We start from the raw sequence: 72,089 nt of genomic DNA, 5'->3' as shown, positions 1-72,089 counted from the left end.
TCAATCCAGTAAGTTGTTAGAAGCATAAAAATCTGATATCTCATCTTACAGATGCAACTTAACTAGGGGAAGACTCAATTGACTACTGTCACTAGGGAGAGGGATGGTCTGTCCCAAAAATTGCAAGAACTTTAAGCTATGATTGATGCCCAAGTAGAAGAGTTACAATCCACCCACTCCGTAATGGTTAATCAGACTGCTAAGCTTAAGGAGCTGCAAGAATAGTTGGTGCAATCCCCTTCTATTCCACTGAGTTTTGCAGTTCCTCCAAGTGTCTTCTTTCACAGCTATAAACTTGACTACTCTCCAATGTACTACAATGTTGTGCCCTCTATTTCAAGATAAGGTGGAGAGGTTATAGTCTAGGATGGAACTATTGTGGATATCCTTTGAACCATATGTTGAGTATGTTTCACCAAATCATTATTTCTTTGTCCATTATTAGTAGCAAAAGCTGGCATTTTATATGAAGTTTTCCACGATGGATTTTTCTCCTCCAAAGGATGAATGTCTAGAGCTTGGTCCTTTGATCTTCATATAGAGGTTGTCAGAATGGTTTTTGAAGATTCAATGACACCTCCCACAATGTTGATGTCTACATGTATATTAAAGGTGATCTTTTGATTCATGATGAGGAAATTTTTTCTTAGTATGTGGGGGATGTGGTTTTACAAGCTACTTTGTATGTCATACATTTGGAGTTAAAGATAGATGAGGTTTTTCATGCATATTTCTCCAAGGTGGCTAGTTGTCCTCTTGGCACATGCAGTCGTAGATTTTGTTGCTTTTAATCAATGCTAGTTTTACAAGCATCTACCCATCTCCAAAATACTAAGCAACTGAAGATGGGTCTCCTATCCTATATTTTCCAATATCCTCCCTTTAATCTATTATTCTTTGAAGCCTACAACTATTGATATCTTTTGGGAGCTGCAATTCCCTTTTTGATGTATTATCAATATTTGATCCATAGATTTAGTGCTTACCTCTCTATACTTAAATCCAAACCTCAAATCATTACCCATCTCCTTTTCCAACCTCAAGTAGATGCCCAAATTCCTATATTTACACATTATAATTTTATTGTGGATTGTGCTTTCTCACCTAGTCCTCTTTCCATACCATCTACTCCTATTCTCTTTACTTTCCCAACCTATTCATTAACTTCTTTCTTATCTGATTTAGTTTGATTGCCTGAGTCTCCATCCTTAACCCTTCCTCCTTTCTATGATTTTGCCTATCCTACAATCTTTATCACTTGTTTCCCTTCCTCCTATCACATATTTCCTTCCTGATCCACCTCACTTGGATAATATCAACTTTGGTTTTGATGTGCAAAATTCCTAGGTATAGAGGCTAGAGTTAGAAGGATTCATTAATGGGTCCTCAAATAAATTGGCTTGTTATTCTAGGAGTATGGGATATGCCTCTTCAATATTTTCACAATTATTTACAATTTGCACGAATATATCATCAGTCTATTGATCCTTTAGTATGATTGACTACACTTTTTGGGTGGTACTTGGTGTTCATGCACACCTACTCACATAGTGATCAAAAGTTAGTACCTAAGTTGTGTCTTAATGCCAATGTGGATATTGATTATCAACAATTGGATATCTTGTACATCCATGCTCATTATTTTTCTAGTAGATATATTGTACTTGTGGAGAGAATGTGATGTTTTAGTTCTTCCAGAATCCTCCTAAGACATTTGTTGATGAATCCCTCTACTTAGAAAGATTTAGGAACCATCAAGCTTTTAAGTGAGATAATCTCTGATGATTCTTGATCATTTGTATTCTTAATGTGATATAGTGATACATTCTCTTCTCGAGGTGCTATTCAGATGTTTGTTTTGTGTTTTTGATCATGTATATATTGTGTATGAGTATTGTGTTTTGGTTGGATTATATGAAGGGGTCATGATTCGAAGTTAAAGATGATCAAGATTACTAGATCCTTGATTATGGATGCTTTTGAAGTTTTAAATATATGCACTCAACATAAGAAACCTCTTATATCCTTTAAGAGTTTGTTTTTCAAAGTTTTTATATTTTTTAGGATTGGTTAATGGTTAAGGTATTTTCTTTTAGTCAAGCTTGTTTGATAGATGTAGGTTTTTAGATGGGATCCTGGGTTGTGTTCTTGAAGTATTGTTTAAGAATTTGATTGAATATTAGTTCCGAGAATGATTATTAGAGATAGCTTCCCAACAACCTTGAGAATCTCAATTCTTGCAACTGTGGGCTGACTTGCTTGTGGTCCAAATCCGACGTTCTAACCAGTAATCCTGATGTTGTGCTGTATGAGACCGCCACCCCTCCTTACAAGAGATGCAAAAGAGAGCCTCTGAGAGTGTATATGGAATTTGAGCCTATGGAGATTGAACACTTACACCAAGACGAGGAGAAAATGCTAACTGATTAGGTGCTGGAGTTGTCAACGTCCAGCTTTACAAGTACAACGAGTATCTGTATGGCAATGATGCTAAATGCTGCAATGTGCGGGGATCTCTTGAGGTGCTGGAGTTGTCAACATCCAGCTTTACAAGTGCAATGAGTATCTGCATATCAATGATGCCGAACGTTGCGATGTGCGGGGATCTCTTGAGGTGCTGAAGTTGTCAACGTCCAGCTTTACAAGTGCAACGAGTATCTGCATGTGTCAATGATGTCAAACACTGCAATGTGTGGGGATCTCTTGTTGTGCATGTTCTTGAAAGAACTAGTTGTTTAGCTATCATTGAGCTAGCCATGCTAATGAAGAAGACTGAATACAAGACTGAGATTGAAAGCATTTGCCAAGCACTTCACGAGGTTGACTTATGCAACACAGAAAAACAAACTTGTCTCCCATTACAGAGTTTAACACAATCAAGGCAAGTCGTTCTTGCAAAGATCTCTGAAGTTTTGATGGCTGTATGCGGAACCCACAAGCTTCCCCTTCTTTCCACAAGCTTCCCCTTCTTCCTCAAGCTTGTTTACACTGTTCATGCCTCATCCAACTAACTTGTGCAGGCTAAGCATAATGAGAAGGCAATTCATGCATGGGCAGATCATGGCAAAAGCAATCTACCAAAGAAGAAGATGAGGATAGAAGTGACAAGACCAGATCTGAAAGATCAAGAGCCAAGACAAAGTGAAAATAACCAAATGACTGCTTAGAATGAATCTCAAGGTCCCTGAGAAGCTCTTATAGAAGCCATCTGATCAACGAAGGTGGGAGAGAAAAGATCTAGGGTGGTTTTCCTCCATGGAAGCTTGGCTCAAGCTTGAGAATGAAGAGAGAGAATATTGTTCCTGAAAAGTAACCATGACTTTCTCCTCTTCTACTCCATTTACCATTGTCTTTTAAGAAAATACCTTCAAAATTGGCCAAAAATGACCCACGAGCTGCTAAATCTGGTCTTCCAACCTCCAAACTTGGTCCAAGACTCCATTAATGCTCCAGACTGCTGTCCTCCTGGTCCTTGATCTCTGGGTCCTTGAGTGCTCCTCCATTTTAGTGCATGTCCCTGTGTACCTGAAGCTTCTTGGATTTTTAAACTGAAAAGGATGGTAACTGAGCATGTAAGGTAACTAAATGGATCTAAACTAGAGCTCTGATACCACTTGTCATGAAGAGGATAGGAGAGAGGGAGAAGAGAGAGAGAGAGAGAGAGAGAGAGAGAGAGAGAGTGTGTGTGTGTGTGTGTGTGTGTAGAAGAGAGGGGAAGACTGTAAGAAGAGAGAGAAAGAGAGTGACGAGGAGAGAGAAAGACTAGTAAAGAAGAGAGAAAGACAGAAAGAGAGAGAAAGAAGCCATGAAAGCTGGGAGAGAGAGAGATGAAGATGAAATGAGACTTGTATTATAATCTAATTGTCAAAAATCAAGTCCCTAACACCTTATATGCCAGCCAGTGTAGCTAGTATTTTCCCATTATTAAATCCCCCTCTCTTACAATACCTCTTTCACTACTTTGTACCAATGATATTGCACATGTATTAAGGAAAGAAAAGCACAACATGCCTACTATAGATGAACCTCACAAACCATCATAATATCAAAGTAACATGTCACCTAAGCAAGTAAGCTTTGCAATGCCTTTGACTTAGTGCATAAAAGGTTTGAAGCATCCCAACTTGAACTTAAATCACAAGAGGATACAAAGCTAAAATCAACAATAGTCACCTATCATGAGCCACCCAAAGAAAAAGTATTGAAGCACTTACTCATTCAATATCATTATAGGCATGTATATCTTCACACTTATCTTACATGAAAAAAAAAAAGGTATGCAACAAGATCTTCTCTCAAAGCATCAAGCACCATAACAAAACAACTGAACCTTGGAACTTTTCCATGTAGCACCCTTAGAATGTAATTTTTCATTACATGAAGCACACATAAAGTAATAAGTGCCACTACTTCCTTTGACCTCTTTTCCTTAAAAGAATAGGGTTGATTACATACTTCTTGCAGCATCTCTTTCTCATCACACATCAAGCTCCTTTGGTCCACCATGCACCCTCCCTTGATACCTTGAATACCACACATCCTCGCTTTTAATTGCTTTAGAAGAGTGCTTTGCAAGACGTTAGGAAATAACCATATCTTTTGCATACTTTGACTTTTCTTAGAGATATCCTTTGGTGCCTCTTTTAGCATGATCATGTTGCCAACATTCTCTTTCTCATTCTCTACTACATGCTCCACAAAATTCCAATCCCCATAAATTCGGTCTTGCTCTTGTTGTTGAGACATACACGTCTTCAAGCTCCTTCCCATGCTTCTCGTGACCTTGAACTTTATTGAGAACAATATCCTTTTCAACTTCCTCTAATGCATACTCCAATAGATCAATATTTTCGAAAGAGATATCCAAGTCAAGCTCCAAAATCACATTGCCATGAATAGTTACATCTGGTTGTGGTGCTTTCATACATAACTCAATAGTAGAGCAACCATCAAAAGGAGAGAAAACAATTATGTGTGCTTCCTTTTTCTTATTACTTTGTTCATGTTAACAACAAATGTGGAAGGCAAAATCAAAGAAGGTCAAAGCAAGAGTGCTTGATTTATTTTTAGAATGATATTATATTGCAGAGCTTTGGTATATTATGTTTGGACACTTATGGTACTTTGTGGACATGTCATCATCATGGATGTATTATTTTGTGATGAGTGATGTGTTAACAGATTTTTCAGCTCATGTGTGAGTCTATGCATATAGGGACTGGGCACATTATTTAGGATATTTTAGGCATTTTTTATGGTCTTCGTATTGGTCATATTTAGCATTTATTGCTCATCAACCTGATCATTTTGAGGACATATTTTTGTCCTATTTATTCAGGCTCTTCCTCAATCAGTTAGTCACTCATCATCACTTGTGGATCTTCTACTGGGGAGAGAAGCCAGTGCTAGTGCCCACGGAGCCAGTAACTCACTGTTGTATGTGATTGTCTCATGTTGGATATATGGATTCCATTTCCCAAGCATACATCTGAGTTCTCATCTGTATTGTGTTCTTCAGTGTTCTTTCTGTCCTTTTCTCTTTCGTCTTGTGTTTTAGCAATTTATTACAGCATATGTTTATGCTTCCATTACTGCTCCACTTCTGACATTGTATCAGATTTCAGGTTCTATGCTATTGTTGTATTTTCTTTGCTGATTTCAGGACTGTTTTGACCATTGCTGATCAGGTGACTGCTTCTCCAACCAGGCAACCTATTTTACTTGCGTTTTTTGTTGGCGACAACATTTGTACCACTTGTGTCAGCTTCTCTCCTACCTTTGCGTGGCAGATCCAACCTGTGTTATGGTGTTTTTGCATCTCCTCCTAGCTAAGCAACTACATTCTTAGGCTATTTTTGTTGTTTTAGGTAGTTTTGGCTAATTTTCTGACTTTTTGTTGGTAGAAATTTTCTTATTTTGGTCAAATTTTGGTCAATACCGCATGTGAACTCTCATTTTCTGCAATTTGTGCTTTATAGTTTGGCTATGTTCCCTCTCCAAATACCTTCTCTTCTAAATCCTCTACAAATGGCTCCTCGGTGCACATCCATTGATGATAAGTTACATGGATCTTATTATCTCACATGGAGTGTTGTGATGAAGGCTTGGTTTATACAGAAGCGATTTTGGTATGTGGTTTGTGGAGCTATTGAACATCCTTAGCGGCCTACTCTAGTTCTAGTTTATTTTGATGAAGACAACCATAAGGAAATGGTGTTTACATGGGATTCAGATGATGCCCTTGCTTTCGTGTATTTCCAAAGAAGTCCTACCGATGGTTACCTCCTGCAGGACATCTTCTGAAGTTTGGATGAAGTTGCAACTGTTGTACGATGCGACACCTTCCACCACAAGGGCAGTTACTCTTTATGGATAGCTCTAGTAAATTTCATTTGAGGCCAAAGATACTATCTAGTCTTTTCTACTTCTTGTGACCCAAATCCAAGACTAGCTTCGACAAATGCAATCTGCCCTTCAAGAGGCTCATCTTATTAGAATCATACTCTCCAAACTCCTGCTAGTGTTCGATGGAGTGGCAAATGATTTGAGGGTGCAGACATCATCGACTCCTATCAACTTTACACACATGGCCTCCATGTTGCTTGAGCATAAGGCATCATTGTGGTTATTACAGGGGAAGCTTTCATCAGATTCTAGTAAGGCTCTTGCATCTTCAAAGAGGGGTTCAAAGAAGAAGAAGTCCAAGACTCAGTGTTACCACTGTGGGAAGAAAGGTCATTTACAGAAGGACTGCAAAGAGTTAGCGGCTTCCCAAAAGAAGGATGAGAAGAAGACAAAGCTAGATGTGGACTCCTCCAATGAGTCATCATCTGCCTCAGACTCAGACTCCGATCTTTTGGCTAAGGAAAAGTCTAAGGCATGGAAAGGATCAGCTTCTTCCGATCACGATAAGGGATTAATGGCCCCTTCTTAAGTTGCTTTCTAGTGTTGGTGATGATGGCATCCCTCACAACTCTCCAGTGCCAGAGAGGGAGTGTGAGAGGGTGGTGAGATGGGACAACTGTGCCTCATCTATACAATTATACAAATGCATAGGATCCAGAGAGGGATTTCCCTGATACATCGATTGAAGTCTGGCAGTGTGCTCACATGAGGGGACGCTTTGGCGGTCCAAAGGCGGGGAATCCATAGTCATGTATGTTCCAAAGGCATTTTTAACAAGATGGTCATGTGTGCTACTAAGAGACATCGCAACAAACAGAGATATGCTATGATCTTCTCTATTTTAGGAACTGTACGATCGACATCGACATCAGGTTCTCTCCGAGGCACCTTTATGGTGGCTTGATCACCCACTGCTTGGGTATCCATGGTTCTACTTAGTGGTTATATGTTGTATGGTTTGTGATTCATTATCATTGTACCATTGTATTGTATCAGATCACCCATGATCTGAGAGAGGGTGTTCGTAGATTTGTCTGCTTATGTGTGAGTCTGTGTATGCAGGGGCTAGGCAGATTATTTAGGATATTTTAGGTATTTTTTAATGGTCTTCATATTGGTCATATTTAGCATTTATTGTTGGCCAACCAACATTAAATGCTGGCTAACCTAATCATTTTGAGGACATATTTTTTTCCTATTTATTCAGGCTCTTCCTCCTCAATCAGTCAGTCACTCATAATCACTTGTGGATCTTCTACTGGGGAGAGGAGCCAGTGTTGCCGGTGCCCATGCAGCCAGTGACTCACTATTGTATGCGGCTGTCTCGTGTTGGATATATGGATTCCATTTCCCAAGCATACATCTAAGTTCTCATCTGTATTGTGTTCTTCAATTTTCTTTCTTTCCCTTTCTCTTTTGTCTTATGTTTCAACAGTTATTACAGCATATGTTTACACTTCCATTGTTGCTCCACTTCTAACATGATGGGCTTATAACACCCATGCACATTGTATTTATCACCCACAATTGTATTTACCACACACTCAATTGTTGTGTGGATTGTGCACATAGAAATGTAATTGTAACAACACATACTAAGTCTAATTAGATTGAGGTGGAAGCATGCTTCAGCCTAGCTTCTACAAAATGGTGAAAACTCCCAAAAGAGTGAAAATTCTAATTCACAAGGGTGCAAACCTTAAAATGCAAACATGGTGCCACCCTAGAGAAGGGTCCTAACCTTAACCCTAGTCTCGATCTATATAAGAATGGAAAGTCTCCATTGTATTCACCATTTTGGTGGATCCATACTATGGAAAGTCTATCAATATAACTATTGAGCAACCATTCACTTTTTATGTTCTATCGCCTTGTATCCATTATTAAGAGTGAGGGAGAAAGAGAGTAAGAGGTGTGTTTGAGTCAAGGATTGAGGGAAAGTGAAGATCTACATCTTCTTCTTGCTTTTCTTTTTCTTTTTCTCATCCATGGTAAATTTATATGTGAGATTGAGATAGTGTGAGGAATCTAGTAAGGTGAAGCTCTTCTCCATCTTCTTTCTCTCATTCTTCTTCTCATCATTGGTGTACTTGATGGTGGGTGTGAAAGGACCAATGGCATCAAATTGTGTTGCTTGGGCCAAGGAACCATCTTGAACCTTCAAGATTTTGAACTACAATGTGGGAAGGTAAGTTGTTGAGTTCACTGCATCTCAAAGCTAGTCTCGTGTCCTTGCTTTCTTAGGTTGGAGAGAAGGATGTATGATTATTTAGGATAGAGTGTTGAGAAGGCATGTAAAGAAGAGGACATGAGAGAAGAGATAAAAGACAATAGAGAGGAGAGAAAGAGAGAGAAATTCTAGAGAAGGGGAGAGAAAGAAGAGAAGAAGGCCATGGAGGCTTTGTAAAGGTCAAGAGATTGTTCTTTAGTAATTTGTGGATGCTCTAAACTGGGTCTCTTATATATTTCATAACCTAATTAGTGTGGTTGGGTATTTACTCCTGATTCACATGCAATCTTATTCTTTACACTCCATCCCAACCCGAAAGAAGCAACCCTAAAGGTTTTTGCCCTAAAAAACAAAAGCAAACCAGGGAGAGTGGAGGGGATAGGAGGATCACAACACTGGCTAGGGAGTGGAGCTGCAAAAAGTAAAACTCTGATCATCATTATAGTGAGACGATTTGATGGATGGAAAGTTGATATCCAAGAGAAATTGGGACATATGAATATATATAGAGGATATACTTGAAATGGGCATTGGCACATGGGAATTGGGCCACCAATTCATCATGAATGAGGTCTTGAGGACTATGAACAGCATGCTATCCACTACATGCCTATTGGAGTAAAACTGTCATAACTTTTCATAGGTTGCTCCAAATGGGGCTTGCAACATGTCAAAACAAAGCTTGTGACAAGTACTTTTTATCCATGTATAAAAACTTATGGCTATACTTAATATATGTACAAAATGGTTCCAAAACATAGTATTATTTGCATGTACTCTTAGGTCAAAATAGGGCATGTCCAGTTAGTATTTGCCCTATTGAGCCGCTCTTAAGTGGTCCTCTTCTCCTCATTTTCAGCATGTACTAAGTTATTTGTAGCACTTAAAGCATTTGAATCCTCATCTTCATTTTGACAATCCTCTATAACATACATACTGTGAACTTTGACCTTTGTTGTTTTGAGTTGCCTTGTCGAGCACAGAGGCTTAGTACAGGGGTGCAACAATGGCTGCATGTGAGGTAGCTTGGTTGCATAAGCTACTTTATGATATGCATCAGCCTACAGATGGGCCAGTTGTCATTTATTGTGACAACATGAGCAGTATACACTTGGCAAATAACCCACTCTATCATGCTAGAACAAAGCACATTGAGGTGCATTATCACTATGTGTGGGAGAGGGTTTTACTAGGTCTTATTGATCTAGTTTATGTCATCACAGAGGATCAAGTAGCTGACATATTTACGAAGGCATTGGGCGCAGAGAAGCTGCGCAAGTTCAGAGACCTGCTTGGTGTGCAGGAATTGGGATTGAGCTCGAGGGGGAGTGTTGAGATATCGAGCTCCACTCGTGATATGCCAGGGTGACCATTGTGCATTTATGTCACCGACTTGTCAATTGCAGATGCGGTTGGTACACCGCCCATGAATAATAGCTAGCTGACAGCTATCATTATCTACTCTAGTTCGTGGCTCAGTTAGTATGTCACCTTAGTTAGTTGAGTTTGGTTTGAGATCCATATATAGGGTTCTTCTATTTCTTTTGTACTAGAGTTCTTTTTGCTTACACAACTAAGAAGAGGAAAACTGTTTTCAGCCTCCATCCTTATGTGTATTCGGCCATTGTGCAAGCAAGAAAGCTACAAGTGAGACTCCTTCCTTCTCTCCCACAATCTTGACAGTCAAGCCCAAACTTATTGATGCAGATGATTGGGCTGAATTAGATAAGCTATGTAAGTCTAGCATCATATTATCTCTCTTTAAGTAGGTATTTTATAATGTTCTCTTTGATGGGCAGTCCGCATGGGAGTTATGGAAAAATATTCTTAATTTCTATAATAAGAAAATCCCCGCTTCTCAAATGTATTGGTTGAAGCCACCCATGGGCCTTCGCATGAAGGAGGGCACTTCTATGTCTACCCACTTAAATGAGTTTCATTTTATTATCAATCATTTGTCTTCGTAGGGGATTGGATTTAAGGGCACTCTTCTTTCCTTATTTATCTTAGTTACATTGTCTAAATCAGGGATACCTTTCACACTACTATGTGTGCCAACATGCCTACTACTGATGGGTTACAATTTTGGGATGTAAAGGGTACACTGTTAACTGAAGAGGTTAACAAGAAGAATGTCGATGCTTCTTACACCTCTCATGCTTTGACAGGTAAAGGCAATAATGGTGGGGGTGGTAATGATCGCCGTGGTAGAGACTCTTAAGAGTCTCGCTCTCAATCAAAATGGACACTCTCGCAGTAAGTCCCATGGCCGTAAGTCCTCATTGGCTTGTCATTATTGTGGGAAAGCTAGGCATATTCAACTACATTGCCGTAAAATGCGCAAACATAAGTGCAAAGAAAAGGGTAAGGGTAAAGCATAGGACAAAAATGATAATTGCAGCATTGTCCCTTGCAAGTCAAGTGTTAAGATTGAAAATATTAATGTTATGCAAACTGATTCTGATGATGATTTCATACTTGTAGCTTCTTCTCTTGATACTTCACACTTGAGTGATGCTTTGTTAGGGTATACTCAGTGTTGGTTGATAGATTCAGGGGCTTCTTTTCATGTGACCCCTCATAGAGAGTGGCTTCACTCCTATCGCAATTTGATTGGATCTATCCATTTAGATAATGACTTGGCATTAGAGATAGTTCATGTTGGTGATGTGCAGTTAAGAGGACCGCCAGTAGAAGGCAATAGGGTCCTTGGACTCGCACAATGTGAGAAGGGGTCCTCAACACTATTGGGGGTTTTCCCCTTGTGTTGTGCTAGCTTGGGGCCAATGCACAATTGGGAATGAGGGGGCGAAAGGGGAGGGAAGGGGCTATCCCCCAAACCTGCACAATGTGAGGGAGAGTCCCTCAAGTTATTCAAGTCATCTCTCCTCACATGGTGCGGGTCAAGGACCCGCATATAACATGAGCTTGGATCCATACAATGCCGGGGGGAGAGGGGAGGGGAAGAGGGCTTTTGAGATTTTTGGGTACCTCCCCCCCTTGTGTTATGTGGGTCTAGGATCCATAGAACACAAGGGAGGCCCTAGGGTTATTTAGGTATCTCCCTCCTATGATATATAGGTCTTGGACTTGCACAACATGAGAGGGGGCCACCCAAAAATCTCTAGGGCCCCCCTTATGTTGTGTGGGTCCAAGGCAATAGAATGAAAAGGAGAACCTAACATTGTGCTTGGAAAGGCCATCGCATTGTGCCATGGTACTTCTTCATAAATTGGTCTTGTAGTGTTTTTTTGAGTATTTTTTTATATTCTATGGAGATTTTGGGCCATATGCCAACAATTTCTTGAAGCAAAATAATGCATCATCTTTCTTAGCCATAGGCAAAACCCATACTTTCCTGAGTCACATAATCCATAAACGTGATAAAATGGGATTCTCTCTCGAAAGACTATATGCATAGACCCACATACATCACTAAGTCAAGTGGCTCACTCTTTTGTCTAGTTAAGTTCCTTTTATGGTTGAAGGAGCATAGTTACCATTTATACAATGCTCACATATACAAAATTAAAAAAAATAAAAAATTGACAAGTAACTCGAATGAGAAAGCATTTCCATTCCTTTCTTAGACATATGATAGAACTGGTGATGCAATAGAGAAACATAGTTGCTCGGTCATTGGAATTACATGATCTTTAAGAGTACATACATGAAGATGATACAAGGTTCCACATTTGGTTCCTCTAGCTACTACAACGAGTAAACCCTTGTGGACTTTCCATGATACCTTGAATCATCGAGTTGGCTAATAGAAATTGGGCTCTTTCTGAGCTTGAGCACATGTCGCATTTTCTTAAGGTGAAGTTAGAGCCCTTTTGAAATGAAAACTACACATCTCTTGCACCAACTATGTCACGCATGGAGTCATTCCCAAGTGGATAGATCCATGCTTCCTGTTGTTAGATGAACAAAACCACTCCCCATGGGGAGTTACATGGAAACACGTGCCAAAATCAAGTATCCAATCTTGGTTTAAGTTATCTTCATTAGGGCTTGGGTTTTCGCATGTAGAAAGGTTGTATAAAGTATCCTTTAAAATTTTCTCATGCAAATCTATCCACCCTTATTTTAGTACTCGATGCGTCATCACCTTTTGTAGAATGCATATACATGCGTGTTGTGCCACAATCCTAGCACCTCATGTCATTATATTCCTTTCTTAACTCCCTCTCATTGCATTCCATGTTGATATCCATTTTATATTTTTTTGAGATTTGGGCTTGCAAAAAACAAAGACTATGCCTCTTGTGAAGGTAGTCATTTCCATGTGAGGTATTTGCATGTTGGGTTTCTAGGTTTTAGTTGTGGGGTTTACCCTAAAGCCACTCTTAATGCAAGAACCACCTTTATATAGAAGAACTATGTGATGTCCTTAGGTCTTTTTGCTTGTGTGTTTGGGTGTCGAAATGTGAATAAGGATAGTCTTTTGATGCAAAATTAATGCTAGCATGATAATTGGCTAAATACTAGGACAATAAATTTGAATATACAAAAAAGCCCTAGCATTGTGTTTTTTGACATGCTCTTACATGTAAATGGGGGCTTTATTCATCCCTCATAGTTTCCACTAGTGTCAAACTTCAAAAAATACAATTAAGTTAATGAATAAATGGAAGTGTCCTTGAGCTGAAATCCAAAAGTTGAGGAAGAGTTTTAGCCTCTATGCTAACAAAGGAATGTCGAAGAGGTAAAGAAGTTGAAGATGTTTAACTAGAAAGAAATAAACTAAGTGGTTAAGTTTTTCGGTGAAATTAGAGAGTAGTTGAGTTCAAAATTCACTTGGGGGTTCAAAAGTGTAGTATATCAACTTTTAATGCTCCCCCCTTTATGCTATCCAGTTGGTACCTTGGTAGCCTTTAGTGTGAAGCTAAAGCCAACAATTATACCTTGTTGCCTTGTTGTACATCATGGCAATAGTTAGACTAGTGAATATACAAATGGACCTCAAGTTGCTTATACAAAAGGCCCTTCTTTTCTTCCTCTATGTTTATGGCTCCCTTGCACCCTATTTTTTACTTCTTTGTCTGGGTTGTGTGTTGGATGAGTACAATATCTGTTGGGGTAAATGCCAATGTGATCTATAGTCAAGTGGGCACTTCTTGTATACATACACAATGTATATTCATATATAATTGAATATAGCAAAGAATAAGGATTCATTCATTTTGTACCCACATAACTCTCTTGTGTTCTTCTCTCTCTCTCACCCCTTGCAATCCATAGCTTCTCTCACATCCCACCATTGTTTCCCTCTCAATTGATATCAAAGCAGTGCCCAATGTTTGTGGGAGCTTGTGCTTAGAGCGAGGAGCACGAGAAGTGAAGCTTTGTCATGAAGATGAAGGATTCAAGCTTCTTCTTCGGCATTGGGCTTATTGTTATTCAAATCTTAATAAGATACAATTCTTATGACCAAGCTCTACATCTAAGGCAAAAAAATGATTTTGCTTGAGGAGCCATTGAGGTTTGATTTGGTGGCTTCCATAGCTCAATTTTCTTGCATTTGCGTTGGTTTTGGATGCTTGGAAAGAGGTTTTGGATGCTCAAGGAGATTGGGCAACATTGAAGATTTTCAAGAGAAGAGAAATCAACATTCTTTTTCATTTTCTTCCTCTCAAATATATATATAGTAGAGGAGAAAGTGAAAATACCTTTTAAGCATTCATTTTTGGAGCTATTCTATCCATTTTGAGTGGGTATAGGGCATGTTGCGCAAAAGTCATGGATAGCTATGGTAGCTTGACAACACTTTAGTACTTTAGCCATAACTTTTGCATATGATATTGGATTAAGGTATTCTATAGCTCAAAACAAAGATCATGACAAGTGTTATAGATTTGAAGTATCACAAAGTTGATTCTGTGTAGTTTTACGTTTTTTGTATTACACTAAACAAAACATCTTGACAACACTTTTGGATAGCAACTCATACTTGAAGGCTGCTAGATTGCTCCTCGCTTGGGATTGCACACATATTTCCATCAATTTGTTGCCTTGAAAGATTTTCCATGCTAGTTTATTCTCACTTTGTAGAGATTATAGGGTTGAAAGGCACTTTGCATGTCTTTAGTGTCTGTTTATGCTCAGAAGATAGCAAGAATACTTTGGGACATCTTACATAAAATTCATATACATGTGGAAGTATTGAAATATCATTTTTTTCATTAGTTTTATGCTAGTTTGATGTTTGGATAGCCATTGGTTGGCTTTGTGAGGCACTTCATTCGTAGTCTATTAGTTTGAGCTTGTAGTTGGGTATTCCTTATTTTTTTGGTGTGCATACATACTTTTATCATGAATTATTTATTGACTTTAGAGAATGCATTGTTAAATATTGAAAAGCTTAATGGTACAAATTTTTCATATTGGAAAGAGTCTATAATGTACTAGTCTAGAAGAAGACGACGAAGTTGATCAAATGCAGTGGGATTAAGCCTGAAGATACAAATGCAGATGTATGGGAGGAATTCAATGAGTTGGCACACTCCACTATTATGTTGACACTCTCAAAGTGTATATATTTTAATGTGAAAGACATGGAAGGTGCATATGATGTATGGAAAAGCTTAGTGATTTTTATGAAAATGAAAGTGTAGCCTCATAAGTTATTGGTTGGAAAAACTCATTAATTTCCGCATAGAGGAGGAGGCTTTGATATCTAGTCACCTCAATGAGTTCAACACTATCTTTAGCCAGTTGACATCTCAGAAGATTTTCTTTTATCATTCAATGAAGGCTATGTTTTTGTTAGTCACCTTGCCTAAAAGTTGGGATACTTTCATGATTTCCATTAGCATTTATAGTTAGAGAAAGGTCAAATGCCAAGGGAAACTCTCATGAGAGAGGTAAGTCAAGAAGCAAGTCACGTAATAAAAAGATATAGAAAGCTACTTCTGTAACAAGAAATGACACATTAATTTTTTTTCTTCAAATGAAAGAACAAGCAAAAAGACAAGAATATAAATGAGGATAATGATAAAGAGAAATGCAAGGCAAAGATTGAGGAGATTAATGCATGTATCAGTGATGATGGTGGTATTGTTTGAATCCTCTTTTAGTGATACATTCTTGGTTACCATGGATATAATGGCATATCTCAAAATTGGCTTATGGATTATGGCGCATCATTTCATGTTACTCCACATAGGGAGGGGTTCTCTACTTATGATACTAGAAAGAATGATGCATCTATCTGGGAAACAACTATATATACATCATTGTTGGCATTGGGGATATAAATTTGTCATTGCCACATGGTACTTTTTTTGCTTTGCGAAATATAACAAGGAAACTTGATGATTGTGGTTATGGAGTGATCTTTGGTGATCATGTGTGGAAGATTTGCAAGAAATCTCTATATTGTGGGCAAATGACCAAATCTAATACTTGCATCATTTGCATGTTTCGGTGTTAAAGATCATGTTGTAGCTATTGCTGAACATCCATCTATTTCTTGACGGCGTTGCCTTTTATTGTTGAAGTTGTAAATATAGGAGTGTCTTTGATCAACAAGTCTTGTAACAAGCCATTGGATGGCAAGATTCTAAAGGAGTTATGATTTGGCAAGGAACCTAGTTATGCTCACTTGCGTGTTTTTGGCTTTGATACATTTATGAATATATCTAGGGACAATATGAGAAAGATTGATCCTAAGTCTAAGAAAATCATTTTTCTTGGCTATGGAGAATTAGCTGAAATGGGCTATTGCTTGTGGGATCCTAAATTGAAAAGCCGTGATGTTATCTTGAATGAGGATAAAATGCATGAGCAACCTCTCAAAATAGTTGAGATCCACAAAGTGGTATTTCAAGAAGATAGGCAGCCAACATACAAGTAGATTGTATGACGTTCCACATGACACAAGGCTTGGATAGCTAGCAAATACTAAGGTGGGAGTACCAGAGGGGATGGAAGACAACCTCATGTCTTTACAGGATAGGTAGGTGAGATAGCAAGATGCTCCTATTGAGCCAATTTTACATAGGTATACAAGCGTTTCTAGATCACCAGATAGATCCACTCCATCTCTAGACTATGTCATGGTCATGAATTGTGGCAAGCCTTCTTGTTATGATGATGCTGTGACGACAATCATAAGTGGAAGAGGGCTATGCAGTCGAAGATGGATTCTTTGAAAAAGAATGCTACTTGGGAGTTAATTCCTTTCCCTAAGGGCAAACATGGACTGCCAACGTATGACTTGGGGCCATCCCTTTGGCTAAGTTGCAAGTGGAAGAGGGCTATGAGGTTGGAGTAGGAGATCGATTTTGATGAGATCTTCTCATGAGTACTTAAGATGACAATCCTTTCTTTGGTTGCTAGAGAGAATATGGAGTTGGTTCATATGGATTTAAAGATTGCTTTCTTGCACGGGGACTTGCATGATGATATTTACATACAACAACATGAGGGGTTCATTGTGGAAGGCAAGGAGTACTTGGTGTGTAAGCTACATAAGAGATTACATGGTTCAAAACAAGCTCCCACAGAATGGTATCATAAGTTCAATGCGTTTATGCAGTCTCAAGGGTACACTTAAGAGTGTCCTGATTACTACCTATATTTAAATACAACAACATGAGGATTTATTGTGGAAGGCAAGGAGTACTTGGTGTGTAAGCTACATAGGAGCTTACATGGTTTGAAACAAGCTCCCATGGAATGGCATCATAAGTTCAATGCCTTTATGCAGTCTCAAGGGTACACTAAGAGTGTGACTGATTACTCCATGGCTGCTATATGTCTACACATTGTCTATATAGTGGGAGTGGTTAGCAAGTACATGGAAAACCCTATCAGAAGCATTGGGAGGTAGTAAAGAGTCTCGTGAAATACTTGAAAGGCACTAGACCTATGTATATATGCTTTGGAAAGAATGATGCATTTATTCTTGGATATGTAGATGCTGATTTTATAGGAAGTGTAGACTTTCAAAAGTCTACTACAGGTTTTGTCTTCACTTTCACAAGTAGTTCAGTCTCTTGGATCCCTCAATTGTAGCCATATACAACTTTATCTACCATTGAGGCAAAGTATGATGCAACCACTGAGGCTTACAAGGAAGCTATATGACTTACTTGTTTAGTAGGAGACTTGGGCATTGCAAGATAGATTGACATTCAATTGGCATGGAACCCTATATTTCATGCAAAGACAAAGCACATTGAGGTGAAGTATCAATTCATTAGGGAGGTTCTTGAGGACAAACACATTGAACTTGTCAAGATTCATAAGGATGAAAATATTGCAGATCTTTTACCTTTTGAGCACTTTCCACACTGCAGAGTGCTAATGGGCATGGGATACTATCTTCACTCTCTTCTTATACTCCTATAAAGGCACATTGGGCTTTAGCTAGGAGGTTTTTGAGGTAAAGGTCAATGGCCTATAGCTGAGCAAGCACCCTTATATATGTACATGATATAAAAGTGAAAATAACAAAGAATAAGTGGTACCATTCATTTTGTACCTGTATGACTCTCTTGTGTTCGTCTCTCTCTCAACCCTCTTGCACTCCATAGCTTCTACCTTGCATCCCATCTATCATGTCTACATCTATTTTAGCATCACTTGAAAATATCGTTTGAACCCATCATGGTGATGCCCTCAATGATACCTAGATATCATTTTACAAGAGAGATAGGAAGTGCTTAGTGTGACCACCTATATTGGTCATTGCAAGACATGGACCCATATATCCCCTTTCAAGAGTTCATAACACAACTCGTTTCCATAGTCCATACCTCAATTACCATGTAGTTTCCTCACACCCTACCTCCTCTTCCCCGCAATAAGAATGTCCCATAGAATATTTGGTATAATGAAGAATGCTAGGAAACTCATGCTCACCTCTAGTAGGAGGAAGCACAATTGAACTATACACATGGTCAAGAATAGGAAGCAGAGGGCCTACTTGGCCAAGTTAGAGCATGAGTTTTATTAGCTATCCTTGGGGCATGAGGATAAGGTGGCATGGAAGGCACTCCAGGATCCTAGAGTCCATAGCCCTATTACCTCTCCATAGAGATGGTACATATATGAGACTTCACTCTATGAAATGCTTGGATAGCCTTCTCTTCATTAACCACTAAACAGAAAACCCGTGTTCTCCAGCTTCTTCAACACAACTATCCAAGATACCATCAATAGAATCCAAATGGTTCAGTATAAGACCATGATGGACTGGTAGTAGAGCACCCCTCATATGTGAGAGACATGCCATTCTTTCTCCATTCAATAAATCCATGTTGTAAAGGCATCCTTGCAAGTTGGTCAATTACTACTATAGTACCAATCTTGAAAGGTGGAATGATCCTATTGTTTCCATTACTATCAGACTATCATGGTTGGCCCATATAGCCAAGCTTTATGGATACAAGAGCATGAGTTAAGGAAATAGGTATAAATGCACCAATATTGGACATTTGGACAAGTGGATTTAGGAGAGGATACTCCATTCGCTCCCACTCCAAGCTATCATGGAGGGTAGAGAACATGGGAGACATGTGTATGTTTTCTGTATGGATTTCCACAAACAACATTTGTTATAGAGCCATGAGCCATGTTCATAGAGTTTAGAGGAGTTAGGGTCCATGCTAAGGTGTGTAGCTTGTCTTGGAATATTTGTGATTCAATCATTGGATAGGTCCAACCTCGATAAGGCATCTTAGAGGTGATCGTTAGTGGAGTGAAGCAGTGCTGTCTAGTCTTACCTACTCTCTTTGCACTATACATTGATGAGATATTAGACTATATTGATAGATTGGAAAGGAGACGTGGACTTGGCCGTGATGAGTACCAATACCTTTCCTATTGTATGTGAATGATATTGTGCTTACATTAGACACCTCATATGGGGTATAGAACCACCTAGATGCATTACACGTCTTTTTCCAAGGTAGAGACCTCGCCAAGAACGTTGGAAAGACCAAATTTACAATTTCTAACATCTCTATTGAGTGAATTAGATGATTAATGCCTTTGTTTACATATGGTAAAGAGGTAATGGAGCAAGTCCATGAATATGTCTACCTCTAGATTACCTTTACATGGACAAGATTCACTAAGAGGAGAGAGGCTAGGGATAGATTGACCCAAGGTCATTTGGCATTAGGAGCCATGGAGAACCAATGTACATACATATAGTTCCATAATCCTAAAAAAAATTTAGACTCTTTGACATGTTGGTTACACTAGCAATCTTATATGGAGCTCCTATTTGTGGATCATGTTTCTACTATAGGAGGAGGAGATCCACAATGAAATAGTCATCACCAAAGGGAGGTTTATGATGGATGGAATCAGATCTCTCAAAGATGATTACAAGTAAGTCTTCAATGGCACATGAGATAGTTAGAGTACTAGAAGGATGGGAGCACCACCTACTGTGGTTTAGGTCCTTTTCTAAACATTTGCTTGAGGCACTACCAACGAATCCAAATGATACACGCACGCACGCACACACACACGCGCGCACGCACGCACGCGCGTGCGCGTCCGTGGAGTGGAGGCACCACCAAAGGATACCAACAATATTGGCATGCCATCAAGAAACTCTACCTAGACGCTTCGGTTTTATCCATGTTGGATAGACCCATGAGTCACGTGTTGGGATGATATTGATCCTCATATGAGTTAGACATTGTATCAAATGCCTAGGTGTCATGGTCTTTTTAGTTATTTGTTGTTTCCTAGCCAGATGTTTTCTATTAGATTATGGTTTCTTTATTCTACTTGGGAGACATGACAATCCCTTAAAATTCCAACATACTAGTTTTCGTCTCATAGGAAAATTTGGCCTTTTATAGGCATTGATACAACTTTCTTTCTTTCACACGCACACACACACACACACACACACTCTCTCTCTCTCTCTCTCTCTCTCTCTCTCTCTCTCTCTCTCTCTCTCTCTCTCTCTCTCTCTCTCTCTCTCTCTCTCTCATATGCACGCGTGCACACACACAAAGGGTCAATCTAGCACCATCAAAGATATTATCTAGGTCAAGAAACCAGAGAAAAATATTAGATTTGTGTGATATTTTGTTTACCAATCATTTGAATATTTTGGATACTATGTATCTCCTCATGCTACACAACATGAGAGTTCCAAATATTGTGATTTGATTATAGGATTGAAATTTTATTTGAATGTTACTAGTTTTGTAAATAAAAAATTATTCAAACATATAAGTAGAGGAAAGCCCTCACAAAAAAATTTGGTATGCCTCAGTGTTTCATAAGAAAACATAATTCTCCAATACTTGTGTAGTGTAAATATTACTCTAAAATCAAGATTTTTTAATAATGCATGTTTAATATTAAGATAATAAGGTGAGTCCATCAAAAGTAATGCATCATGTTGGAGCCACAAACTAAGTCTTGCGCATCTTCCTGTGCAACACTTCATGAACTAGAGCCTTAGTTCTCAACTTACATATCATAGCAATGACATCATCTCTAATATCTGGAATGTTGTCCATGGGTAATGTAAAATTGGACTTATCTATGGATTCAAGGCTAGGGCCTTGATCAAATTCACAACCTTGAAAGACTCTTTGCTTGAATACCCTTGGTCCCCAAATAATGTTGTCTTGAGTGATGTATCAATCATTTCAAAGCTGACATCTCCCAACCACTTCTTCATGGAATTCCAAATTGGTTTAACTATCATAAAGTCCCAAAACAAATGAGCAAATATTTTCATCCTCCATGTTGCACAATGGGTACATAGGAGAAATAAGGAGCTTGCCAAATAACATGTCCCTAGTGGGGAGCTTCATTACCAACAACCTCCATAGCATGAAATTGAGTCTAGGAGCATGGTTGGATCTCCACAATCTCTTCGTTCTTGTTTTTTAGTCTAGAAAAGGGGATGACAAGCGGTCCAACTAAGTAAGAAGAATCTATTTGTGCCTCCCCCCTTGATTGCCTAATCTCACAACTTCTCCCAAGGTGTTGACCACCTATGTCACCATGTACGTCATAGGATGCTTTCCAGACATCAAGACACTTGTTGACCGGCCATTCTTCATTTTTTGAAATATCCTAACTATCCAATCCTTTTCTTTTTCTTTCCATTTGTAATGTTGCACAATCACCTCCAATACCCAAAATGCGTGGGTGGACAAATCCCATATGTTAGGCCACTAGCCTCACTTTGAAGCATGTGACTAAGTGTTTCTCTGCTCTATTTAGGGCCGTGAAACCTCTATTTGAGAACCGTATACTCTGTAGCAATTATGGGCCGCCCCTTCTACTTTCATATCCTACCCACTTGATCCCTACTAGAGTTAGCCACCATGTTTCGAGCAATGCATACCCCACGCCCAATTGGGGGATTCGAAGGGCAAGTTAGCTTTTGCATAAGATATGATCCCATTGTAGGTTAGACCAAAAACCACCTTTGTTGCACCCATTGAAGATCTAGCACAACGACTAATCATGTAGGGTTGATCCTCATCTAACCTTTTGCAAGAGAGAAAAGCTTAAGCTCCTCACCTTACCAACATGATTTTCAAGCCCAAGCCCACCATCTTTCCTGTTTGTAGTCAGCAATTCCCATGGAATGAGGCATTCTTACTAAAATGACCTGAGCCAACATAAGTAATGAAGGTAGGTAGGATGTTTTTAACCACCACTAGCCTACCAGCCAGAGGTTGTGAGGCATGATCCCATTTCTCTAAACTTATTTCGGATCGTATCTCAAAACCAGTGAAATCTTTGACTCGTTCTGACCCCTATGCCCAAACCCAAGAAAATCATTTCAGTCTAGGTCTACCTGATAATAGAAGCTAAGAACTCTCCGAACTTCTCACAGGAATCTAAAGATTATTTCTTTGCCAAAATAAATTGGGAATATCATCAGACAAAAGCTGGGTAGCAAATGAGTTATCACCAAGGATAGCAAACCCTTAATGAATCCATTTAAGCCTTCTTAGCAATTTCCCTTCGCAATAGATCAGGGATCACAACAAAGAGGCATAGTGCAAATGGGCAATCTTCTAATAGACCTTCTCAAGACAAAGGACGGAAGAGACCAAGCTTGTAATGCACACACTAGTAGTGCTAAGAGTGAAGGGCAAGCTTGCCATTTTCATAAAGAGAGGACCAAATCCCAGAGCTTTCAAAGTAGTCATGATGAACAACTACCTGATCCTATCATAGGCCTTATCAAAGTCCATTGATTAGCACAAACTCAACTTGTGAACTCAAAGCCAAATCCATAGAAAAGATTAAGTTCAAAATGGCATCTCCAAATCCATAGAAAAGATTAAGTTCAAAATGGCATCTTGCATCTTCCTTCCATAATGAACTCATATTGCTAGGAGTGGATAGCATTAGCAAAAAGGAACTTAACCCTCAAGGCCAATAGTTTTGCCATTATCTTATGACTAAAATTGGACACAGTAAGGGGCCTCCAATGGCTCATGGCTCTTCTTTCCAAAGTTTTGAAAATAAGCTTGATTAGTCCCTTATTCATCCATCCAATATTTTGACAATATTTCAATACATCCATCATATGCCTTTGAGCAATTTGAGCAATTTGAAAACTAAAGCAAGATCATTCCTTCTTGCCAAAGTTCATGCCATTTCAAGGGTTTAGACAAACCTATCATCAAAGAAGATGGAAACATTGGACCAAAATGGCAACAGCCCATTCATTGCTTGCCCTACCAAGACAAGACGCATTGTGCACATCAATGGTATCTAATCAAAAGATGTGATATCATGCAGGCCTCTCATCCTACATTCCCCACTTATTTACCAAGCACCATGATTGGCATAAATCTAATCCATACATCTTGCACACCAAGTATTGCGGAGACTCCTATTCTACCAAGTAAAAAAAAGCATCGGAATCATTATTCTTAATGAGAGCTGAATCAAGAAGTACAACCACACAAAGCAAATCATCCCATGAGGATCATTCTTCCATAACCATGCAACCGTTCCCATGATACCTATCACCATCAACACATCATGTCCCAATTAATGACCATCAAGGTCAAGGTTCAATCAATCCTTTCATTGAGTTGATCCCAATGTGGAAAAATGTTGACCCAAAGAACACACATAGCATTCATATGACGTTGTACCATGCTAGAAAAAATTGACGTTGTACACGTCTTAGCTATATTTGGTGCCCCTTGGTGGTTTGAGCCCATACATCCATATGACAGTGTGTAGAAAAGTGTCTCCTGTATTGAAGCATACTTCGTATGTCAGCTTACAGCCAAAATTGATGTCTTTGACCACTATATTCTAAAAACTTCATCATCTTTCATAGATTGAAACAATTTCAACTAAAAACTCAATATGTAAATTTCATACCTTTTGCCCTCTCAGTTTGTCCTAAAGATGCCATCAACATGAAGGACTCAATTAGAGAACTTGGGTACAGAAGAGAACACAAAGAAAATAAGATCACATAAAAAATGTTAAAGACAGTAGCCTGCCCATTACCCAAATTTCTGACAAAGTCTAAGCTTTACTAATGTAAGGATACTCCATCATCAAGCAGATGGCATAGGCCTCCAATCAAACTGTAGCAACGTAAGTGATACTGAACATGAGTTTAATCTGAGGTATAACAGACAGTTAACAAAACTCTCACAAAGGTCAGATTATGATGGTCTCATGGTTTCTATATGATAACAGTTAATTATGCTTGTGTTACTAGAACATCCTGGTTAAGTTTGACTATGATTCCATTAATATAGCAGACTGGTTAAGAGGAAAAGATAGTTTAACCTGAAATAGAACTATATTACAATTTCCACATGAGAACAATCACTAAAGCTTTGATTATAGGGAAACAAACTTCAAAAAGTTGAGCAAACCATGACATTAATCATATGTACAAACTCCATCCATATACAAAGGCAAAAGTGAGCTTTGTGTTTTTCACTTCTGAAGCTGCCAACTTTCATGAAATGCATGTCCTGAATTGCCACAGAAAAAATTGTCCCATACAAGCCCTCCTATTTTGATTAGCCAACAATATATGAAAAATGGCCCCTTCAAATGACTCCCCAAATCGAAAGTCTTCTTGGAAAGAGTAAACATATTTGTGCAAGTATCAGTAGCTGTAACTATGCATGATCATAAACATGCATGCAGACTGGATCCATCTTGCTCAATTCTCAAATCTGGATGAAAATTTTTTGATGGTTAATAAAATTTACACAAAAATTAGAAAGTTTTTTGAGCTCAGGCAGATGGCTATGACACACAACCCTAGCTTAAGCTTAATCCTTGACATCAACTGCTAAATGCAATTGTTCGGAAGCCAACATGGATTAAGTTCAGACAGTCTTCTTGAAATAAATTTAACTGATTACTGTAGGGCTCAGATGCAATGGCCTTATGAATTAACTGATTGCAAACCATCAAAGAAGAAAAGGATATGCCTTCTCAGCTTCCCTTCGTTACCAGTATGGTCATGGACAACTGTAGGTTATTTAGATAAAATGGTTTTGCCAACTGTCCTTCATCAAGAAAGACTAAAATATATTGGTGTCAATTTTGGGCAGTTCTGTATTGTTCAGACGCTCTAGAGCTAAGATTAATGCTTGGGTTCCAAGATTACCTTCACCATGTGCTTTTAGAGACACAAACAACTGTTGAGCAAGAGCAAGCCCTGGAAGTGCAAGACCCATCTGCCTGCATTCCTCAATTGCAATTCCCAGATCCTTGACAAAATGATTTACGTAAAAACCTGGGTTGAGATCCCTTTTCAGCAATCGTGCTGCATACAATTGCAAAGACTTAGATCCTGCAATGCCTTTTGCTATGGCCTGCAAGTATTGAACTACATCCAGACCTGCTTTATGAGCAAAAACCAAGCCTTCCACCAACCCAAGCATTGTAGAAGCGATAATGATCTGATTTCCCATCTTTGTACTTTGCCCTGATCCTGCACCACCCATGTAAGTGACAGAGCCCATGCAAGAAAATAGCGGCACTAAGCCCTTAACAACTTCTTCTTGACCCCCTGCAAATATAGCCAGGGTGCCAGCTTTGGCTCCCACATCACCACCTGACACTGGTGCATCAACAGCATGACATGAAGTTCCCTTTGCCACTGAAAAAATTTCTTGAGCAAGGGAGGGGTTACTAGTGGTCATATCAACAACAATGCCTCCTTGACTAAGACTTTTCAAAATACCTTCTTCCCCTAAAATAACTTCTTGGACATCAGAGGGATATCCAACAATGGTGAACACAACATCACTCTGTTGAGCAACTGCCTTAGGAGAATCTAAAAACACTGCTCCATTTTTGCAAAGATTATCAGTTTTACTTCGAGTCCTGTTGTAAACTGAAACATGATAGCCAGCATCAAGAATATGACCACACATTGCCTGTCCCATAACACCAGTTCCTATCCATCCCACACGAGTATGACCTGGAGCTATCTTCTTCAATTCAGCTTGTGAGGAAGCCATTGATGAAAATATGCGTATCTGTTTTACAAAGTTCTGCTTTGGATTGCTTCCAGATATTTGCCACAGGGTAAATTTGAATGGAGAAGACAATAGTGGTCCTTCACTTGCTCCACTGAGAAAATAACTGTTAAGGCAGTGCTTGCTTAAGTTTCACATTGAGTACTGGCTATACTCAAAAAAGAAGTGATCAAATATACTTGGACACATCTAATTTGGTTTACTTTATAGCATATACAGCAGATTTGGATGCCCTTCACTTGCTCCACAGAGAAAATAACTGTAAAGGCAGTGCTTGCTTATGTTTCACATCGAGTACTGGCTATACTCAAAAGAGAAATGATCAAATATACTTGGACATATCTAATTTGGTTTACTTTATAGCATACACAGCAGAATTCGGATGCCCTTTAGAGTGTGTAGCATTATGAGTGAGCAACTGTGCACACACTTGACAATGGATTCAAGAATGATTGCTGAAGTCTGTATAGGTGTGGTTACCAACAAGACGCCTATGTATGACTTGCATCTGTGTCAGCACTTGGACTTTCATTGTACACTCTAATATGTAGGTGTTTTCTGCCTGTGAATCTTCAGGAGTTCAGAACGAATGTCGATTATGTGATTCTTAAATCTGGAGATAGTCTACTCTGTTGAACGAGTGAAAGAGTGTGGAACAATTAGAAAAATGTTACACCCAGCTAGCAGATACCAGATCAGCCATCAGTGAACGTGCTCGCAGCCAGGCATGGCCCATTAGGAATAAAATAACTGCTTAACTGACCTTGAACTTAGGTCTCTTCTAGGGTTTTCCTTCCCAAGAAAGAAGAGGAGACACTGCTAGGATTTCCATCTGCAATGAATTAGCCGCCTATCTGTCCGTCCAAATGCCATTGGGCCTTCAAAAGTACCATTTTCCATGAGCACACCAAATGATTAAGAAAAACTGAGGTAGACATACAAAAGGGAATGCCAGCATTAAGCACATGCCACCACGAACCCTGTATCTTCGTATTATCATGCCAAAGGCCTCAGCCCTCAAGAAAAGTGCGGGCAATAAGAGTCCAAGGTTGTTGGCCAGTACAACCTCTCTCTCTCTCCCCCCCGCCCCCCCAATGAAAAAAAAAACCCACCCCAAATACACTACCCATGGATGATAGGTATGGTAGACATGGATGATGGACCATACCTATTGCCCAGACACTCATTCTCATTCTCTCTCTCTCTCTCTCTCTCTCTCTCTCTCTCTCTCTCTCTCTCTCTCCAACTCTAAACCCTAAAACACTCCCTCTCCCCCATCTCATTCATCCTTTCTAGCATCTATTCACTTGACTCTTGAGCTTCCCACACTCTCTACTTTGTCAAGCACACTTTGCCATCACTTTAAAACATTTAAAAATTCATAAAAATTCAATTCAAAAACAAAAAAAATACTAAAAACTTCCTTACTACATTGGGTACTTTTCTGGTTGATCTTATTGATTATAATATAAAGAATTAATTGCAAAAAAATGATAATATTTAAAATCCTTTTAAAATTCATTAAAAATTAAGAAAAAATCATTAAATATCCTTAAAAATAAAAATTAAATTTAGAAAAATCACAAAAAAATCTGTTAATACATTTGACTGCTTTTAGAATATTTTAAAATAAAAAATATACCAAAAAAGAGAAAAAAATTAAGAGAAAAAATAAAATAAAATACAAAATCAAAACACACCTAAATTACAATTAAATAATAATAATAAAATAACAATCTCACCCAAACACTAATGAACATTGCCTCTCTCCCTACTCTCTCAATCTCTCTATCCCTCAAGCAATCTCTACGCCCTCAACCTCTCTACCCTTTCTACTCCCTCAATCACTCCACCCTCCACCTTCTCAAGTCTCCAAATCTACCCTCTCTAGTCTCTACCCTCTACTCTCAAGCCCTCCCTCCCTCAATCCCTCCCTCCCTCTCTCAAGTCACCCTCCACCTTCTCATGTCTCCAAATCTACCCTCCACCCTCAATCACTCCACCCTCAATCCCTCCACCCTCCACCTTCTCAAGTCTCCAAATCTACCCTCTCTAGTCTCTACCCTCTACTCTCAAGCCCTCCCTCCCTCTGTCCCTCCCTGCCTCCCTCCCTCCCTCTCTCTCTCTCCATATACCCAATCATCAATGGCACCCCCTCTTCATGAGGCCTTTTGCTTGCATTGCGCCTACCTCAAACGAGTGAAGGAGAAATCCAACACTTGCAAGTGGCAATGCAAGTGTTGCCCCAAGATCCAAAACTCCTCCGTCACCCACCTCCTTGCTCACATATGCAAATTCGGAAGGGAGGCCACACCATGCCCTGGCATTCTTGATGATGTCTACCAAAGATGGTGTCAGAAATACTTGCCATTGAAGCGGCGCGAAGATGTAACAACGGCAAGCAATGAGGTAGTGTCTTCCGATCATGAGGCTTCGGATGCACAAGATCCCTCTCCAACCATCTCAGTTTCCTCTATCGGAGGGGCCTCCTCTATCCCATCAAAAAAAGCCCTTCCAATGGTGCGCCTATGCCAAAGTGGCAAACCACACTTGCCCAAGCAATGGGCTAAGTATCCGGTCCTCTCTCTTTTCTCAAAGAGAGGCAACAACAAGCTGAAATAGAAATTGCACACACCATAATGGAACGCAATCTCTCTTTCCACACCCTTAAAGTGGATCTATGAAAGCAGATGGTAAAAGCCATTGCTGCCATCGGTTCGTGTGAGGGATTGTATGGTGTCACATCCATGACATGTGTACAAAGAAACTTGAGGAGGAGAGAGAGAGGATTGATAGGTCACTTGAGCCCATGTGTACCGGTTGGGTGAAGTACAAGTACAAGTATAGAGCGACCATAAAAAGAGGCATTATCAATATCCTCGTCTCTTGTCCACTTGGCACTTCCTATGAGCAAAGGATGCCAGCACAAGGAAAGAAGAACAATGGGCTCCTTTATGTATTGGCACATATGGAAAGAAACGCTTGCTTTACAAGGAGAGAAGAAAAGAAAACAACACCAAAATTGCAAAAAGAAAAGAAAAGTTGCATTTAGGAAATCAAGGCAATAAAAACTAAAATATGAGCCGCTATAAGTATAACCATTCTAATGCATCAAGCGTCATTTGAGAACATAAAACCAACCCGGTAGTTTAAGAAGAAACTAAGAGACCCCGTGAGGAAGATGTAGAGAAGCAAGGAGAAGAAGAGGGCTTCCACTTCTTGATCTATTTAAGGGAGAACAAGGCTTTGAATGTCTATCTTCGCATCGCTCTTCATGACAGTTAGTCGATTGATGGGATCATCTATTCGGGGAAGTCTAAATGGTCTTTGCATTTGAGTCATCAAACCTATCAACCCGATAGTTCATAACTCTTCAAAAGAACCTGCAAGCATGCTAGAAAATTTGCGTTTTGGTGTCAGGATGCCCGAACGAAGGGTAAATCAGCTACGTCTTGCAAGGAGTTGTCGATGTCTCACACACTTCGAAGAACACCCAAACAATGCGAAAAGTCTGTGCTTTTCACAACAAATTTGCTCCAAACAGTAAGTTGAGTGTGGTCTTCTCTTCATACAACCTCCACGTCATTAGGTTGGCTCTGATACCATGAGAGAGTGCACAACAAAAGAGGAAACATGAGCACGGAGAGAAAAGGGAAGAGAAAGAATACAATGAATTGCACTAAACTGAATGAAAGCTGAGTACAAAAGAGGACTGATTAGTCCTTGCACGCACCCAAGGCGCCAATAAAGGCACTAGATCAGGCTGATTATGGAAGGTAGCACTGAAAGATGGAGAAGAGTCCTTGTGCATCAGAGTGTGCTGAAACCTGCAAAGGATGAGCTTGTGAATGACCAGCCAAGTGCAGAGGACAGCTATAAATAGCTAAAATATGCCAAATCTGGCTGACATGCTCCAGTAGGGCAAAAAAAGTTGGCAGACTGATCAACATGAATAAAATTATCAGGAAAATGTTGATCATCATAATAATTGCTGATTACCCCATCCTAGCCAAAAAGAAATGCACCAAGCTGCAAGACAATCAGCCAATGTGAAGACTCCTAAATCCGATTGAGAATGAAATGCATGCTCCATATGCCTCCTCCATCAAAACACATGATAGACTGTGTGTTAGAGATCCTAATTTTCTCATTTGACTCAGACTTAGGCTCACATGCATGAGATGACTATGCATGACACACATGACTACTAGCAGAAAAATGTAGGCTGCAGAGGCTGAAAACTAGATGATCAACAGCATGCAGCACCAAGATCCCAAACATGGATGACTAATACCATGTTAGGAGTGGGTGCAACCATGGAAGCACAAAAGACTATTGTAATAGATTGCACAACACAAGAGAAGAAAGAAAGACAGGGAGAAACGAGAGAAACCGAAGAACACGAGAACATCACAAAGAGACAACTTAGCAATATGCTTGGGAAATGGAATCCATATACCGAGACATGAGACAGTCGTACACAATAGTGGATCACCAACGACTGTGTGGGCACTAGCACTAGCTCCCTCTCTCCAGCATGACCTACTCGGGAAATTTGCAACAAGTGATGAATGAATGAGGAGGGAGCCACTAAATAAATAGGCAAGAAATATGCCAATATCTGGATCAGGTTGGCCAGCAAATAAAATAATAATAAAAGCTAGTTGGCCATAAACTAATGACTAAATCCTCAAAAATAGGCACCATAAAAATGCACAAAACAAACTGCTATGCCCAGCCCACTCAAACACACCCAGACTCGCTCTCTCATTGGCGACCAAGGGATAGGGCGACTCAGCCCGTCGAACCCACGAATTGATCTGCACAAAAATGAACCATAAAGAGTATCAAGTTGTTACAAATAAAAATACATAATAGAGCACAAAACGCAACCCTCACCTTATCCCTTCATAAAGACAAAGTCCAGGAGGGATAGGTCAAGTATGGTTTGACAGAGATCCGGAGCTAGTCACTAACCAACTGCTCCAACACAGACTAGCTAAAAGAGCTATTAAAGAAGTCATTCTATCTTGACATGTTTTTCCATTTGCATGCTTCTTTAAACCATAATTAGTCATAAGCTTTAAAAAAACTAGTTCATCTCTCTCATGTCCACACTTTATGAAGTGGTTTCAAGTCAACGGAGGGGCAAATTGTTGGGAATAAAGGGTCACCGTGCCTTTTACGGTGTTCAGGTGTACATGTACTATGTATATATTATCAAAAACCTAAAGTGGTACTTTGAGATTATATCCACATCGAGTCTTGTGCTCTCTCTCTCTCTCTCTCTCTCTCTCTCTCTCTCTCTCTCTCTCTCTCTCTGTGAGAATGATAGCATTACGTGTCTCGATCCTCGTGCACTCTGCTAATAAACTAGTATCAGAACATAGGTTGTTGGAGTTGCGTTAGGACATCCGTCAAAGCTGCGTCAAGATAGTCATCAGTATTGCGTCAAATAGTCTGCCAGGCTACATTAGACAGTCCGTCAAACTACGTCAATCCATCAAATAGCTCAAATTGCAGGCGACAGTTCAATCAAGGTAATGAGACAAATGTTTCATTATTTTTCAGAATTTCAAAGGTTTTTTTGAATTAAACCTTGGTTCATTGACAAGCGTTTGAATGCGTAAGCACTGTGAAATTGAGCCAAAAAATTGGGAATTTTCCTGAATTTGGAAATTTTGATGCAGAATAGCACAATTTGATTTAGAAACTGCAAATTTGGTGCACATTTTCTCAAAAATTTGGGGCTTTTCACATTTTAGTGAAATCTGTCAATTTCACTAAAATTTGTACACACCGGACTCAAGAAAATTGAGGCTTTGCAGAATTTCATCAAATTGAGCAAGAATTGCCTTGTATATGCACTTGGGTACATGTATTGATGCAATTTGGGCAGATTTGCATTTGAATATTTGGGGCCTTTGACCACAATCGTCAAATTTGTGCCCGAGAATGCATTTGGAACAAAAATTGCAGCAGAATTTTGGGGATTTCACATGCAATTGGTGCATTGGCCTATAAATCTGGCTGTAATTGATTGTGAAGTGCAGTAGTAAACATTCTCTAATTCTGGAAATCAATTTGCAAATTTGAAATTTCTGCAATTTCTTGATTTTCACTGCTGGTTGGTACTTTCAGCGTACGGTGGTCATTTGTGTGACATCTGGGCTTGCATTTGCTAATATTTGAGTCAATTTAGTGCTGCAAATCATGGCTGGAAACAGCAACAAGAACAACCTTTCGCATATCAAGAAGCTTGAGGGTGCACACAATTTTGCAATATGGCAAAAATAGTGCTACAATGTCTTGGTGCAGAAGAAACAAGTGAATCCCATCAAAGCGAAGGAAATAAGACCAGTAGGTATGAAACAAGAAGAGTGGGATGATTTGGATGAGCTTGCACGCTCTACCATAGAGCTTAGTGTCAAACAACTTGCTCTCTAACATTGAGATTCTGCATATAAAATGTGGTGAAGACTTGAGCAATTGTATGCTTAGAAAAGTGTAGCCAACAAGGTTTATTGGCTGAAAAAGTTGATGGACCTTCGCACGAAGGAAGGTACAACCATGTCTATATGTTTGAATGAGTTCAACTCAATTTTCAGTCAGCTGATTGCTTTGGATTTCTACATTGCTTTGTAAAAACGAGGCCTTGGATAAATTTAAAAAGTTCCTGGCACTTATTGAAAATCAAACCAGCAAGACATTAAAGTGTCTTCACTCTAACAATGGTGGTAAATATGTGTCCAAAGCATTTCATGACTTTTGTGACAGCAAAGGGATTAAAAGGGAGCTCACCACCCCTCACAACCAACCCCGAAATGGTATTGCAGTGTATGAACAGGACCATTCAAGACAAGGTCCATACAATGCTGTCACATGTTGCTTTACCTCGTGGATTTTGGGCATAGGCTGTTATGACAACCGTATGCTTGTATAATAGATCACCAAACAAGTCTTTTTTTCTTTTTTTTTTTGGGAGAGAGGGGGGGGTAGGGGGAGTGGGGGGTCCCGCAATAAGCATAGTCGGCCAAGCCACCTTCGTATGCTCACTTGAGAGTGTTTGGCTGCGAGGTATTTGTGCACATTCACAAGGAAGAATGCAACAAACTTGAGCCAAAGTCTTGCAAATGTATTTTCCTAGGATATGGTGATGAGGGTAAAATAGGGTATAGGTTATGGGATCCCAAAAAAAAGAAAATCGTACACATCCATGATGTTATCTTCCAAGAAGATCGCACGCACAAATAGCTTGAAAAGACTAAGGAAGTCAGAAGGGTTGTATTCTAGGAAGATGTACTGATAGGACAGCAAAGAATGCCCCTTGGACAGCAGCAAATACCTGCTGTAAATGGCTTTGAAAATGCATGGAATGATGCTGAAAATGATTAGTAAGAATAGATGCCTTTGAAACAACCAGAACCAGCTGTACAACATGCTGAACCTGTAGAACAGCAAGCTGTTAATACAGATTTGCAGGTTGAACAGCCAACAAATCTTGATCATTGGTTCTATAGGTCAATCAGAATGCAAAGACAGCCAGATAGGTTTGTTCCTCGTATCAATTATGTGGTTGATTATGTCATGTTGACAGATTGTGGTGAGCCATCATGCTTCAAGAAAGCAATGGACAGAAAAGATAACAAGAAATGGCATAAGGCTATGCTGTCAAAGATGAAATCTCTCACAAAAAATGGCACTTGGGATTTGGTGCATTTGCCTAAAGGGCAGAAATTGCTACCATGCAAATGGGTTTACAAAATGAAAGTCACTTCTGGTTCTTTGTCGAGCTACAAAGCACCACTGGTTGCTGAAGGGTACAAGCAAGAACATGAAATTGATTTTGATGAATTTTTTTCTCATGTAGTCAAAATGACTACTTTGTGAGTCATTTTGGGCCTAATTGCATTTGAAGATATGGAACTCATTCACATGGATGTAAAAACAACTTTCTTACATGGTGATATGCATAAGGAGATCTATATGCAACAACCTGAGGGTTTTGTTACAAAGGGGAAAGAGCGCCTAGTATGTAAACTCAACAAGAGTTTGTATGGGCTGAAACAAGCACTACGAGAATTGTATCATAAATTTGATACATTTATGCAATCTCAAGGATTCCATAGATCTCAAGTTAATCACTGCTTATACACCGAGAAGGTAATAGATGGCAGCCTTATTCTCTTAGTTTTGTATGTGGATGACATGTTGATTGCAAGTAGGGTTGTTCATAAATCATAGTTTGGACTCCTTGAAACAAAGCCTACACAATAGCTTTGATATGAAGGATCTTGGTGAGGCCAATTGAAACGAGCCTTCCTTCTGTGGATGGGTGGTAAATCCTTGATTACAACTTAATTACAGCAGCAAACAATAAATGCAAATCTGAAAATACAAATTTACCTACTAATCTTGGACAATGCACACCCAATTGGCCCCAAAATTGGCGCCCCTTCTTTCGGTATTTCTTTAGCTTTATTGAAGAATAAGTTGATTTACAATGGAATTCTCCTGATCCCCTTCGCAATCCAAACTCTCCTTGCTGTCCAAAGTGACCAGCAAGTCTTCAATTTGTTTTGCCCCTTGATTCGTGCACTTAATTGGCCTTCACCCACTTCATAGACATCATGTGATTAAAAATTAATCCACATGTTAAGTGAGATTTCAAAAATACATGTCCTCATGACACCAATCATATTCTTGGCATGTGTATACTCAGGGATAGATCACAGGGTCTTCTCTATTTGTCACTGCAAGAGTACGTTACTAAGATTTTGCAATGTTTCAATATGGAGGGAGGAAAGCCATTAGTATACTATTGCCTCCATATGTGAAACTTAGTGCAGATGACAACCCTGCATCTAATGATGAAAAGATTGAGATGGCCAAGATTCCTTATGCTTTAGTTGTTGATTAGCAGGTACATGGCATATCCTGGCAAAAAGCATTAGGAAGCAATAAAGGGTATCATGAGATACCTTAAGGACACAAAGAACTTGTGCATCTGCTTTGGGAAGCAAAAGTCATATGTTGTTGGCTTCATGGATGCAGACTATGATGGTCATCCCGACTATAGGAAGTCTACTTCAAGATATGTGTTTACGTTCACCGAGGGAGCAATCCCTTGAATATCCAGGCTGCATAAGTGTGTCGCATTGTCTACTATAGAGGTAGAGTATGTGGCTGCCACTGAGGTATGCAAGGAGGCTTTATGGCTTCCATGTTTGGTGAGAGAGCTTGGCATTACAGAGGTTCATATTCTCCACTATAATAGTCAGAGTGCTACCATGCTAGCACGAGATTCTGTCTTTCATGCAAAGATAAAGCACATACAGGTAAAGTATCATTTTATCAGAGCTATACTTGACAGCAAGAGCATTGAGCTTGTCAAGGTACATACCGATGATAACCCTGTAGACCTTACGAAGGGTCTTCTAGCAAAGTAGTTTGCTCATTGCCGCCACATGATGGGGGTTGGATAGTATATGTGTATTTCAGCTTTGTACATGCATAGACTTAGCTTATTCTTTCCTCTACCTTCAAGCATGCTGCCTTTAGGTGGAAGATTGTTGGAAATAAAGGGTCACTGTGCCTTTTACGGTGTTCGGATGTGCCCGCACTCTTACACATGTACTATGTGTGTGTGTGTGTGTGTGTGTGTGTAAAAACCTAAAGTGATACTTTGAGATTGTACCCACAGAGTCTTGTGCTCTCTCTCTCTCTCTCTACTTTGCATTCACTCTCTCTCTCTCTCTCTCTCTCTCTCTCTCTCTCTCTCTCTCTCTCTCTACTTTGCATTCACTCTCTCTCACTCTGCAAACCACAACATCACATGTCTCGATCCTTGCACTCCGTTTACACGAACTACCTCGGATTTGCGATCCAAGTAGACAAGCGACTTTCTAGCATAGAAATCTATCACCCTGGCCTCTGTTACTTGCTTTCCGAATTTTGGATCAAGTAGCTGCTTCATAACGCTAAACCTTGAGGCCATTAAATGGGGGGTCAAACAGACTCCGATCGACTAATCTACTTACAAAATCCACCACACTAGTGGTTAATCACCATTGATGAATAGGAATACCAGGGGGTAGATAAAATGTGCAACCTCCCTAGGAAAGAACCTCTCTCAACCTCCATGAAGTGACACTACCACCACCAAAAGGGATTGAGGTTGACTTTGAGACAGGCAATGGATTTCTTTAGAGTTCGGTAGAATACCCCTAGTTGTGGATGTATAATTTTAGGTGTGGGTCTAACACCCTTGATCTTTGAGCTAGATGGCCAGATTTCTAATAGTATGCATAGTGCTTGTTTTTTAAGGCAAGTAATGCCAGAATGTTCTTTATGATGTTTTGACTTAACTACTCCCTTTTTCCTTCAATGAACGAGATTGATCATCAGCACAAGATTGTAGTCCATGTTAAGAATAAATCGGGAAGGGTGGAGGTGGATCTAAATGTAGAGATGATTCCTTTCCACTCTTCTTGTTTTTTACAAGGAAAGAAGATGACTCGTTAGCACAAGAGGAAGGACTATATCTTTGAGCAATGGAGAGGGTGATGCAATGTGTTGTAGGGAGATTCCCTATACAATCGGACTAGAGGACGAAGTGTGACTCACTTGCGATTTCATGGGAGGTCCATAGTACACGAGCAACATTCTCAATAACAAAGCAACAAGGTGCAAAGTAGTACACCTTTGAGTATCTAATGATGGTCTAAATCCTAAATGTGGATCAAAGACAATATATACTAAGAATGGATAACCTATGGTAGGTCTAAAGTAGATCCCTAAGGTTAAGGTAAACAAATTTGAATGTGCATTAAAAGTGGAAGGAAAGGGTCGGAATTGTAAATGTGAAGCACCAACCTCATATTCTAATGAAAAAGAAGATAAAAGTGTATACGGTGTCTGTCCAATCATAGCATGAAAAATGGTACCACCACCAAAGTATCCTTGCTGTCCCATGCTTGCATGTGCATAATCGCCTTGCTGCCCATGTTCCCATGGATTGGCACTACCAAGTTGGCCGTGCATTTGCACTTGTTGCCCCACGGATACCAACTGTTTGTGCTCATCACGCATTTTGGGCTCTTCTAAAGAAGGCTTAGATATTTCCTTCGGTTCTTGTGGCTGTCCCAAAGCTATAGAAGGTGTCTTCTTCTCTTTGCCTTTGTTGTCCTTTGGGACGTTCAAGAATCGAGTAAACTAGCGCCCCTTTCGGTATTTCTTTAGCTTTAGTGAAAAAAAAGTTAATTTACAATGGGATTCTCCCAATCCCTTTCGGTATTCCGACTCCCCTTGCTGCGATGAATCACCAGCAAGTCCTTAATCCGATTTGCCCCTTGATTCGGGCAATCAATTAGCCTTCACTCACTTCATGGACGATGGAAATGCCCTAAATTCAATGGTTGGCTAGTCCTCCACCTGAATTCAGCTGAAATTCACCTTCAAACTTGTTGAATCCAAGTCTTGGAGCTTCCAAGTTCTTGCACGCTTTCCAAGGTTGCTGCTAAACCCTAATTTTTGCTATAAATTAGGGTTTACAACAGAGAAATTTGCAATTTCTCAACCCCCAAGGGTCCAAATACTGAGATCCTCGAAGCAAGGCTGTGAAATGGCTAGGAGATGAGAGAGAAGGCTGTAGAGAGAGGAAATTCAGAGTTTTGTCGCGAAGAATGACTGAAAATCAATCAAATGCAGCTGCTGCCCTAGCACAACAGCTTGTAGATGCAAAGAACTGAAGAAAATCAGTCATTTACTGCTGCTGCCTTACCTCAACAGCCTGTAGATGCTGTCTCCTGCTGTTGATTGGTCTTCTTTTGCCTCTCGCTGCCTCAGAAGATCCTCCAATGGCTGCAAATCAAACCAACAGCCTCTCCTTCCTCTCTCTTGCAGACTGAATTTATAGAAATGCCTCTCTCCAACCTCTAAAGACGTTTTTCAATCTTACATGGGCATTTTTCACAAGTGGCAATCTTTCCAAATGGTTTTTCTAGCATTTTTTATAATTAAATATTAATTTTCAGCCTTAAAATATTGAAAATTAATCTAATAATTATTCCGGTACCCTGAAAAATAATCTGACTGGTCAATAATTAAATTGCCTAGGCAACTTCCATTCCCGAGTGTCTCTACGCCATCTTTGACCATCAAATTGGGGTTAAGTACCATTAAATGCCACTTCTCTAGTGTCACCAACTGACACTTATGGCCAAATGGATGACCTAGGCCAATAACTGGCACCAGATACCACCAAGTACCTGTGCGACATAACTTATAGCAACTTTTGCCTTTGATATCCCGTGATTTCTTCGAGTCCCGAGCTCGTAAATTTACTTTAACCCCAGTTGCACCTCACATGTGCATCATTTACTTCATCATGTGATTAAAAATTAATCCACATGTTAAGTGAGGTTTCAAAAATACATGTCCTCATGACACACACTCTCAATTTTGATGGTGATAATTGATCAAGTTCATTAAGTTTAAAGTATTGTCATTCTCACATTTTTTCCAGAGCTTACAAAAGTAGCCTAAAGAGGATCCCAAGATTGGTGTGGTTTATGCCATCGTTAGTACATGATATATAGTGTAGTCAAGAACAAACCAAGCACTCCACAATAGCCTGAAGGTACTCCTTTGAAGAGCACCAACTCTAATACCATGTGGATATATGGTAGGATTTGCACTAAGAAAACATAGAATATATGAAGACGACTAAACAACAACTCAAATAAAAACACAAAAACACAAAAACAGTGAAGAGCGAAATCTGATGAAACTGAATGAACGTTGAATGTAAATAGAATGAATATACACAATGCTTGAGGACAAAGCAGTCCAACAACTAATGACTCTTGAAAAGGCAAAAACAACCTGTTGTAGATGAAAATGTACATCAAGCTAATGTCAAAAAATGTTGGAAAACTGAAAACACAGCAACTAGTTGCTTGAAGGATGATGTGGCTGTCAGGGTAGTTTGATCAACAGTCACTGGAAGCAGATCAGCAGCTGGGTGAAGCTGAGAAGTAGCTAGAGATTGTAAACACAACCTAGCTTGATGATGGCGATTGGCTGCACAAGTGACCAGCAGGCGAGCAGCTCTAGGATGAAGCAAGCGTACCAATAAGGGACCTCCAAGGGCTGGTGATAGCAAGTTGGCCTGCTCTAAATAGCAAATGTAGTAGTCGATAGCAAATGTAGTAGTAGAAAGGATAACAACAACAGCTGGAGTGTGTTGAACAAGTGTTGAAGCAGTCATGGAGGCTGATGGAGATGATGGTGAAGGATGGCAAAAGGGATTTAGCATCCAGACACTTTGGGTGCATTAAATGTGGGCATCCAGACTCCAAACACTTTGGAGATGTTTAATGAACTGAAAAAAGGGGGGTTAAAATTAATTAACCCTTTGATGCTTAACAAGTCTTACGGTGCAGAACCAATGCAAGTTTGAGTAGAATGTAACGAGTTATATCCTCCTAGTACATGATTTCCTTGATTGTGACAATCAATACACCTTGCCCCAAACGTTCTTTTCAAATAGCTTACATGGTACAAGGGATGAACTTGAATATGCCAACATAAATCCAACTCTAAAGATAGCTAACTAAACTGCTTGGTAATTTGGATCTGCAATATAAAGTCCTGCATATCATGCAAAGCAAAAAGTTGATTACGCCTTGCATTTTTACTCCTTTGATTCCCACGAAAATTAATGGCTTCACCTCATGCTCATATATCGGCAATTGCACACTAGCCACTAAGTCACCCAGTGTGAATGTAGACTAAGGTTAGGGCAGGTCAAATTCAAGACAAGGTAACTTTCATGCTAGTCTTCTATGCGTCAGAGTGCAGCGATGCGGAAGCGTAGGACAAAGACTGAGAGAGAGTGAACACAGAGAGAAGAGAGAGAGAGAGAGAAAAGGAGACAGTGTAAACGCAAAAAACCTGCGGTGTAGTATACTGTATAAGAGTGCAGAAATACACAAGGGGGCAAAGGAAATATCTGCGTATGTCTCCGACTTGATGACCTCGATCTCCGTCAACCCGAGCACAGTCTGTCTCAGCCGATAAATCTCAAGATTAGAATCTGAATAATGAATACTGAAGTGTGCCACAAAACCGGCTATAAATAGCCGAAAAATAGGAAATAATTGCAGCAGGTCGGCTACATTAAATGCAGCCAACTATAGTAAATACTCTCCGACTGCAGCAACCTGTCTGACTACAGGGGCTGACGTGGCATTGATGTCTGCACTGTCCAAGAAATGACTAGCTAACACCCCCTCTCAAATCTTGGACAGGTGAAAAGACTGAGGGATTCGGAATGCTGCCGAAGAAGAGCCTGGGGAAGCGCCTTCGTGAACAAATCTGCAAGATTATCCTCAGTCTTGCAATACTCCACATCAATGGTCCCATCCAGAAGCTTCTCCCGAATGAAGTGATATTGGATCTCAATGTGCTTCGTCCGCGCATGGAATACTAGATTCCGTACCAAGGCAATGCAACTCTCATCGTTGCACCGCAGAAGAGTAGGACGAGTCTAGGGGCAGCCAAGCTCCTCCAACAATCTCTGAAGCCACACAACCTCACATGTGGTGAAAGACGCAGCCCGATACTCCACCTCAGTAGAAGAAAGGGCTACCATGGGCTGCTTCTTGCTACTCCAAGAGATAACACCTGTACCCAAGGGCCAAGATAAAACAGTAGACCATCGGTGGTCCACATCTCCAGCCCAATCTGAGTCACTCCAACTTGCAAGAATCAGATCGGAAGCATCTATACCTGCGGGATAAGAAATCCCTAAGTCAGAGGTTCCCCTCAAATACCGAAGAATCCTCAAGGCAGCCTGCCAATGCACCTATTTGTGTTCCATCATGAACCCTGCCAGAAGACCCACAGCAAAACAAAGATCAACACGTGTTGAGAAGCCAAATCAATGATCCAATCAACTAACGGTAGCGTGAAGCATCCATCACAGGAGAATCTGAGTGTGAAGTGGCCTTTCAATTCGAATCCATAGGAGTAGTAATGGGCTGTCAAGTCTCCATCTCAAAAGTCACCAAGAGCTCCTGAATGTACCTCTGCTGAGAGATGAAAATCCCCCTCTGAGACTGATAAATCTTGTGACCCAAGAAGAAATGAAGAAGCCCCAAATCCGTCATCTCGAATGCCTGATGTAAAGCTGTCTTGGTCTCTCGAACCTTCTGTGCATGATCCCCTATCAAAATCAAATCATCAACATATAACACGAACAGCACACGACCAACCTCGGAAGTGTGCACATAAAGCTGTGGATCGGCCTTGGAGCGCCGATATCCCAACTTCGACTGAAGAAACGAGTCGATCTTCTTGTTCCATGCACACAGAGCCTGCTTAAGGCTATACAAGGCCTTCTTCAACATCTAAACTTTCCCATCCGAGGATCCAAAGCCAAGAGGCTACTCAACATAGATCTCCTCCTGCAAGTCACCATTCAAAAAGGCCGACTTTACATCCAATTGATAAACAGGCCATCTCCTATGGCCAGCCAAGGCAAGAACAGCTCGAACAGTTGCCATACGAGCAGTGGAGGCAAAAGTATCATGGAAATCAATGCCTGGGCACTGAGCAAAACCTTCAGCAATTAAGGATATGAACTACAGTAGTCACTGCCTCGGCCCACAGAAACTGAGGTGTCTTGCGATGCTCCATCATGGTACGTGCCATCTCAATCACACTTCGGTTCTTCCGCTCCAAAATGCCATTCTCTTGGGGAGTGTTGATGTTAGCAAACTCCTGGTGAATGCCCCATCTGCACAAAGATGAGCAAACTCATTAGACATAAATTCACCTCCCTTGTCTGAACGCAAGGTCTTCAGTCGCCGGCCAGAACAGTTCTCCTCAAAAAGAAGCCAATCCTTGAAATGAGATAAAGCCTCCGACTTCAAAGTCAAGAAATAGGCCCAAGTCATCCTGCTGTAGTCATCTACGATCAACATGAAGTACAAGCTCCCCTTCAGGGACTCGGTCCTCATCGGGCCACAAAGATCCGTAGATACAAGCTCCATAGGTGAAGTAGACCGCCTAGAAGCTTTGTTGGGAATCCCATCCCGATGCAGTTTTCCACGAATGCAAGAGACACATGGCTGATGGCTCACCACTATGTCCGGCAAGCCTCGAACAAATGACCCTTGCGACGCCTTCCGAAGGTACTCATAGTTCAGGTGGCCAAACCGAGCATGCCATAACTGAGACTGTGTCTGAGAAGTAAGAAGAGAAGTAAGAGCTGAAGGAGACTTCAATTTGTAGACTCCATTCTCCTCATACCCTGCAGAGAGAACCTTCCTCGATCCACGATCAAGGACTCGAACAGTATCACTGTTAAACTCCACCAAGAGACCAAGAGCACAAATCTTATGAACCGAAAGTAAATGATACCCCAATCCTGGCACATGCAACACCTCAGAGGTGTGGGTATCACCACGTCTATCTAGAATAAGTTGCATCTCACCCAGCGTAGCTATAGACACAGAAGAGCTGTCTCCAATGAGAATCTGCCCACGCGAAGGTCGCAAATGGATAACACCAACGAAAGAAGGAGTCATGTGCCATGAGGCACCACTATCCACAATCCACTCTCGAGCCTGGGGAGCTGTCATCGCAGCATCAAAAGTTGTCGGTATAGTCTCCTCAATGATTGCTAAGTGTAGAAAAGCAGTTGATGAGGGTGCAGCCACCACTCCAGAGTCCTTTGTGTCCTTCTTTTTGGTATTCTTCTTGTCTTTGTCGGACCAATCCTTTTTCCAGTGACCGGTCTTACCACAAATATGGCAAGTTGATTCCTTCTCCTTATCCTTCTTGGATTTGTTGTCCTCCTTCTTCTTCTTTTGGTCATTCCCCTTCTTCTAAGAGGCTTGACCAACCAATGCCTCCGATTTGGAAGCATTCTCTCCCTTCAATTGTTCCTCTTGGTCCAAGACCATAGGAACCAACTCTTCCCACCAAAGAGTCGACTCCCGCCCTGAAGCAATAAGAGCGGAATAAAAAGTACCGAATCATGGCGGCAACTGGGATAGTAAAGTGATCGCCATGTCTTCGGAGAAAATAGGCTTCCCCGCATTTTGAACCTGCATTTGAAGCTGCCGAAGGTTGTTGATCTGTTCCCAAAGCGAAGAAGACTTATTCACGAACAAAGTCCACATCTATACCTCCAAAGAAACCCTCTTCATCAGGGTCATCCGGTTGTACATCTGGTCGAGCTCCAGCCATATCTCACGTGCCACCGTCAAATGCTTGATGTGAGCTATCACGGCTGTGGTGCAAGACAGAAACAGAAAAGATCGAATCCTGGCATTCAGTTTGTGCCAATGAGACTGGGCCTTAGTCAACTCTGCACGAGCATTGGAAGAGAGTTTGGACTCATCCCTCACCAAGGGACTATTAATCTCCTCCATCACCAATTCCGCCAAATCATAGGACTCTAAAATGCCCAACATCATCACCCGCTAAATGCGGTAATTGTCACCATCAAGCTTTTGATCCGTTGTAAGAGCCAGTAGGACAAGCACCTTCTTGTCCATGATCGCCTTGAACTCCATGTTAACCTGCAATACCTGCACAAACGCAAAAGCAACCCCCTCTGACTGTGAAAACACAGCCTTCTAGGATTGATTTCTCCGCTGTCCAAACCTTCTTCACCCACTGGAGGCGATAAAAAGGTAAAATCTGCAATGGAAGGCCTTAAACGCAGCCTTCCTTCCCTTCGAACAGCAATAACCTGCAGCAAATTCACCAATTGGACTCCTTTCCTGCACGCCCACGCTCGCTTCAGCCTTGATCCGATGCGCAGCCCTCCCACTCGCCCTCAAAACCTGGAAACGCAGCCTTGTGTTGCGATGAAATCTCCTCTTTAGATAGGTTCAGCCCTCGGTCAGTCCATCTTCACTGCTCTGATACCATGTCAGAGTGCAGCGATACGGAAGCGTAGGACAAAGACTGAGAGAGAGTGAACACAGAGAGAAGAGAGAGAGAGAGAGAGAGAGAAAATGAGATAGTGTAAACGCAGAAAATCTGCGGTGTAGTATGCTGTATAAGAGTGCAGAAATACACAAGGGGGCAGAGGAAATATCTGTGTATGTCTCCAACTTAATGACCTCGATCTCCCTCAACCCGAGCACAGTCTGTCTCAACCAACAGATCTCAAGATCAGAATCTGAATAATGAATAATGAAGTGTGCCACAAAACCGGCTATAAATAGCCGAAAAATAAGAAATAATTGCAGCACTCAATACTCTCCGATTGCAGCAACCTGTCCGACTGCAGGTGCTGATGTGGCACCTACTGACATGGCACTGATGTCCGCACTGTCCAGGAAATGACTGGCTAACACTATGCTCTATAGGTTTGTCTCAAAGAGACCAAACTCGTATTCTTTGGAAAGAAAGAAAAGTACAATGCCATTCTTAAGACCATGTGATTTCTCTTCCTCATCTATTGCAAGGCCTACTTTACATAAGTATTTTCTTTATAATGCACAGAATATATTAAAAGATAGTTGAATATATGATAGCCCTACAATTTGTGCAAGAAAAATGCATAACATGTAGTCTACTCGGATTAAGAATCTGTGCAACCAAATGGCTGGAACTGGGATACAAAAGACTAGTGAGGAGCTAGCTTGGAGGTGTCTTTGGATTTTTCCACCAAAGTTTGATGGATTGGTAAGTGTCCTAAATACTCAAGTGAGACCCCAAGCTTTGATGTTTGAGGAATTTTATACACTACTAATGGAGGAGGGGCTGCGGCTTAAAGCTCGAGAAGGTAGGAGCAATGGAGATGATGCAGTCTCCACCAATGTGAGTGGCAAAGGTGGTTCTTCTACCAATGGTGATAAAAAGATGAAGGGTGGTAAGAAAAAGTTTCAAGAAGAGTACTTCTACTGCAAGAAGAAAGGACATGCAATTGCTAATTGTCGTGTCAAGAAGGAAGGTAAAAAGAATGGCATCATGAAGACTAAAGAGAAGGAGACAGCCAATATGGCTGAAGCAAAGTTGGAGTTATTCATGGTGACCATCGAGGAAGTGTGTTCCTCAATGTAAGAAATATCTACTATTGACTCATAGGTATTCGATAGTGGCACCTCCACAATAAGAAAGGTCTATATAGTTCTACAAAGTCTCTGTAAAAATCCATCACTATAACAGTTGGGAATGTTGCAAAATGCCCCACTAAGAGCACATGTACTATTTTCTTTGTTGCTCCAACTCAAAAATCTTTCAAATGTGTTGTATATTCCGCAGATTAGATGCAATTGGCGAGACATTCAAAAGAGGTTTTCTAATTGGTTTCCTTTTGTCTATGATTTGTCATTTTTCTTGTCCAATCCTTGTCATCCAGAAGTTTAAGTTTTAACAAAGCATCCATCATTTACAGGTCATCAATTAAGACAATGAAAAATCAAGCCAATAAATTAGGGTTTGCTGCAGCTTCATTTAAGGGATGAATTACATAGTGTCATCAAAATAAAACAAGAAGGAACGTTCAAAAGAACCTCACTCACACCAATAAAACGCTTATACACGACATACATAGACATCGATTGAAGTCAACAACTCCCTTATAAGATATATCTATCGTGCAAACTTCTCTTCACAATCAGTGATGGAAACAAAGCTACAATGCAGGTGAGACAGCAAGAAGAGAGGAGGAATGTAGAGAAGGAAAAATGAGCAAACACCCAAGGGTGTGATACCCCCAACCATGCAAGAATGATCAAATTTGAATGAATGTACAAAGGTGAATGTCATATGTAGGCATTAGCCTAGAAATTGGCTAAGGTGATCATGTCTACACCAGAAATGGCCAATCTAGTGACATGTCATAAGCGGCAGGTGAAAACTGATCTAAACACTGAGTGTAGGCAGTGCCCATGCAAGTGGTACCTCAAATAGAAGCTAGACACACCAAATACGCATCCCTCTTGACAATATTGTGAACTTTGAAGAGCCTAAAAAGAGTTAAGGACACACAAAAGATATATGCATAGTGAAAGGAGGAAAAAACACGGCCCCCTCTTAAGCAATGAAATGATAGTCACAAATGTCCTTGGGTATGCTATGTGTGGAGGAAGAAGCCCACCTACAGTCCATAGAATTTCAATTGGTCCCAAAGCAGGAATTGGCCTTTGTGAATCAAAGGGCAGTGGAGTTTAACTTGCAAGATCTTAAGAACAAAAGTTTAACAATATAATGCCCTAAGCCTAGTGTCCCTTGTTATATTTCTTCATCATTGTTAACCGTTGCCTATAGAATTATTACTAAAAACATGTTCACTAGCTTTCCAAACTCAGTCTTTAGCAGGCCAATCCAATACAACTATTCATGGATCTACAATGTTCAAGTACCCATCTCCAACTACACTCACCAACCTAGACCAAGCATACCAAATTTGTGTAAGGCATGAAACCAATCTTCCTTCTCGGATAGGGTGGTAAATAACCTGATTGAGCACTAATTAGAGCAAGCATAAAATACACATAAATTGAAAATACAAATGCTACCACTTAATGTTGCACATTGGACATCGGGTTGCCCCTAAAACCAATGCCCCTTGCAACATTTCTTTAACTTGTATTGCTAAAAGTTGAAGTATACTAAGATCCAGCCCTGATCTCCTTCAATCTTCAATACATCTTATTGTCCATAGCAACCAACAGGCTTTCAAACCAATTTGCCCCTTGGTTTGCTTGGAGATTGACCTTTAATTTGCTCCTTGGATGACAAATTCTACCTCAAACTTAATGTTGACTGGCTAGCCTCTTGAAATTCTCTCAAATCCCTATATTTCAATTGTTGAATTTCAAGTACTAAGCCCCAATTTTCTAAGCACTCTTCCCAAGGTGGTTGGTAAACCCTGGCAGCATAAATTTTTCAATTGCACCCTCATGGGACTGAATTTGGCTGAGATCTCGAGAGAAGCTGTGAATTGGCTAAGAGAGAGAAATTTCAAAGTTTCATTACCAAAATCGACTGAAATTTAATGTTGCCTTGCTATAAATGACTGATTGATTGCAACCCATCATCAATAGAAGCCCCACATGCAATCATTGTCCTTGTGGACCCCAAAATTGTTGTTGCTTGCTTGTAGACAACCTACAAGGGATGTCACTTGCCTCCAATGGTCTCTAGATCAGCTGAGGGCAGCTCTTTGATAGCCTTCAATGGCTAGCCTAATCACCAATGGTTAGAAAATTGCAACAACAGCTTTGTCTCTTCCTCTTTCAATCTCCATCATGCCAAAACAAGGCTCCAACAGCCTCTAATAACCTTTCGCTCACCTGCATGGGCAATTTTTGCCAAGTGGCAATCTTGTAAATGCATTTTCAAAGCAATTCTCAGTCTAATTAAATTGATTTTAATGAATTTAGTTATTAATTCTTGGTCCAAAAAAATTATGTCAGCCAACAATTAAATTGGCTAGGCTGATTTTATCAGCCCACCCTCAATTGCACAATAATGTGTGAAAAGCATCTTTTGGACTACTAGTAATACATGTTGGCATCATAGTCAAACAATATGTACATCTATTGCTTAACCATGCTCATGCCCATTGCATGCTTGATATTCTAGTTCACTAATTACAATTTGCACACATGAATCATAACCACTGCCAGAATTAGAAGGGATGGATCTACATGTGAAAACCCAACACTATTCTAACCACCAAGGCAAGGTAATGGATTTGGGCAATTTAGGGCGATGTGTCCAAGGTTTCCACAATATAGGCACATATGATTATCTCTTCATCTTTGCTTTTCTTGTGGGGTCAAGGGCTAGAATTTGGTATTATCTATTTGGTTTCTTCTCTAATTGGATCTCTGATTGGGGCTAGGTTCCATTGGCAAGGCCTTAATTCTTCTTGCTTTTTTGCCTCCTCTCAAACAATCTATTATCACATTGGATAGCTCATCGAACTTCTCTGGCATGTTGATCTTGGGTTCTCTTGTTAGGGATTGATAAACACATGGAATCATCTGATTACTTCCTTTGTTGTTTTGCAAGTATCGGATCTGGTCTTGCATCTCCCGAAGCACAGGGCCTAGATGCATAGGGTGTTCTATTTGAAGTTGCGCTTGTCCTTCATTCAAGTCTTAAATTTGTTGTTGGAGGTTTTGAAGGGAGGCCACGATTCTTTCAAGGGTCGCCTCCATGGTGCTCAGTAGGGCTAGAAAGGAGTCTTGTCAAATTGTTATAGGAGCACCAGACTAGGCTTGAGAGACTAAACTAGACGCAAGATTTGTTACAAGAATTCTAATTGCAAGATAATCCCACGTAAGGACACGAGGTATAATGATAACTTAACAAGATGCAAAAAATCCCACAACCTCAAACCATAGGTATAGATAACAAGACTCGATAGGATACGAAGGGTCCCACAACCTCGGACTATAGGTATGGATACAAGATATTAGAATTATAAGATTTCCCTCGACGAGGATGAACAAGATACAAGACAATACTGGATAAGATCTCATACTACGAGATTACAAGGTGAAAAGACAACATGAGTATAATGGAAGACAAGACAAGGCTAAATACCATGAATAGACAAGAACTAGAACTGAAACTCGAAGTTACTTACTTGGAGTTCTCAACTCCTTGAGCTCCCAAGACTAGCATTGGCAAGACTAAGGAGCTCTACGGCGAGCCTCTCCTTTTATAGGTGTTGGAGAGCAGCTAAAGATCTTCTACAATGTTTCATAGCGACATCATCAATGATATAGGCGATGACATGGTATATGTTCCAGAAGATTCTATGATGACATCATCAATGATGGAAGCGATGATATGGTATGTCTTCTAGAAAGTTCTATGATAATATGGTAAGGGTGAGTTCACATGGTTGACTCAAGGATGTCCTGTTAAGGGTGTGTACGCATGGGGTGTGAATTCATATGGCATAAGTAAGAATTAGTCTGTATACTTAATCATGGCATGTCCGTGACAGGATGCAAACCAAGTACATCTAAGGTCTGCTGCATAACTAAGCTTTCCATCGCTAGGGGATTGGAGGTACAACCTCCCCCTTGAGCATTAGGCAATGCTTTGGAGCTTCTGTACTTTGCTCAACTTGACAGAGCCCAATCCAAAGTCCACTCTAACTAAAACACATCAAGGTAAAGAGCAACATTGAGGATGATCTACTGGGTCACTCCGCTCCATCTTTTTGCATCCTTCATATATGAAACAATACTAACTTCACCGAGAAGCACATGGAAACTTTATGTCTAACTTTACTTGCCTCAAGACAAACACAAGTGGTTCTAACTTCTTAAGCAAAGCCCCTTGGACATATGGACATACAAAATGGCATGCTCCAAATTCCCTTCACTCAAAGATCCAACTGTATAGGGACAATCTCACCACACTCCACAAGGACCCTTTTTTAACTCCTCTTGCGTGTTGAACACACTTAGGTCCCTCCCCTCGCAACCTTCCCAAGTAGCTAACTTGCCATAGGCACGTCTGTCCCTCTGGGCACCCACACTTCCTTAGACCTTCACACCACCTAGTTGCGCATTGCCGCCCCATGTGTCTGCACGGATGATGTTCCCCTAACTCCGCATCTCTAACTTGAACCGAACTAAAGAACGGCAAATAAACTTTCTATCTCCCACTCTCAGAGCAGAGATTCTAGCAAAAGGCTCCACTAGCAGTTTGTTTGCCACAACATGAATCTAAGATCAGTCGGATCACTGGCCACAGGAGGTGAGTAATGCTACATATACCGGGTGTGTCGTCAGACATCAGATCATGAAACAGCAATTCATCTTGGAAATCAAACGAAACGATGGATATATAAGTTCGAGAGAATACCTTGGACGCGCGCAGCAGGGTAAGACTCTCGACCGCACAGCACTATACAACATGGTGAGAGATGACCCACATTGGGATTCTAGCCATTGCTGTGATTCTCGTTCGAACACGAGTATTGAGCCAAGTCGTTAAAACAATTTACTACTAAACTAGTGTAGTGATTGCTAGTCTAACAATTTTCTAGTGCTGGTGTGAGTGATTGCTAGGTTCCAAATTATTTTAGTTGTTTAGGATATTTAAACTGCCACAAATTATGAGTTAATTAGAAATGGTAAGCTACACTAGCTTGTTTGTTCAATCCCTACTTAGTATTTAAATTTAATTGGTCCCAAAGGTGATCGCTTAACAGTTAGCATTACGGCTTATATTATAAGGTTGTGGGTTCATGTCTTGTCATTGTGTGCATCGCTTGGTTAGGTACCTATAATTCACACTAGACGCTCCGTGCATAGTCTCCTCTCAGCGTTTTGCATGTGCCAACTTATGTTTGATGCTTTGCACCAAACTTTTTTGAATATTTTTTATTCTCTTCAAATTTTTATATTCTCTCTATTTTTCTATCATTTCCCCTTCTCTCTTTGTAAATGTGTACTCTCTCTCTCTCTCTCTCTCTCTCTCTCTCTCTCTCTCTCTCTCTCTCTCTCTCTCTCTCTCTCTCTCTCTCTCTCCCCCCTTGATATTTTATACCCTTTCTCTTTTCACATCTTAATTTGATCATCTAATATAATTATATTAGATCGTCTACACACACGTATATATAGGTGTGGGGAGGTGCCAATGGAGGAGTGGTGGGGGTCAATGGGTGGTGGAGAGTGCCAATATGGAAAGGTCGAGGGGTGCACAAAGAGAGAGAAAGAGAGAGCGAGTGAGAGAGTGAGAGAGAGAGAGAGAGAGATGCACACACAAATTTGCAACTCCAGGTGGGGTACCTTGAATGGCATGCTGGAGGACCTGGAACAATGGGCAGATAGGTCAAGTACAACAACACGTGGGATGTTTTGTGGTGGGCAAACAAGGGGGGCATGCGACATGTAGGATTACAGTCCTTGCGGGCAATTGCAAGCAAGTCACTTGGTCCAGCAGCACGTGGATGACAATATGTGGCACTCCCCAGGGTTGTCACTTGGGGGAGGCATGGGGGATTGCTAGGTGGCACCTACCCCCACCCCCCTTAATATTAGTATAGATATTAATACATAATTATGTTATCGTAGAATTATCATAATTACGCACACGGGCATGCGTGTGTGTGTGTGATGTAATATAGTAATGCATAATATATTATATACATGGTAATATTAATACATAATATAATTAATGTGATATACTAATACATTAAAATAAATTATATATTATAGATATATTAAATTAAATTCAATACATACATATACATTAATTGATATATACCACATATATTAATGTGTGTGTGTGTGTGTGTGTGTGTGTGTGTGTGTGTGTGTGTGTGTGTGTGTGTGTGTGTGTGTGTGTGTGTGTGTGTGTGTGTGTGTGTGTGTGTGTGTGTGTGTGTGTGTGTGTGTGTGTGTGTCCGCGTGCAACTCTCACTACAAAGCTGCCCATTCCCTCGCCCACTCAATGGTGATTGGATTGTAGAGTAGTAGGCCCCAATTTAAATGCATCTCTCCCTTCATCAACTCAGAGAACAAGTTGATCAAATTCATTAAAGTATTCTCTCTCAAACCTATGGAATCCTCTAAGCTCTGAAGTCCATCCACCCAACTTTCAACCACCACGACTTACTCTTCTAAGAAAGTCTGCTCTCTCCAAAGGAATGATGACATTATTAGCAAGATCTCTATTATTGCAAAGGTCATCTTGGGAAAAGTCTCCAATGGAGATACACCCGTGGTCTTCAATAAAGGTAGTAGAAGCTCGAAATTTAAAATGAGAGTGTTCCCCATAAAGTTTTGTAAGCTTAACAAATAGTAACACCCATTTTCTTGATGGATTAATTTCATCTACTATGATAGTAGAAAATCGAACAATGACTAGCATACTTGTTCAAAAGCAGATATTTGAACAATCTTGATACAATTCTTGATAAAAGAACTCAAGATGGAAAAATCTTAGATGTTAAATTATGATAATATGTATTATAGAGAAGAAGTCGATAGCTATGAACATATGAGTATCAGCTACATGCTCAAGATGAAGTTCATATCGAGGCACAGTATAAAGAATGGACTGTCAAAATAGGCTTAATAGAGAGATAGACAAAGGAACTTGTTCCATGTATGAGCCCTTGGGTAGAGAGAGGGGAGTAAGATAAAGGCTAAGACTCTCTCTCTCTCTCTCTCTCTCTCTCTCTCTCTCTCTCTCTCTCTCTCTCTCTCTCTCTCTCTCTCTCTCTCTCTCTCTCTCTCTCTCTCTCTCTCTCTCTCTCTCTCTCTCTCTCTCTCTCTCTCTCTCTCTCTCTCTCTCTCTCTCTCTCTCTCTCTCTCTGTGTGTCTTGACTCACTTGCTCGAAACGCAATGACCAAAATGAGAGTAAGTCTCTTTTTATAGATACAAGGAGGATAGGGAGACATGTATCCATAAGATATATGAAAAGGAGAAGGCTATGTCTCCTTTATTTATGCAGTAGAGAAGAAAATGACATATGACACGTCTCTATTATTTTCAACAAGGAGAGAAAGACATGCCTTCTTTATTCTTTTGGGGGATGATGGGAAACATAATCTACAGGAATAGTTTATTTTCCTTTGATATGCTAGAATGTGATGTCAAGCTTATCAAACTAAATAGCCCACCGAAAAAGCTCACCTGTAAAGCCTATTCCAATAATCTATTTTGGTTACACTATGCCTTAGTATGAACTTCATCTTGAGCATGTAGCTGATACTCATCTATTCATAGCTATATATCCCCAATCCTCCACCTACATTGGCCAAAAGCAAGATGATGATGAAGGTTATGCCTTCTTTAATAGTTTTGGACAGCTTAGTTAGATTATGAAAAAGGCAATCAAGGATATTTTAAATCAACAAAAGGTGGCCAAGTTGCATCATCCTTGATTCCATTTGTAAGTATGAACTAAAATTTCAAAAAGATTTTGGATACCATAGATTTAGTCATTGCTCTTGTCCACATTCTTATGCCCATTATAAATGCCATTCTTCCCACCATAAGAAGAAGCTAGCCCACAAAGAGGCTCACTCCAAGAAAAAGGGGAAACTAAAATGCTATATTTGCAAAAACACTCACCATCTAGCCAACCAATGCCCTCATCATTGAAACAAACTCAATATGCGTCAAGGTCACAAATCTAAAAGGCCCATTTCTCACTCTTCTAAGACTGAGGCTAGCCACTCATAGGATACTTATTACGATTCAAATTCTGAATCAGAAGACTCCGAGTCTTCTTCTTCTTCTTCTTCTTCTTCTTCTTCTTCTTCTTCTTCTTCTTCTTCTTCTTCTTCTTCTTCTTCTTCTTCTTCTTCTTCTTCTTCTTCTTTTTCTTCTTCTTCTTCTTCTTCTTCACTTGACAATTCACTTGAACAATATAATCTCAATGCTCATCATTTCTCTAACCTCGAATGAGGTGGTGGTTTCTCCTCTTCCTTCTCTGGTTGAGGTGCATCAACCAATTAAAAATTTGATCCATAAGACCTTAGAACTTTTAGTCTTCTCCCATAAGAATTAGACACTTTATCCAATCATCCCTCTCTGAACATGGGTAAAGCAAAAGGCAACAAAGAGAAAGAATATAAAAAGAATTATTACACACACCCTATGACCTACCAAAACCACAAAGCAATCTTGGAACATTGAGTAGGAATATTCTTAGAAGAGGAGTTTAGTTTATCTTCCCAATTCTAAATGGGATGACTCAACCACGATCTTCTGCAACGGTGCTAAGTCAAGACAGCTCTAGATTATTGAAATTGATCTCCAGCAAATCACCTTGGAAATTAGGCAAGTCATTGTTGCCCTCCAATCCTTAGTGACCGTACTACATTAGAATTTGAAGCAGCACAAAGAAGATCTTTCCACCCTACGTACTTCCATTCAGCAAGAGAAAACCCACACCAAGAAGTTAGTACCGGCCATTGCGCCAAAGGAAAAGAAAAGAGCACAAAATCCCTTCCCTCTCTCAAAATCAATACATTGAAAAGTATTGGTCAAATCCCAACTATGCATGTGATTTGCCTTGTCTTCTTACATTTGTTGCACTTCATCTTGTCATGATATTTTTTCCAACAGTTGCTTGCAATATGTCTCTTTTTATTGCAAAAAGGGCATTTAGTGGAAACAATATGAACAAAGACAAGCTATTGAAATAGATGCCTGAGCAGTGTTGCCTTCCTTTTGATTTTTATTCTCCTCATCCAAACAAGATTGGATGCTGCTTTCTAAGGTTGGATTAGGGATATTTGTGAGAGTAGTTACGAGGGTTGGGAAGACCTTTTTTACAACTTTCAAAAGAATGGCAATGGCATCTTCGTCATGATTTGGAGCTTGAACTGAGGATAGATGTGCCATGAGCCCCTTCATATGAGAGATGAACTTACCCAAGTCTTATCCTTGCTTATACTCCAAGAAAAAAAATTCAATCTTTAGGAAAATTTTAGAGTTCTTTCCTCTAGCCTCATAAAGGTTTTCAAGCTCATCCCATTTCTCCTTGGCAATGGAGAGCTTGTCAATGTGTTGAATTAAAGATTCATCTAGATGAAGTACAATTATGGCTTGGGCTCTTTCATAATCTTCTACATTAGTAGGGTTGGATGGGTCAATAACTTTGGTCCCTTTGATGAAGGGCCAGTAACCCTACTCCATCATTTTGTACTTTACTAATACCTGTCATGGATGAAAGTCTTTTCCATCAAACTTATGGATTTGAGGTTTGACATTGGCATAGGCCATGTCCATGACATGAAGGTCTTACTAATTGCACTATATAATGGCAGTGTCTAATCCTTTACACAATGGCCAATAAGTGCATAAGCAAATGAAATGATGTTTACATTAATAAGTAGAAGGCTCAAATGTGATGTTCTATAAGATGAGATAAGAGATTATGATAATAATCTATGTTTATAATTAACACATGGCCTTACAATGGTTAATGGGATGATGATACTTAAGCACTTACTAAATCATGCTTAAGGTTTGAGACTTTTCAATTTTTTGAAAATAATTAGCACATAGTGGCCAAAAATTTATTATTAGTACTAAGAAACACTCATTGCCAAGCATAGGTGAAGCACTTGATATTAACCCGATTATAACCAGCTTGAGGAGTCACCTTTGGTTGAAGATGCTCTGAGTTTAGAGCTTTCAAGTTTGCAGTAAACTCCATAGAATCTTAGTCAATGATTAAAATCATTGTTGATGACTTTAATGAGTAGAAAACTCAAAAAAACAAGCTTTAAAGCTTTGGCTATGGTTACCATAAAAAGACATAGTTAGGGTTCTGCTTGATATGAGCAATAGAGAATGAATTTCTTCAAACCCTTTTAGATATAGATAGCCCTCTTAGGGGGCTATGAAAGCCCCATAGTAGCTGCCTCCATTACATCCTATGTAGGTTGTGAGCAACTGCGAATTGTGTTGCTATCCAGACTACATCAATTTTGGAAAAAATCACAATGCCGAGTTGTTGTGACCCCAATGTTGACCTCCGAGGTGATGAGATGTTGCATTTGGATCTAATGAAGAAGTCAACAGAGGAAATTAGGAGTAGATATGGCCTCCTTTGCTCACATGAGCTTCTCTAGTAGAGATAGGTCAGAACTGGCTATGGTGGAAAGGAGGATATATTGAAGAAATGAAAGTCACTTATGCACTTAAGCCAAGATGTGATTGTGGGAAGCTCAATGGATCAGAGATGGCTCTGATACCATGTTAGAATATCATAATTTTAGCATGGCAAAGTATGCACAAGAGGGAGACATGAGCTCAAAGTATAAGAAGAAAATCTTACTTAGTAAGTTGCTCACAAGTACAATTGGGGTACTCTCGCACACATTGAGAGTGACCTGTAGGGGTATTTAAATAGCCTCTGGATGGCTAGGGTTAGGGTATCCCATGCCCTCCAATCCATTCACACTCATCTACCCTTGGATACATTAGGTTCACATGCTTATCTCTCAACAATATATGGTGCCCTTCACCTCCTACACAAATGTTCTTTATCTGATCTATGCTAACAAGGGAATCACGCTTTCTCTCCTTCCAAAGATTGCTCACTTTATTTTCATGATACAAGTAGAAGAAAGAGTGCCTAATCGTCTCCAAATCTAGTTCAAAAAAGAATTGGCCATGTACAACATAGATATCTTGTAACATAAAGAAAAGGTAGCTCAATTTTGTTCTAATGATCCAACCTTGTTTAAAGAAAAACATGTTTGGTTCTCTAGTACACTCCCTATGAAGGATGATGCTATTCCTACTAAAGCATCCCATCTATCTATGAAGGCTAAAGACTTGGTATTATGCCAACAAGAAATTGAGGAGCTACTATTTTTCAAATGTCTTAGTGAAGCAATGTCCTCTCCCTTGGCTTGTCATGCTTTTTATGTTAATAAGTGCAATGAATAAAAATGGGGTAGAAAGTGGCTTATTATCAATTACAAGCCCCTTAATAAGTATTTTGTTGGACTAGAGGTGCCCAAAATTTTAATAAGTTTGACTCAAAATCAAGCTTTTGGCAGTTGCATATAGCCCCATAGGACTGTATAAGACTAGCTTTTATGTTTCATATGGTTATTATTAATGGATAGCCTTATCATTTGGAATCAAAACTGCCCCTACTAATTTTTAGGAATGGATTGATTTTACTTTTGTTGAATTACTTTTTGTCCTTGCGTACATTGATGACTTATTAGTCTTTCCTAACCCCGTGGAGCAACACATCAAGCACCTTCAACTCTTTCTTTCCCAAATTGAAGAAGCAGGTATGGTTCTCTCCCCTTCCAAATTCACCCTCTTCACCCTTACCACGAAATTTTTAGGCTTTCAAATTACTAATGGAAAAATTGTGCTACAAGTTCATGTTTTAAAAGCCTTAAAAGTTTCTCTAGGTACATTGCCTTTGTACCCCAACTCCAATAATTCGTTAGCTTTTTTAACTGGATTAACAAATATGTGCCTTACATGATCCAGTATATCCCTCTTCTTTATCCTCTACTCTAAAATAATAATTTCCATTAGGGTAAGCCTCAATGACTTGCTATGCAAGGGCTTAAATGCCTAATCCAAGATCTAACTCCACTCTAACTACCTACTAGAAAACCCTCAATTATCTATACGGATGCCAACGATCTTGGCTGCGTAGGGGTCCTTTATGAAAAGCAAGAGGCCACGAGAAACTTTGTTGATTTGCAAGTAGCACTTTTTCTAGCATTGAAGATAATTATCCTTAATCCCACACCGAGAAATTCAAGCAATCAAAAAATGCATCCAAAGCTTCCATGTTTTTATTGAATTTGTACCCTTCAATGTTAAAAGTGACCTCAACCATGTCACTAGCTATTTAAAAGGGAAGGTATCTAAAGATATTGGAAAGAAAAGGCTTCTTTGATGGGATATCTTATTTGATCAGCTTGACATCACATTCCAATATATCAAAGAAAAATAAAATATCCTTGTAGAATACATGTCCTATCATCCCCAAAAAATGAATAAAGAAGACATGACTTTCTCTCCTTATAAATAATAGAGACGTGTCATATCTTGTTTTCTTTTCTACCACATAAATAAAGGAGATGTGGCCTTCTCCTTTTCATGTATCTTATGGATATGTGTCTCCTTATACTCTAAAATCCCTTCCTCCTTGTATCTTTAAAAGGAGACTCACTCTCTCATTCTGATCATCAAGTTTTGATTGAGCGAGTCAAAAGAGAGAGTCTTAGCCTGTATCTTACTCCCCTGTCTCTACTTAGGAGCTCATACATGGAGTAAGTCCCTCCATTTGTCTCCCTGTAAAGCCTATTTTGACCATCTATTCTAGTTACACTATACCTTAGTATGAACTTCATCTTGAGCATGTAGTTGATACTCATCTGTTCATAGATATCGGCCTCTTCTCTATAACACATAGTATCGTAAGTAAGCATCTAGGCTTTTTCCATTTTGAGTTTTTTTATCAAGCATTGTATGAATATTTTTTAGTTATCTCTCCTTTCAAACAAGTATGCTAATCATTTTCTAATTCTCTTTCACCGATCATAGCATTACTTATCTTGCTATCTATGAAATTGATGCTTCCAATTTAGGACTCTCCTTCATATCGAACATATTAATGATATTTATTATAGCATTTTTATCCTGCATATCCTACTTTCATCATAGAGTCTAGGTAATCTCTCCAAGTCCATCCACGTTTGATGCACACCCTAATATTAGTAGTATCAAAGTATGCCAAAAGAGAGTTTGCTATCACCACTATAGAAGTTCCTCAATTAAGAGGAAGATTGAAAAAGAGTAATAGGCCCAGGCCATGCAAATCCCTCATAAGTTCTTTGTTTCTCTCTATCAGTAGCTATGGCACTATCCTCCCATATCAAATTATCTTCTCTACCTATGAACTTATCCCAAAAATATCAATCTTTAGCTAATTCTACTCTGATAGTGAATGAAACTAAGTTGTTAGGAAAATGGGTGTTACCATCTATTAAGCCTACAAAAGTTTATGAGGAACACTCTCTTTTTAAATTTTGAGCTTTTACTGTCTTTATTGAAGATCTCCATTGGAGACTCTTCGTAGGTTGACCAACTCATCTCTCTCCTTAGGCTTCCTTATGATAAAATACAAAAACCCAAAAAAGATTTCCTTCACATCCATTTGGGATACCTTGCAATTGGCATAGTCTCTCTTTTTTGTCGAGGCTTCCTTATGTCTTGTGTTACAATAGTTCTGCATACCAAACACAAAGAGCTTAGGAAAACGATTGTTGGGACTATTGTTTCTCCTCTTTCCAATGGTCCCATTTTCTTCGAGCTTCACCCAAACCCTCTCATTTATGTGAACGATCCTTATCTTGTAGATATTTTAACCATCAATGTTCATACCACTAGGCTAGAGATAAAGCAGACATCTATATACATATTGTTGTCCAATACCGGTTCATCTAGTATCAATGGCCATTCCATGAGGCATTGGAGGGATCAACTCTGAGAAGGACCAGGGCCAAAACAATTATTATGAAAAGTGATGATAAGACCCAAAGGTATCTCCCCACCATAATCAATTGCAAACTTTCTAGAAATGGCAATTGAATATATCTTCCTTACAAGTGCAAGAGCTAAAACCATCTCAAGATTCCACATCTATTCCCACACTACAAAAGGCAAGTATGTTATTGGCACCCCTTCCACAACTAAATCCATAAAAAAGGACCAGAAAGCCTTCCAAGTACAGCTAGCGTTGTCTGTTCAGTATAATTTTATCGTGCCTGCATGTTCCCATGAGTCTTTGGATGAAAATGATATGCGCACACACTACAAGAGACTCATCACTCCCACAAGTGGCAATACTAGAACTATCAATGCTCAATATTTCTAGCCTTGAGAGTCCTCTCATAATGAATCTCACTACAAAGTTGCCCCATTCCTTCACCCACTCAATGGTGATTGGATGGTAAAGCAATAGTCCCTAAATTGGATGCATCTCTCCCTTCACCAACTTAGGAAACAAGTTGATCAAATGCACTGAAGCATGCTCTCTCTCAATACCCATCTTGGTACTATTGAAGCCTCTCTCAAACATGTGGAATTCTCTAAGCTCCAAAGTTTGTCCACCCAACTTTCCACCACCACTACTTCCTCTTCTAAGAAATTTTGCAATACTAGAACTGATAAGGGGTGGGAATTCCATCTACCTAACCTCCACAAAATCATTGCCCTTTCAACTGAAGACCCTCTAACTCCTTCTTCCCCTATCAGTTGCCTCTAGTTCTACTCTACCACATGACATCCTTGAATACACCGTTGATACACCACCACCTATCCTTGGTCAATGGAGTAATTCTAGTGAAATGATGCAAAATTTTCCCATGCGCATTGCCCTTGATGAAGAGACGTTATTAGAAAGACCTAGATTTCACCATCATGCCATTGAAAATTCCCTTATGTAGGAGACTTTGTGGCATCTAGATGGTACTGAAGAGAACTATTGTGAGCTTGCTGATGATTATAGGGGCATCTATGGAGGCTATCTAGACTCTTTAGATGAAGAATATGGGCTAGATGATCTTGTTGATACTACTCCTCTCAATGGAGATGATGATGACTCCTCACAAGATAGTAATGAGTTTCGGGTAGTCTCCATATTTATTTATATCAATGCTCACTCTATTACTAATGTGTTTGATCAAGAAGAATATGATTCTAGTTTCTTCATTGAGCTTAATGCTATTGAGGCCAAGTATCTGAATGCACATGAGCAAGCTTCAACCTCTAGTATCAAAGAAACTAGATTGCCCAGTCTTTGATGGCAAATTACAATAAGAGATTAAAACTATCTTGCATATGATAGGTACACTCTGAATTTGGTGGGAAAGTACTTCGTCAAATCTCAAAGAAGAAATTGCCAATAGTGCTAACCCTGTTTCCCCCTTTTTTGAACTTCTCCCTCAGGAATTTATTGGTAATAGATATGATGATAAAACTGAAGCTAAAGAAGCATTCCAAAGGGCTCAACTTTGTGATCTCAAAAGATACAAAGAATACCTAATTTATATGAGAGACTTATTGTATGAATGTAAGGGGACACATGAAGCCACACTTCAAGAGCATTTTGTGAATCCATTCCTTGATCATCTACCTACATTGGACAAAAGCAAGATGAGTGAAGAAGGTTATGCCTTCTTTGACAGTTTTGGGCAGCTTATTTAGATTATGGAAAAGATGATCAAGGATGCTTGCAATTAATAAAAGGTAGCCAAGTTGCATCACCAAATCCCCAATTCCATTTGTAAGTATGAACTAAAATTTCAAAAAGATTTTGGCTGCTAGAGATATAGTCATTGATCTTGTCCATGTTCTTATGCCCATTATAAATACAATTCTTCTCACCATATGAAGAAGTCAACCCACAAGAAGACTCTAGGAAAAAGGGGAAACCAAAACACTCTTTTTGTAGAAACTCTCACCATCTAGCCAACCAATGCTCTCATTGCCAGAACAAACTCAATGTGCATCAAGGTTACAAATCTAAAAGGCCCCTTTCTCACTCTTTTGAGACTAAGGCTAGCCACTCCAAGGATACTTCTTATGATTCAAATTCTGAGTCAGAAGACTCCAAGTCTTCTTTTTCTTCTCTTGATAAATATAATCCCAATGCTCACCACTGTTTCTCTCACACTAGTTGAGATTGTGGTTTCTCCTCTTCCTTCTTTGGTTGAGATGTATCAACCAAGACCCCCAAGACCTTGAAGTAGTATTCTGCCACAAGAATTAGAAGAATCAAACACTTTGTCTAGTGACCATACTTTATCCCTCTTTGAACATTGGCAAAACATAAGGCAAAAAAGAGAAAGAATACAAGAATAATTATTACAAACACCCTATGACCTATCAAAATCATAAAGCAGTCTTGGAACATTGAGTAGGAATACTCTTAGAAGAGAAAACCAGTTTCTCTCCCTAGTTCTAAATGAGATGATCCACAACCATGATCTTCTGTAATGATGCTAAGTCATAGATAGCTCCAGATTATTGAAACTAATCTCCAAAACATCACCTTGGAAATCAGGCAAGTCAATGTCACACTTCAATCCTTAGTGATTGTACTACATTGTACTTTGAAGTAGCTCAAAGAAGATCTTTCTACCCTACATACTTCCATTGAGCAAAGAGATAACCCACACTAAGGAGTTAGTACCAATGCCACTGCCAAAGGTAAAGAAAAGGGTAAAGAATCCCTTCCCTCTCTCAAAATCAATGCATTGAATAGAAATGATCTAATCCTAGTCGCGTTTGTGATCCTTAAAGATTCTAGATACTTCAAGATACTTGTTGATGCACTTATTGATACAAACTCTACAATGGTTGTTGCCCCATAATTCCCTCATGCAAGCTTGCAAAAAAGAGCTACTCTCCTAGTAGAGCTCTCAAATAATAAAAAAATCCCTATCACCACCAAAGTCAAGACTAGGGTTCACCTTGGGGATATAAAACTCCCTATTGAGAAACAACTAATACTCAACCTACACTATGATCTTATTATTGGCATTGATATACTCAAGCATTTGGTGCCCTTTACCGTCTACACATATATTATTCATTTGGCCTATGCTAACAAGGGAATCACTCTTCCTTTCCTTCCAAAGATTACTCACTTTATTTTCATAATATAAGTAAAAGAAGGAGTGCCTAATCATCTACAAATCTAGTTCAAAAAAGAATTGGCTTAATATAGTATAGATATATTCTAACTTAAAGAAAAGGTAGCTCAAAATTTTCATGATAATCTAACCTATTTAAAGAAAAATGTGTTCGGTTCTCTATTACACTCCCTATGAAAGATGATGTTGTTTCTACTAAAGCATCCAATCCAAGTATGAAGGCTAAAGACCTAGCATTATACCGACAAGAAATTTAAGAGCTACTATGCAAAGGTCTTATTGAACCAATGTCCTCTCCTTGGGCTTGTCATGCTTTGTATATTAATAAGCATAGTGAATTAAAATAGGGTAGAAAGCAACTTGTCACCAATTACAAGCCCCTTAACAAGCATTTGGTTGGGCATGGCCATCCATTGCCCCTAAAAGACATCCTTCTTAAGAAACTTAGAACTGCCCAAAATTTCAGTAAATTTCACCTAAAATCAGACTTTTGGCCATTGCTTATAGCCCCATAGGACTAACCTTTTATGTTTCATATGGTCATTATCAATGGAGAATCTTATTATTTGGAATCAAAGCTGCCCCTATTAAGTTTCAGGAATGGACTACTCCTTTTTCCAACTTACCTTTTATCCTTGTGTACATTGATGACTTTCTAGTATTTTCTCTTACTGTGGAGTAAATATCAAGAACCTTCAACTCTTTCTTTTTCGAATTAAAGAAGCATGCATGGTTCTCTCCCCTTCCAAACTCACCATCTTGACCCTTATCGTGGAATTTTTAGGCTTGCAAATTACTGATTGCAAAATTATGCTATAAGATCATGTTCTGTAAGCCTTAAAAGCCTTTCCAAACACCTTGCCTTTTGTGATCCAACTCCAATAGTTTCTTGGCTGTTTAAACTAGATTAGTGGATTTGTGTCTTACATGATTCAATATATTTCTCTTCTTTATCCTCTGCTCCAGAAGGACAATGTCCACTAGGTTGAGTCTCAGAGACTTGCTATGTAAGGGCTTAAACACCTAATCTGAGATCTATCTCCATTCCAACTACCTACTAGAAAACCCGTAATTATCTATATGGATGCTAGTGATCTTGGCTGGGCAGCGGTCCTTTGTGAAAAGCAAGACGATGGTTTGTGAGGAACTCTACTAATTTGCAAGTGGCATTTTTTCTATATGACATGCCCGCTTGAGATATCCTTAGTGATACAATTTAGTGGTCCATCAAGATGATTTTTCTAGGTAATGTCACTCGGTAATCTTTTGAATAATACGAGGTTTCTTACCTAGACCCTCTCGTGTCCACCTCACAAAGGAAGATCTTGGCCATTCCCATGAGAATCGACTTGAACTTTAGTTTTTAGGTAAGTTAAGGTCTTCTATTTGGGAGTCGGTCTTTGAGCAATTGTTTGTGCTAGATTCCTCAAACCGAAGCCGATTCGTATCGCAATTGGTGCAAGGAGAGTGAGAAATGAGGAGGAGTATGAGCATGTTGACCCTCTACCATAAGGCAAAGTCTCACTCCATTCCCCTAAAATGATATAGAGTCAAGGTCCTAATTGATTCTAGGAGTCAATTTTTCCTATACTCTAATGCATAGAATTTGTGAGAAGCTCTCGGCTTACTGAGACCATCCTACCTTAGGGCTGATCTGCTAGGGAGTACGTCCTCATGTTTCCCTCGGTTAGGTACTTTTAGTTATCTACTTACCTAATGCATTTAAGTTGTACACAAATAAAATAGCTTCCTTAATTACCCATTTTAATCATAGTGTTCGTTTATGTAATTTAAAATCACAACATATAAACAATGACAACAAATCCTTTGAAAAATGGCTCTTTTTATTTAATAGAAATTCTTATACAAGTTTTCACCTTCCACCCATATAGAAGAACGGAACAAAGGCCTTTATTCTCTAAGATTTCTGCCCCTAACTAGTAACGAGGCCTCAGAAAATCCATCTTGAGTTGTGTAGTAGGAGCTTGGATGGTTCCTAGGAGCCTAAGAGTTTATTGGTCAGAGCTCCCCCTAGCACCCTCAACTCCTCTTGCCCAAGGATTCTCCTACATGTAACTCGCCTTTGGGGAGGTCTAGCACACTTTCCCTTTTATTCTATTGCAAACTTAGTATGCTAGGATTTTTTATTATTCAATCAATTTTCTAAGTGCATCAAGTTAAACTTGTATGCATTGCTACAAGTATAAGCAATTTCCTTCAAGCAATATTCCTAACAAATAGAGAGGTAATTGAGCAAGATCTTAACTTAGAGGCAATATGTTCCAACTCGATCCTCTTTTAACTCTTGGGTTTTTCCTAATTTCCATTTGGATTTGGCTTTTCTAAGTCCCATTTTTAAACTTCGCTTAATCTTCCTTCTTTAGGTCTTTTTCTTAGTTGTCGATGGTCTTTGCTTACGATATTTCGTTCATAACCCTTGTCATGGATTGGTCATTTGACCTCATTAAGGATTTAGAGTTTATCATAAATTTTGAGAATTTATTAGATCTTAGAATTAATAGTGGAATTTCCTTCCTTAAGAAGTACTCTAATTGATAAATTTTTATTATCTCCTTTAATTATCCTACTTCGCTTTAAATACCAAGATAAAGCTAATTTTTCTATATTAATAAATATTAATGAAATATTTCTTGATAGTGAAGAAATTCATAAATGCAAAGAGAAATATATTTGATACAAAATTTCACCTCTTCTTATATTTACATAATTTGTAGAAGCTAAAATAATTATTCTTAATGTAACTTTACTTATCCTAACATATAATTATAAAAAAAACTATTTTAAATACAACTTTCACTTGTTCTAATGCTCGCATAATTTATAAATACAAAAAGAATTATTCTAAATGTAACTTTCACTTGTTCTAATGCTTATATAGTTTATAAATGTAAAAAAATTTCTTAATGTAACTTTCATATTTTCTAAAATTTATATAATTTATAAATATAAAAAATTATTCTTAATGTAACTTTCATGTTTTTTAATATTAACATAATTTGTAAATGCTAATACCATTTGTGTAACTTTTTACATTTTCTAAATATTTACACAATTTGTAAATGCCAAGGAATTTATTCTTGATACAATTGTTTGTTTATAAGGAACTTAACATAATTTATTCAATGCGATGTTATGTAATTTATCGTAACTTTGAATTATACAATTTTAATTTTATAGCCTTGTTCTATAAATTTCTTTCACTATAATTTAGTTACCATATTGAAACTTCTTTATCTACGTTCCTATCCATGTATTGAATGAACATTAATTTGCAAAAAGGAATGTAGTCTTGTATCTTTGTGATGGTGTATTGACTACATTCACAACTACTTGTTGGTAGCTCTTGTGCTTCTTGCTCTAAAGTACCTCCTCTTCGGGGCTATTGCAAGAAGATGTCCGTGGCATTAGCTCTAGTCTTGAACTTTTAAATGGTTGGGCGGCTCCTTGTGAGGTTGAGACTTTGCTAGATCCACCACCACATAGGCAAACTAGTAATGAAGTCCATGGTAATGTGTGTCCACTTGCCCTCAGGAATAGGTAGTGGGGCTGCAACAAACCACCTGGCTTATGGGTGATGTATTTATTCTATTGGCAAGGTATATATACACTTCATAACAAAATCCTTAACATCGTTTAACAGTCCTTTCCAATAAAAGCTTTTGCTGATCTTATCGTAGGTTTTAAAACTCCAAAATATCTAGGTAAAGGCAAAGAATTAAACTTCTCCATAATAACAATCTTGCCATTAACCAGATTAGGCCATTTTTAAGCTGATAATGTGAGTTTTTCTCCATGAGACCTTGCTATAATTTTTGAAAAACATGGCTAAGCTCATCATTTGTAAGATAGGCTTTCTTTTATTCTTCAATCCAATCACTATGTAGCTTAGTCATAGCTGAAATCTTACATGTCCACATGCAAGAAAGAGAATCAACTACTACATTGTCTTTGCCCCTCGTATAAGTGATGTCAAAATCATAATTTTGCAGAGTGGCTACCCATCTACACTATTTAGGAGTGAGATTGAATTGTGTGAGGAAATACTTTAGGACCCTGTGATCACTTTGAACTCTAAACCAACTTCCATACAAATAATTGTGCCACTTCTTTATCGCATCTAAGATAGCTAGCATCTCTTTTCATAGACATTCATACCATTTCCTTATCTGTATGCTTGCAACTTTCAAAGGCAATAACTTCATGCCCTTGTAACAAAACAACCCCTATGCCACCGCCACTGGCATTACACTATATGGTAAACTCTTTCGAAAAATTTGGGTATGCTGGAATAGGAGCAAAAGTAAGGAGTTCCTTTAACTGGTTGAAGCTACTATCAGCAAAAGTGTATCCCAAAAGAAAGATTCCTTCTTCAACTTCTCAGTCAAAGGAGTTGTAATAGTTGCATAATGCTTAATGAATCGACGATAAAATGAGGATAGACCAAGAAACCCTCTAAGTGAAGTAGTGGTAGTAGGTGTTGACCAATCTTTAACACAATGCACCTTCTTAGGATCAGCCTGTATCCCTTTTTCATTGACAATATGGCCCAAGTACTCCACCTCAGTCTACATGAAGAAAGAGCACTTTTTCACCTTAACAAGGAGTCTGTGATGTCTCAACATATCAAAAACCTTTCTCATATATGATAAGTGGTCTTGTAGAGTCTTGTTGTAATTCAATATGTCATCAAAGAAGACTATGACAAACTAGAAAAGGAAATCACTTTTTCTCCTTAACAAAGAGTTTATGATGTCTCAGCATATCAAAAGCCTATCTCATATGTGATAACTGGTCCTATAGAGTCTTGTTGTAATTCAATATGTCATCAAATAAGACTAGGACAAACTTGATGAGAAAAGGCTACAAAATCTGATTCATTAGACTCTGGAAGGTAGCTAGAGTATTAGTAAGCCCAAATAGCACTACTAGAAAATGGTATAGTCCTCGATCACTCATAAAGGCAATCTTAGCTACATCACCCTCTCGCATATAGATTTGATGATATCCTGACCTCAAGTCAATCTTGGTAAAGAACCTAGCCCCCTTGAGCTCATCAAGCAAATCATCAACTCTGGGTATTGGATACCTATTCTTCACTATCATCTTGTATAGATCCTTGTAGTCAATACACATCCTAAAGGATCCATCTTTCTTCTTCACTAACAAGACCAGATATGCATAAGTTGAAGAACTAGGTTCAACGAACCCCATCTCTAGAAGCTCCTTGATTTGCTTGGCTACTTCTTCACAGTCACACTTAGACAATTTGTAGGGTGGCTTATTGATTGGATTTGAGTTTGGCTCCAAACCGATAGGGTGATCCATTGCTCTCTTAGGAGGTAATGAAGTAGGTGCTTCAAACAGATCCTGAGAATCCTCAAGAAGAGCTTTCAAAACTGGATGATTTATGAAATTCTTGGATTGATCTTTGACCCCTTTATTCAGGTGCAAAACAAAAATCTATAAACGCCTCTTGTACTTCTTCTTTAGTTGTTGAATGGTGATAAGCTGAAAATAAAATTTACTAGAGATTCCCTGTAAATGGATAGGTTGTTCATAAAAGATAAAATCCATATATAGCTACAAGAAATCCATAGTAATATTTTCTAAGGTCATCAGGCAATCGCATTCAAGTACATCTATGGATACCATTTCTAAAGTAATTAGGTTTACTTTTACTTCATATTTTTAGGCCAACTGTAAAGAAACCTATGGGCATATTTGAGTGCTGATTTCTTCTTCACCATTTGCTATTTGAACTCTTATGGGCTACTATAAATAAGTGAAAAGACAATTCAAATTGTCAACAACAATAGACAATCACAAAATTGTGTGTATTGCTACTATCTATCAGGATAAACACATCATCCTTTCCATGAATATTACCCTTCATATGAAATGTACGAGGGCTCTTAGAACCTATCCAAGCATCTATGGAAATAGAACAATTAGTGATAGCATGTGACTCATCATGAATTCCTCCTAGATGAAAATTAATACGACCGCTCGGATCAAAAGAAAAGGTATTGGCAGGATCATAAAAGTGTTCTCATCCAACTTCCTCCTCAACATCCTCATTTTTAGTGGTAGTCACAAATGCATTGGCCTCATCATTGTCATCCTTTGAATCCTCAAAGACTAACATACTATCGACCTTGGCTTTTGCTTTCTTATATACACACTTTTTTGCATGATCAACTGTATACTTCTCTCCAAATTTGAAACATAAGCCTTCTTCTTTCCTTTCTTTGTAGAGGTCAATAGAAATAGACTTTGGATTAACATTGGCTGAAGCAGATCTAAACTTGTTGTCCCCTTGTTTAACTCATGGACTGTTTGCTATCCTAAAATTTCCTTGAGGTCTTGAGGTCTTGAGGCATTGAATGACAAATAAGTTGGCACTCTTAAGCTCCCACTTAGTGCATGATTGTTGCCATAAACATTGCCAACTTGTTGCTATTTTAAAACAATCCTTAGCTGTCCATAATTAGGCTGAAATGAAGATCCTCTTTTATACTTTCTTCCATAATGTTCCGCAAGCTCAATAGCTTTGAAAAGATTTGTGGGGTTTTGCACCATAACATCAGCTACAAAGAAGGTTCTAAACCATACATATACTGGTGAAGTTTAGCTTCATCACTAATGCTCTCCACATATATGGTAAGGTTGAGGAATTGGTTTATATAATCCTATACACTTAGGCCTCTTTGCTCTAACCCCATACCATCTTCATGCCAATTTCTCTTTTTCAAGGGGAGAGACAAAGACTTTAGCCATAAGTGTCTTGAATGTATCCAAACTCTCTACTAGTATGTTCTCTTTCTTGATGTATCTCCACCAAGTATGCGCAAAACCTTCCAAATGTAATGATGCAAAATGAATCTTAATATCATCAGCTCTAGGAAATATATCAAAATAGGATTCTAATTTTGAAATCATTCCTCTAGATTGGATGGTGAAGATGACTGCCCATTGTACTTTACTAAAATGATTTTATCCTTCAACTCCCTTTTATGAAAGGTTGCTATCCCAAAATAGAATGTTCATGATTAGTAGGCATTGAACCTCCAAAATAAGATGGTACTCTTCCAAAAGGTGGCTAAGAACTAGTGTGGAACCTTCCCGATGATAGAGGACCTTTAGAGAGTTGAGGATTCAACCCATAAACTTGGAGATTAGTACCATTCATACTACCCAAATAGTCCTCATACATTTGTGAAGTCTCTCTTACTTCACATTAACTATTGGGAATGCCCCTTCATCCAATGATTCCTTGACTTTTGGTGATTTTGATTAGGCGACTGAAGTGGGATTGATGCATTACTGTTTGATTGAGCTTTCTCTTGACCTTCCTCGGTTTCCATTTGCATTTGCATCCATTGGGAGAATTGAGGTATTATTTTATCATTGGATTTTACTAATTTTTCAATTGAAGCCTTCATTTGGATAGTGGAATCCACAAACTTCTGAATAGAAGACTTCATCTGATTAGTAGACAATACCATCTGTTCAAGTCTAGATAGTAGCTTCATATGCCTTTGAGCATGCCTACTCTTTCGTTCACACATGGTGTTATTAAGTGCACTAAAATTTCCTTGCATTTGAGGCTCTTCAGGGCTCTCTTAAGGTGTATTTTCCAACATGGAATCTCTAATTTGCTGAGCATATTCATCTTGGGCCTTACTTTTTCCCTTATGACTTGCCATGGTAGTATAGTCTTGTAGTACTTCCTGTTAGAAAATTGGCTATAACTTGAGCTAGAAAAATCCGATTCCCAAACTTTCTAATTCAAAATGGAGCCCATGATTCTCTATTTAATATTGAAAGTGCATGGATCTAGAGCATGGCAGGAGCTATGGTGGATGGAAGATGAAGGCTAGATTCATGTTGACATAGACAATGAGTAGACAACTGTTACACAAGTGAATTGTGTAATGGACTGACAATGACAATGAAACTAACTGAAAGAGGAAAGTATCATGATATTGCATTACTCATTGTTAAAGTGATAGTCAAGTACAATGCTTTATAAAAGTTGCATAGGTAGCATTTTGCACCATTGTGGTTATGTGATTCAGGACCTGTTCCTAGACGTCTAGTATTTTCCTTGCCCACTACTCCATACAAAGAGGTTGTCACATGGGTGTGATTGCATATTTCTCAACACCCCTTCACAACTGTGAAAAGGCACTAAATGTACAGAGGCTGTCATGAGTAGAACCTTGCTAAGTGTGGGTATGCCAAAAACATGGTAAACACCAGAGGCTGTCGTAGAAAAGGCTAAGTGTGGGTACCAAAAAGCATGGCTAACATCCACGGGCTGTTACAAGGCCTCACTAAGTGTGTAGGGGCTATTATACATAGGCTACATGAGGAGTTTTACAAGGCGTATGACATGAGCATTAATGACAAGTATATACAATAAAAAGTTCTAGTGAAAAATAGAGTTAAGGACCGACAGGCCCTTGTGGTTTTCTTCATTTATGGATTTTCTTTTAGCATAAATCTTTTGGTCTTCATTCTCCTTGTATTGATCATTTGGTCCTCTTCTTCTTGGTCCTCTTGGTCTTCTCTTTCTCGGTCTTTTTCTTTATGGTCCTTGCTTGCATTGGTCTTCATGTCCATGTCCCCCTCAAGCAAAGGTTTCATCACTTTGAGGCAACGAAAATGTTTTCAAAATTTTCTAATAGATTCATTGATAGCTCTTTAGAACAAGGAAATCCATCCATCCCTGTAGATAGAACAAACAAGTCTTCCATATAGTGTTGATAAGTAGCATGAGTCATGTTACTCTTCATGAAGCGTATCCACATAGAAATCTTCTTGCTTGTCATTGACATGACCAAAAATCAATATCCAAAAACTGAGAATAACTAACAAAAGAGTTGATCTTGAATGTGCTAAAAAACACAAGTGATGGCAGTGTCAAATCCCACTATGTAGTAGCAAAAGATACTAGCTTGAAACTTGATGTTGTTGTTGCTTGATGTTTCTTTGATGTTTGTCTTGTAACTTGAGTCCCCTCCTTGTTAGTAAATCGGTTGAATGCTTGTTGGAAACTCAACTGGGATTCAGCTAAGAGAGAGTGGCATACCCTTAGAGTAGCTCAATGATGCTTGAGGTCTTCAAATCTTCTAAAAACAATTCCCCTCCTTCTTGATTTGAGTGGTGAATCTTGTTGGATTTTTAGTGTGATAATAGATCGCAATGATAGAGAGTTTCTTGAACTGAGAGGAATAAAGAAACGATAACAAATACGAGCCTTGTTGCTTGTGGCTATGAAGGACTAGGTCTTCTGACAGACATGCGATTGATTTTTTGTTTATATAGCAGCTCGCAGAGGATATAATCCGGTAAGATATTTGAGCTGGAGAAGGCTTGAATGGTGGTCTTTAGAAGCCCTAAGGTCACAGAGAGCACTGCCCGCGTAGAGGAAGATCCGACTATACGAATAGAACATACACAATTCTAAACAATGACCACAAATCTTGGCAATGTTGAGCTTTGGAGTGGCCAATGTCAAGCTCTTATGTGATACAGAGTAGCATCCTAAGTCAAGAAACAAATCCCTAGAAGGAAGCATGTTGAGATATGCTCTGGTTTGAGAGATCCAGAAGCTCAAAGCCAAGTAGGTATTGTTTTGGCTATGGTTGCCACAAGGTCAAGTGGAGATGGAAGTGAGAAATGGTGTGGGAGCCTTCGCTCAACCGCCAAGACCCACGGACCGCTTATTGTTCAAGCATTCCAAGCCGAGCACTAATGGCTACCTCTCACATA

General features: G+C 39.3%; 1 protein-coding gene across 3 annotated transcripts; it reads right to left on the bottom strand.

The window, feature by feature from the left end:
• Nucleotides 1-25,000: 25,000 nt before the first annotated feature.
• Nucleotides 25,001-50,143, bottom strand: LOC148014067 (putative 3-hydroxyisobutyrate dehydrogenase-like 1, mitochondrial). Of its 3 annotated transcripts, none has more exons than XM_087666399.1 (3): nucleotides 49,987-50,143; nucleotides 25,479-26,227; nucleotides 25,001-25,403 (listed from the first exon to the last, which is right to left on the bottom strand). In XM_087666399.1, the coding sequence occupies exons 1-3, from the start codon at nucleotides 50,037-50,039 to the stop codon at nucleotides 25,159-25,161; spliced, it is 1,047 nt and encodes a 348-aa protein (XP_087522525.1). In that variant the 5' UTR covers nucleotides 50,040-50,143; the 3' UTR covers nucleotides 25,001-25,158. The 3 variants fall into 3 exon arrangements, with proteins under 3 accessions (XP_087522525.1, XP_087522526.1, XP_087522524.1); XM_087666400.1 differs by adding an exon at nucleotides 26,325-26,380 and having other exon boundaries at nucleotides 25,001-26,227; nucleotides 49,987-50,052; XM_087666398.1 differs by having other exon boundaries at nucleotides 25,001-26,227.
• Nucleotides 50,144-72,089: the final 21,946 nt, after the last annotated feature.

The sequence above is a fragment of the Lygodium microphyllum genome, chromosome 25 (assembly GCF_053477565.2).
Source record: "Lygodium microphyllum isolate KBCC chromosome 25, Lygodium_microphyllum_v1.1.10, whole genome shotgun sequence".
NCBI lineage: Eukaryota > Viridiplantae > Streptophyta > Polypodiopsida > Schizaeales > Lygodiaceae > Lygodium > Lygodium microphyllum.
The sequence above is the reverse complement of the archived record's forward strand: the minus strand, read 5'-3'. Positions and strand labels throughout refer to the sequence as shown.

Coding starts and splice junctions, on each gene's coding strand:
- LOC148014067 (XM_087666398.1), bottom strand. CDS start 50,039: ATGTTGTATAGTGCTGTGCGGTCGAGAGTCTTACCCTGCTGCGCGCGT. Junction 26,228..49,986: donor CCCTGCTGCGCGCGTCCAAG/GTATTCTCTCGA, acceptor CTGCCTTAACAG/TTATTTTCTCAGTGGAGCAA.